At 40.1% G+C, this 72,089-nt stretch overlaps 1 protein-coding gene and 2 long non-coding RNA genes across 3 annotated transcripts; 1 reads left to right on the top strand and 2 right to left on the bottom strand.

Annotated features, from left to right (window-relative positions):
- The first annotated feature begins 22,877 nt into the window (after nucleotides 1-22,877).
- On the top strand, nucleotides 22,878-24,629 carry LOC137030944 (uncharacterized). Its single transcript, XR_010896481.1, has 4 exons — nucleotides 22,878-23,180; nucleotides 23,808-23,940; nucleotides 24,099-24,204; nucleotides 24,517-24,629. It is a non-coding gene; the product is annotated as an uncharacterized lncRNA (long non-coding RNA).
- A 10,335-nt stretch (nucleotides 24,630-34,964) lies between these two features.
- On the bottom strand, nucleotides 34,965-36,032 carry LOC137030790 (uncharacterized). The gene is made up of 4 exons (XM_067401223.1): nucleotides 35,931-36,032; nucleotides 35,617-35,800; nucleotides 35,412-35,539; nucleotides 34,965-35,282 (listed from the first exon to the last, which is right to left on the bottom strand). Exons 1-4 carry the CDS (start codon nucleotides 36,030-36,032, stop codon nucleotides 34,965-34,967), a joined length of 732 nt encoding a protein of 243 aa, XP_067257324.1.
- Nucleotides 36,033-36,190: 158 nt separating this feature from the next.
- On the bottom strand, nucleotides 36,191-38,257 carry LOC137030945 (uncharacterized). Its single transcript, XR_010896482.1, has 3 exons — nucleotides 38,121-38,257; nucleotides 36,354-36,447; nucleotides 36,191-36,269 (listed from the first exon to the last, which is right to left on the bottom strand). It is a non-coding gene; the product is annotated as an uncharacterized lncRNA (long non-coding RNA).
- Nucleotides 38,258-72,089: the final 33,832 nt, after the last annotated feature.

Raw genomic sequence — 72,089 nt, forward strand, 5'->3', positions numbered from 1 at the left:
GTAATTTCTAAGCACACATTGTGAACACAATTGTGTATGCAGGAATTATCCTGAACACTACATTTAAAAATCCTTGACAAAACCTCTCTGTCTATGTCTATCTGCCCGTGGATCATTGTTTTGGCTTGTTTTTGATCAGTGAGTTCTGCATCACGTACAGGTATGTTTCCTCAAGAGTTATGCTTGGATAAACCGATAATGGCATTGTGAGAAACCTTCCTTGTGGTTGTTTTGCCCTGAATAAAATATAAATATAACATCTTGTGTTTTGGCTTGTCTTTTTTAAATTTGTGGCTATGGTTGAATGTTCTTTGTTTCTCTCTGTCATATTTCTCCTGTGCATTTTTATATGAGGCTGAGATTGTATGTGAGATTGTTGACTCAGACGGGAAAAGGATGAATTATGGGATAAAATAAGCATCAGAGGAAATTTTGCCTCATAAGTAGTTTCAAAATGTCATTAAATCCCAAGTAGTCCATATATGATATTGTGCCACTCTGAACATCACAAACCAAACTGCTGTTAGTATCCTTCAAAGTGTGCAGGTACTTCAATTAATGTCATTATTCATCATTTAGAGATTTGACAAAGTGCAGCTCTGAATTTATTAGCATACTTCATTATATACCCCATGTGTGGGAACTTGCCGCTGGCTGTCTTCTGCCTTAAAAGCACTTTCAGTGTTTATACCATACTACTCCTTGTTTGCTATGACATATGATGCCTGTAGGAGAAAGGTCAAATGGGGAAATCTTTCACAACTGAAAAAGTCTGAAAAAGAAACAAGTATACATTTCCAATGGAGTATTAACAATTGCATAATTCCAGTAATCTACCTCAAGGGTCATTTTGATCATTTAACAAATCCACATGGAAGAGTTCTGTTTAATCTTTTCCTGTGTGATGTGCAGTCACATTGTTTGCTAGAAGAATTTGTCCTACAAAAATGCTGACATTTAATACAAACCTATTGTGATCGGAAACAAACTTACCGCCATGAGCTGATAAAGCACGGGACTGCAGCAATTGTTTGGATGTGAGATACTATGGGACGGGCCCCAGGGACTATCCATTCGAGGCACAGATAATTCAAGGAGTTCCAGCAACACCCAGACATTCTCATGTTGTTCTTTTACAACTGACACCGAAATCATGCGTGGACTCCTCTGAGTGCATGATAAGAAATAGGCTATAGGCACGGATAATTGCTCCTATACGCTCATCTGTAAAAGCTGGTCTTCTTTCAGACAGAGGGTGTGGTAGTGAATCTAATCTGTCCTTGTAAGCATGTCTAGCATTATCTCATCTTCAAATTGTCTTAATGTCAGGTACAAGATAAGGCTTATCTCATCAAAGATGAGACAGATATAATGATGTTTACATCAGTAAATACATTTCTTATAAATTTCTTTGTGAAATCTTGAGATGACCTTGTGTTAATTTGTATTTTGCACTGTGGAGAGAATTTTAGCATTAAGTATCACTTCAAGTATCAGAAATCTCCATGTTCACTACTATGGTATGGTATGGATCCACAGAATATTGAGGATATGAGGAACACATATTCACTATTAACTAGACTTTTGCCTCAATAAACTCTTAATTTATTTCTTATTAAAGGGTTAGTTCACCCAAAAATTTAAATTCTGACATTAATTACTCACCCTCGTTCTACACCCGTAAGACCTTCGTTCATCTCCGGAACACAAATTAAGATATTTTTGATAAAATCTGATGGCTCAGTGAGACCTGCATTGCCAGCAAGATAATTAAAACTTTCAATGCCCAGAAAGCTACAAAAGATGTATTTAAAACAGTGACAGATGGGCGATTTCAAAACACTGCTTCATGAAACTTAGAAGCTTTACGTGTCTTTTGTTTCGAATAAGTAATTCGAAGCGCCAAAGTCACGTGATTTCAGTAAACGAGGCTTCGTTACGTGTTTCGAAATTTCTTTGGCAGTTAGATATGTGCTCCGAACCACTGATTCGAAACAAAAGATACGTAAAGCTTCGAAGCTTCATGAAGCAGTGTTTTGAAATTGCCCATCTGTCATAAAGTCGTTATGTTTTTTTGGCACACAAAAAATTATTCTCATCGCTTCATAACATTAAGGTTGAACCACTGTAGTCACATGAACATCTTTAGTAGCTTTCTGGGCATTAAAAGTGTTAATTATCTTGCTGTCAATGCAGGCTTCACTGAGCCATTGGATTTTATCAAAAATATCTTAATTTGTGTTCTGAAGATGAATGAAGGTCTTATGGGTTTAGAACGACACGAGGGCGAGTAATTAATGACAGAATTTTCATTTTTGGGTGAACAAACCCTTTAATAGTTAGTAAGGTTTTTGTAGCATTTAAGTTTAGGTATGGGGTAGAATTTAGGGATGTAGAATAAGGCATTAATATGTGCTTTATAAGTAACAGCCAATATGCACTTTCTTCTTTCTGATGAACACAATCAGAATTATATTAATAAATATCCCGATGCATCCAGGCTTTATAATGACATTGAATGAGATCAAGTAAGAGTTGAAGAAAGTGCCTCCATCCACATCCATCCATCCTAAAAAGGTGTACTCCACACGGTCCGGGAGGTTAATAAAGACCTCCTGAAGCGAAGCGATGCGTTTGTGTAAAAAATATAATTATTTAATAAGTTATGAAGTGAAATATTTATCTTCTGCCAGACCGCCTTCTGTATTCTATTTACAAAAAAGAAAATGGAACTGGTGTCACGTCAGTTAAGCTTTTTTCGTATGTTGAATAGGGGATATAGTGTAAGTGATTTGAACTCTTTGTAAGTTGAATACAGAAGGCGGTCTGGCGGAAGCTAGGTATTTTACTTCATAACTTGTTAAATATGGATGACGTGTGAAGTACATTTCATAACTGCAAACTAGTTGCTTTTTGGCTAAATTCGCCGTTTTGAATCAAAATACGTCATTTATGTGAATCGTGTAGATCCGAAGTGTTTTTTTTGGTGGGGGGCGTATGGTGTCAGGGTGAGTTTAGGCACATTAAATCGAAAATGGGCTACTTTCCCATTTCCATAGACTAGAGTGAGACCACAGACTTCACGCAAGCTGTCGTGATCTTTTTGGGCGCTCTGTTGTGTGACTGACACATCGCTGTAGCGCTTCAGTTCAGACAGAGCACACTCAAACTGATCATCTCTTCCACTTTACAACACGAAATAAACATAAATGTATGTTGGATGAACGAATACCAAAGGTATGTTGAAAGATCCAGTACAACTTACTGAAATCCGTGTCATGTAACGTTAATCGATCAATCATTGTTTCAACTGCGGAAAAGCAACAATAAAATAGCTTGTAAAAATGTCACATTTACAGTAACATTCGCCTCAGAAAGGACATTCAATGACAAAACAAGGCAAATCAGACCGAAGTCATGACACATTTAAAAAAAAAAAAAAAAAAAAAAAAAAAAAAAAAAAAAAGAACAAAAATTTTGGCCATTATGTTTGGTGTGGTAAGTACAAAAGAGCTCAAAAGAATATCACTGCAATAAAGGTTTATTAGTGTTAACTGCACGGCCAATGAGCCCGCTCGAGCCCACCAAAAGGGGCAGGTATCGGGCTATATAAGCGGCAGTCTCACCATGGTAAATTGATTTAATTCGTCTGAAGCAATGGCATGAGGCGTCTCGCGTGTAGCACGGCAAAGTACACAGTACTTGTTCTTTATCTAAGGGAACCAAGGTTACATTGGGAACCGAGTATGTTCCCTTGCGATACTACACGAGTACTGCGTCGTTCATCTTATTAATCATATTAATTATTAATAAGACAAGACGCATTTGGGGAGAGTACAATCAGGCCGTGCTACACAGGGGGATGACCAAGCATGGGGCCAGAGCACTTGAAAAAGGGCTTGCAACAGATAGCCTGGGCTTTGTGACCGGAAGACCTTTTGTGCGGCCACCGAAGCAGACAAAAAGCTGTTCCACCTGACGAAAGGAGGCGGAACGGTCAATGTAAGTCCTCAGGGCCCTGACAGGACAGAGTAGGTTCAATTCCTGTTCATCCTGAGAAGGAGAGAATGACGATCTGTGCCCTAAAGGGGGTAGATAGGACTTTGGGGACATATCCATGTCTTGGTTTCAGAACGTTAGGCCCAAATTCAAGACACGAGGGGCGAGAGCGCCTGTAAATCTCCCACATGCTTAACTGATGCTAACACTAGCAGTAAGGCAGTTTTTCAGCGACATGGGCCGTAAGTTGGCAGCCTAGATTAGTTCAAAGGGAACACCTCTAAGAACCACAGAAAGGTCCCAGGTAGGAACCGTGAGAAAATGAGGAGGATTCAACTTCCTGGATCCCAGTCTCCCGGGCATACTTGCGGGAAGATCTGCTCAAAGTGATCATTCTGAATGAGCGCTTTATCAGGGACCTGTTCAGATGAGGTTGAGATCGAGGATGGGTCTGAGACCGCCATCTTATTTAGGGATGAGGAAGAACCTGCTGTAAAAACCTGACTCACTCAGTGCTGAGGGAACCACCTCTATGGCTTCTTTCGCCAGCATGGTGTTTACCTTGGAATGCAGGACATAAGTGTCCTTGCTTTCCACAGAGGTTTGGACCACGCTGTTGAATAACAGGGCCTGTTGAGCGAATTAGAGTACATAATCTCATTTTACTATGTTCAGCACCAAAGCTGACACTCCGGGGATTGCCTGCCAGGCCTCGGCCCACGTGGCGAGGGGATGAATTGGTTCTGGCACTAAATTGATGTGAGGGACTGTGGTATGTGTATGGGGTGGAAGAGGAAATTTGCTCTCTTTTTGAGTATCTGCTATAACAGCGGTGCACTGCCAGGGTGTTTGAACAGGCACTGTGCAGGCAACAAACACTTTTTCTTGAACACCCGGAACTGAACGGGGTGACAGGAAAGCTGGGCGAGGCATTTTGGAGGGTGGTCCAGCCGCAGCAGGACTTAACCCCCTCCTCTTCCTTTCTTGGACATCAGGCCGACTGCTGAGGCGCAGGGTCCAGCACTATCTTGAGCCAGGGTCCCTGTCACATCGGAGGGGGGTGGCGGCTAGCAGAGCACGAGCGCCATCTATGCTCAGGCCATGGCACTGGCTCAGTGGCTGGCGGCTCGTCCTTGGGTGGCTGCTGCTGAGCTGGAGCTGACTTAGAGCGGCTCGAAGCAGGGGAGTTGGAGCGTTTTGGCAGAAAGTGTTGCATTGCCTGGGACGACTTTTGTGCCGATGTGAAGCGCTTGGCGAAACCATCGACGGCAGGGCCAAAGAGAACAGTGGGGGAGACGGGCGAGTCAAGGAAGACGGCCTTGTCCGAGTCTTTGATCTTGGTCAAGTTGAGCCACAGGTTCAAGTTGAGCCCAATTGTCTGAGCCGTGGTCTTCGTGGCGCGTAGGGCCAAGTCCGTGGTGCTACGCAGCTCCTTGAAGGTGGCTGAGTCGTGCCCAGCCTCATCTAAGTCACGGAGGAGCTTTGCTTGGTACACTTGGAGTACCGCCATGGAGTGCAAAGCTGAAGCTGCCTGACCGGCTGAGGTGTACACCCGTCCAGCAAGGGCCAAGGTGGTACAGCAGGGCTTGGATGGGTGGGCGGCCTTCGACTTCGATCCAATGGCATCGGGCGGGCTGCCACAGCTTCTTCCAAAGGAGACAGATTCTCATATCCTTTCTGCCCGGCGCCGTCAATGGAGATAAGAGCGTGAGAGGCAGAAGGTTGCAAGCGGGCAGAGTAGGGGGCATGCCATGATCTAGTGAGCTCATCTTGGACCTCCGGAAAGAAGGGCGCTGACCACTGAGGAGTGCTTGGTGGCATCCAGGCAGGAACCACTCATCTAAGCGGCTGTGTGTGGGTTCTTCAGGCGCAGACCACTCCAATCTGAGCTGTTCAACTGCCTTTGACAGCACACGGGTGAGTTCTGAGTTGATAGATGCCCTGGTTTCAATTGGCTCCAAAGACGGCAGGGGGTGGGGTCATGAGGCAAGCCCGACCACTCTTTGGCATCTGAAGGCGCCAAGGACATGGTGTCATCCAGCGGCTCTTCATCAGATCTCCCGAACGAGAACAGGTCGCTTGCGATGGCAGAGGGGCATTGGTCTGGGCGGGAGAAATGGATGGGGGAAACCTCTCTGTGTAGAGAGTGAGGTATGCGGGACCTGAGCCAACTTGAGCTCACTCTCATCTGAGCGCTGAGATCCTCTGCCTTGCTGTTTTTTCCTCACAGGCTCCCGGGAGGAAGAAAACAGGAGGGCACGAGGGGCTGAGTCACATTCTAAAAAGGATGCTATCTGCGAGTGCAAAGAGGCCAGACTCATACACTTGCAATGAGAGTTGCAATGTTTCAGTGAGCATGGATTCTGCGTGGGATTTCCTTAGAAATAACACACACTCAACTGTGCCCATCATCAGCGTGCAGAGGGGCTCTGCATGTGTCACAGCCGTGGCGCGACATTTGCAACATCGCAGAAATTTGCTCTTTAGAATAGCTCTTTTAGTAAAGCAACTTGCAAAAGGATACACCGCAATGCACTCGTTCGACGCTGCAGTCGGCTCGGGGGTGAAGTGCTGACCAGGCTGCTTGGAAGTGGCATGGGAACAAAGCTACTTGAGAGGGATGAGCTGACCAAACTGCTGCAGAGCGGCGAGTTGATCAGTGGTGAATTCCAGCTGCTTGCATGTGAAGGCGGCTTTAAGTCTCGTAGATCAAGCGAAGAGATGATATCTGCGTCGCTGAAGGAGAATGAATCGATTTGCCATGGTGAGATGGGCGCTTACATAGCCCGACACCCCGCCCTTTTTGGTGGGCTTGACCGGGCTCATGCAATTCTGCGCTGTCACCGCTGTTTACTTTAACTTTACTAACCAATGGCTACACTGTGTGATTGTATAAAGGCTTCAGAATCAGAGAAAAAGTTTTCCCCATATGCATCTTTTAATAAGATGATCAACGCAGTACTCGTGTAGTATTGCAAGGGAACACTTGGTTGATTGTCTGGAGCTGCTGTTCTGTTGACAAGAAACTCTTATTTGGATTTACTTGTGTACTGTACATTCATTTGTGCTTCCTTGTCGTTTGCTCATCTGTACTTTCATGAAGCATTTTTTTGCACATCAGCTGTGATAAACAGACATCCACTCACATTATGTAACAGTGGCCAGATGAGAGTTTTGCAGGTAACTGCACACCACTGCCCACTAGAGAATGAGAAGTTTCATTGGTGGTGCATTCGCCTTGCATGCCAGCAGTGATCAGGCTGGGGTTGAGGGATTCAAGACTGACTCAGAGCAGGGTAGTTAGTATTGGAGTGCGAGTTTGAGGCGGAGCAATGAAGAGAGGGGTGCGTTTGGGTTGGTTTAAAAAAAAAAAAAAAATTAATTCAACTGAGAAAAATCATATACAGCACCTTTAAACATTACATTTAAAGACATTAAATTAGGCCAGTTACAAAGAGAACTGACAAGTTCATATTTTATAAACTCCATGTCATCATAGACCACCAATACTTATCTTTATTGGAGAGTGCGTCTCTTTGCTGCCTTGTTACTCCGAACTAAGTTAGGAGACCTCTCCTAAATAATTTAAGTGTCAAGACTAGGTCTTGGCTCCCAAGAAGAGATTCAAAAAGGTTCCCAAGTCTAGGAATAAGTAAAATTACATCATTCTTAGAAGTAAAATTTTGCTCCAAGCAGCAAAACAGCAACGGAGAAGCAGTTTATGGCATCAAAAAAAAAAACTTCAAATCAAGCAGAAAGACTTTACCAAACACGATTTATTTGGCAAAGGAAAAAAAAAAAAAAAACCCACGCATTACAACTGACATTTGCCATCACATCATCCCTCACAGTCAAGGCCATCAGTCATGTCTGTGGCCTCGCCCATGTCCGCCATGGCCTCGTCCTTTTCCGCCATGACCACGTCCTCGTCCTTTTCCGCCATGACCACGTCCTCGTCCTTTTCCGCCATGACCACGTCCTCGTCCTTTTCCGCCATGACCACGTCCTCGTCCTTTTCCGCCATGACCACGTCCTCGTCCTTTTCCGCCATGGCCTCGTCCTCGTCCTTTTCCGCCGTGGCCACCACCTCGATGGGGAGTTTGAGGATCGCTTCCACCACACACTGGAGGCATGGGCGGCTCGGCAGCAGGCTTCACTGGAGGCATGGGCGGCTCGGCGGCAGGCTTCACTGGAGGCTTGGGCGGCTCGGCGGCAGGCTTCACTGGAGGCTTGGGCGGCTCGGCGGCAGGCTTCACTGGAGGCTTGGGCGGCTCAGCGACAGGCTTCACTGGAGGCTTGGGCGGCTCGGCAGCAGGCTTCACTGGAGGCTTGGGCGGCTCGGCGACAGGCTTCACAGGAGGCTTGGGCGGCTCGGCGACAGGCTTCACAGGAGGCTTGGGCGGCTCGGCGACAGGCTTCACAGGAGGCTTGGGCGGCTCGGCGACAGGCTTCACAGGAGGCTTGGCGACAGGCTTCACAGGAGGCTTGGGCGGCTCGGCGACAGGCTTCACAGGAGGCTTGGGCGGCTCGGCGACAGGCTTCACTGGAGGCTTGGGTGGCTCGGCGGCAGGCTTCACTGTATGGATACAGATAATGAGTCCATTAAGCAGTATTCAATCTCATATACAGCACAAACATACAAGAGCATGAATATCAAGTCTTACAGAGTGAATTGTGTTTTAAGCAATCATCTTTAATATTGTAAAGCCATCTGTGTTTGAAACAGTATTATGGGCTGAATTCAGGTACTTTTGTCAGAGTAGGTTTTTTTTTTTTTTTTTTTAAAAAAGACAGCTGACCCAAACACTACATAACTGTAAAGTACAAATATCTATATGGAGGCATACACTGATGTCCACATCCATTGCTGCAGCATTTCTCATTGTTCAGACAGTCATGGTCAGACGAACACAACTCGCCACTCTTTCTCACTCCAGATATTTTGCTTGGACACTCCTGGCTTTGCGGTTATACATACGTGACAGAAACCCATAGGACTGAATGCTGAATGTCACTCATGGTTTTTAAAAAGGAAAAAAAAAGTTGGAAGTTGTTAAAGATGATCAAAGTAGGGGTTACAAAAATATATTAGTTCCTCCTTTATACTTAAGTTTCAGGTTTAGTTCAATGCGTTACATGTCGTTTCCTTTGCGATTTGTGAAAGGATAGCAATTTGTGTTAACTTGTTTATGCACCATTTTCAGTTTCAGTTATCTGCTTCTAGTCAAGTATTTGATGCCTGAGACATGCCAGTGAAAAGAAAATAGATTTGTATGTGGAGAAGTCTCATTTTTAAATTTTGGAAAAGACTAAACACCTCAATGTTGCAATAAATCAAGGTAACAGCCCCTTAAACCTCTAAAAACTCTCAAGTCTCAGTTGAGCTCAAGTGCACAAAAAGGCCAAAAGTAAACCAATATCCTTCAAAATGGTCTGGTCAATACAGCAAATACATAAAAAGTGCTGGTTTCAACATCAGCTGCAGCCATTTCCTCTTCTACATTCACAAAGTAGCATAGTAGACAAGGTTTGGGAGAGTAGAGGCAAAACACAAGACATACTACCTTCAATGCATCTAGATACTGATATCACCTCTTTATATCAAACTGCTGCAGAAAAAGTTAAGTGCCATACAAAGTGTAATTTATAAAGTTGCATTACTCATCACAAATGTAGAGTAAAAAGTACATTTACTTGCTCAAATACAGTCAAGGAGAGAATAATAATACGACTAAATAATAATACTATTTTTTTATTATTATTATTATTATTAATTATTTTTATTATTTTTATTATTATTATTTTGTATGGCACTCACTCATTTACGCATTTCTTCGGGCTTTGAAATCAAGTTAAATGATCTTCTCACCTGCTACGACTCCAGCGTCTGTTGTGCTCAAACATGCAGACAGACACAACAAAAGAGCACTCAATAAGCAGAACACTCGAGCTGTCATCCTCTCGACCTGCGAGCTCCCAATAATGTCTGCTAGAAGACACACTGGATTAATAAATCAGAAAGAATAAGAAGGGACAGAAAACACGTGCTGCTGAACCCCGCAACAAAAATCGTTGAGAAACGCGTTTTTAAAGATCCAAGGAGGTCTGGGCAACTCCAGCCCTGATGAAACTCACCTGCATCTAACTTCCTATCCTAATCTTGTTCAGGTGTGTTTGATTCGGGTTGGGGGAGCGGAGCGCCTTGTTCACACCAGATCTCGTAATAATTACCGTAATTAAGAGATTATCTAGCGTTTCTGTGGCAATTATCAACGCCTAAATTAATTTGCAGTGGTCAGGTGGTACAGCGATCACGTTTTAAATAGAAGATGGGTTGCGTTCATGTTATGAGAAATTATATTAGGCTACCGTAATTCTGGCTTGTAAAAGCATGTGATTCTAGCGCTATACTGCATCTTAATGTGCATTTACCCATGCTATGGTAATTAAAATTAGTCATTTTCAATACCATTTAGGGCGGATAGGGTGGCACGTTGGAATGTAGGTCAGAAATTTCTGAAAGGTACTAGTTGACCGCTGTAAATTTGTTTTGGAGGTGGGAAAAGTATGAATCCGAAGACGTGAAGGGCTCCAAGTATACAGTATGGACATGTCTGTGGAAAGAAGAAACTGCAGAAATTTAGGCCCCACCTTCCACCTTGCCCCACCTCTCCTTAGCATTTAAAGCTACAGACTAGAGCCCTGCGCGGGACTGATTTCCGCACCCGCCCGCTCCCGCTGAATATCTGACCAGGACCGCCCGCGCCCGCAAAGTTTGTGTCCAAACCCGCCCGCTCCCGCGGACTTTCTCTCAGCTTGTAAAAAAAGGCCTAAACAAATACTCTTTTAGACAAAATTTGTTAAAGTTAACATCCAGAATAACAAAATTTAAACATGATTGCGTTTAAATAAGATGAAGTAGCCGCAAAACCAAAGCACCACACGTGATAAAAAACATTGGGTATTTTTTTTATTAGCGTTATAAAACATTAACCGTTAACAAAACCACAACTAGCGGCACCTCAGTTTTTAAACGCAGGGTACTGCACACTCGCTGAACGATTAACTAAACAAGCAGTTTAAATAACAGTTTGTAAATAAGCCAAAGCACTACGAAATAACTTACTTATTAAATAAACACATAATATACTTTAAACAAATTAAACGAAAGAAATTAATGCTTAACAGGCTATTGCAAAGAAAATAATACTAATAAATAAAAATAACGTAGCCTTACTTAAATGATCACTGGGATTTGCATTGCTTACTCCATATTACTATGAAGGGAAAGTATATTGCTCATTGCTGACTGACTGCGGTCGCAGACTTGTGCGTCTTTCTTCCATGATCCGCCCACACACACACACACACACACTGAATGCCCTCTCGGTGCAGCTAGATCATGCGAGAATGCTCAAAATATAACGCGCGAATTTTAAGAATTGTTTCCAAGTGTCTACTTTGTCTTGCTTTGCTTGTCAAGTAAAGAGCCGCTTTAATTTTCAACTTCATTTGTCTCCGTTTCTATTACACGCCAAATCCCACCGTTTCCCGCGGGTCTCCCGCAAAGTTTTCTGACCGCCCACTCCCGCGAGATTTGCGGAGGGTCCCGCGGGAGCCCAAACCCAATGCAGCCCTCTACTAAAGACCCCAGAAACAGCACATCCTGATGAAAGCTTATTGTGGGACTGGCTTGTAAACTGAAATTCTGCACCAAGGCTGAATTTTGAGAAGAGACTTAAGATACAGTACTATAGGGACCACTTAGGCCTATATAAAAGCATCCAAAAAGTAGCATGTCAAAGGACCTTTAAATTACACTTAAATCCATTAAATTAGGCCAGTTAAAAGATAAATTGACACGTTTGTCATTTTATCAACTCCATGTCATCATAACACCAATACTTCATCTCTTTATTGGAGTGCCCGTCTCTTTGCCACCGCCTTGTTACTTCCAACTAGGTTAAGAGACCTCTCCAGCTCTCCTAAATAACTTGTCAAGACTAGGTCAAGTAAAATTACATTATTCTTTAGAATTGACACTCGAGTAAAATTGCTGAGCAGCAAAACAGCAACGGAGAAACCCAAAAACAAATTCAAATGAAGCCGACAGACATTCACTAAACAAGATTTATTTTGTGATAAAACAAAACACTACGACTGACATTTGCCATCACATTGTCCCTCAGTCCCATCACAGTCAGGTTTATGGCCTTGCCCATGTCCGCCGCGGCCTCGTTTTTTTCCGCCGCGGCCTCGTTTTTTTCCGCCGCGGCCTCGTTTTTTTCCGCCGCGGCCTCGTTTTTTTCCGCCGCGGCCGCCACCTTGATGGGGAGTTTGAGGACAGCTTCCACACACTGGAGGCATGGGCGGCTCGGCGGGAGGCTTCACGGGAGGCATGGGCGGCTCGGCGGGAGGCTTCACGGGAGGCTTGGGCGGCTCGGCGGGAGGCTTCACGGGAGGCTTGGGCGGCTCGGCGGGAGGCTTCACGGGAGGCTTGGGCGGCTCGGCGGGAGGCTTCACGGGAGGCTTGGGCGGCTCGGCGGGGAGGCTTCACGGGAGGCTTGGGCGGCTCGGCGGGAGGCTTCACGGGAGGCTTGGGCGGCTCGGCGGGAGGCTTCACGGGAGGCTTGGGCGGCTCGGCGGGAGGCTTCACGGGAGGCTTGGGCGGCTCGGCGGGAGGCTTCACGGGAGGCTTGGGCGGCTCGGCGGGAGGCTTCACGGGAGGCTTGGGCGGCTCGGCGGGAGGCTTCACGGGAGGCTTGGGCGGCTCGGCGGGAGGCTTCACGGGAGGCTTGGGCGGCTCGGCGGGAGGCTTCACGGGAGGCTTGGGCGGCTCGGCGGGAGGCTTCACGGGAGGCTTGGGCGGCTCGGCGGGAGGCTTGGGCGGCTCGGCGGGAGGCTTGGCGGGAGGCTTGGGCGGCTCGGCGGGAGGCTTCACTGTATGGATACAGAGAATCAGTCCATTAAGCAGCATTCGATCTCATATACAGCACAAAACATACAGAAGCATGAATAGCAAGTCTTACAGTGTGAATTGTGTTAAGAAATCTTTATTTTGTAGAGCATACGTGTCTGAAACTGTATTGGGCTGAATTCAGGTACTTTTGTCATTGAGTATGACAATTTAAAGAGGACAAGACTTAAAAAGCAGACCCAGACACTACATAACTGTACAGTACAAATACCTGAATATGGAGGCATACACTGATGTCCACATCCATTGCTGCAGCATTTCTCATTGTCCGGACAGTCATGGTCACACGAACACAACTCGCCACACTCTCTCACTCCAGATGTTTTGCTTGGACACTCTCCTGGCTTTGCTGTTATACAGATGTGACAAAGAAACCCATATGACTGAATGCCGAATGTCACTCACAGTTTGAAAAAGTTGGAAGTTAATAAAAGTAGGTTTGACAAGAATATACTAGTTCCTCCGTTGTACGTCAAAGTTTTGTGTTTAGTTCAATGCATTACATGTTTCCTTTGCAATTTGTGAAAGTTTAGCAATTGTGTGAAAACTTGTTGCACCATTTTCAGTTTCAGTTATCTGCTTCTAGTCAAGTATCTGATGCCTGAGAGACATGCCAGTGAAAAGAAACTATAGATTTCTGTGTTGAGATCTCATTTTTATTTTAGAAAACAAGACTAAACACCTCAATGTTGCAATAAATCAAGTTAACAGCCTCTTAAACATTTACAAACTCAAGTCTCAGTTGAGCTCAAGTGCACAAACAGGCCACAAGTAAACCAATATCCTTCAAAATGGTCCGGTCAATACAGCAGATAAAAAGTGCCATTTTTAGCCTCATCACCAGCTGCAGCCATTTCCTCATCTAATAAGTCAAACACCTGCAATCAGCAACTACCTGCTAGTGCACTCACATTCACAAAATAGTAGGCTATAGTAGACAAGGTTTGGGAGAGTGGAGGCAAAACAAGATATAGTACTTTCAATGCCCCTAGATACTGATATCACTTCTTTATATCAAACAAACTGCTGCAGAAAAAGTTAGGTGCCATACAAAAAGTGTAGTTTATAAAGTTGCATTACTCATCACAAAAGTAATGGAGTAAAAAGTACACTTGCTCAAATACAGTCAAGAGTTATGTTATTTTATATAATATAATATAACATAACATTTTGTATGGCATTCATTTACGCATTTCTTTGGGCTGTGAAGTAAAGTTAATTGATCTTCTCACCTGCTATGGCTCCAGCGTCTGTTGTGCTCAAACATGCAGACAGACACAACAAAAGAACACTCAACAAGCAAAACACTCGAGCTGTCATCCTCTCGACCTGCAAGCTCCCAATGATGTCTGCTAGAAGACACACTGGATTAATAAATCAGAAGGAATAAGGAGGGACCGAAAACACGTGCTGCTGAACCCCGCAACAAAAATCGTTGAGAAACGCGTTTTTAAAGATCCAAGGAGGTCTGGGCAACTCCAGCCCTGATGAAACTCACCTGCATCTAACTTCCTATCCTAATCTTGTTCAGGTGTGTTTGATTCGGGTTGGGGGAGCGGAGCGCCTCGTTCACACCAGATCTCGTAATAATTACCGTAATTAAGAGTAGTGATGGCGAAATGAAGCTTTGTGAAGCACCGAGGCTTTCCTTTCAAGTGTATCGTAAAAAGGTTCATTACTCGAAGCTTTTCAACACAGTGCACACTAACGACATCTTGTGGTGAAAAGGTGGAAAAAACTGCCTTTGCGTCCCAGACGACGCAGCTATTTTTGGAGTTTCATGTAATAAATCAGTTTGTGCTATGAAAAGCGTATAAAACAAATTATTATTATACATAAAAAAAGTCTTTAACGTGTCATTTCACTTACACAATTTGAATAAATGAGTCTGAATAAAATTTGGGGGGACAAATAGGCAAGCTTTGGCATATATTATCAAAATAAATGATTGTTATAGAATGAAGTATGAACTGGGAATAAATACAAACTGAACACATGTAAATATTTATTCGTATTATGGCATATTTTTTGCTAAAAAGCAAATGATACTTCACATCTGCGCAAAGGTTCATGTTATGTGAATCAGAATATGAAGCAGTCACGTGGTTGTGTGCGAAAACGAAGCTTCGGACGTCACCGATCACGTGGTTATGGCAAAACGAATCAAGCTCCGATACAGTGCTTCACTGTGAGATGTTTCGTTTTTTTGATACAAGCTTCGAAGCCTCGGTGTCAAACGTCACATCACTAATTAAGAGATTAGGCTTGTTTGAGATGAGCAAATTCTGCGCAGAACCGATCACCGGTGATCACCGCGAGATGCATGCCGGTTAGAAATGTGTCCGAGGGTGGGCCGCCTTGCTCTGATGTCATGCCGACGTGTGTCAAAAACCTCTCGCGAGTGCGAGGCGGACGTGTCGGATTCTGCAGTCGAGCACAGTTGCTCTCCACCGACTGCGCTGACCAAAAGCACGATGGGAAACGACTTGCTGACGACACAGCTTAAAGCTTATTGGTTTAAACAACCGTGATGTATTGATCTGATTTAAAATGTTTGATTTTAAAACTCTAATATCATGTTTTTATGTGTAAAAATAATGTGTGAATATTCCCAAACTCTCTGACACAGTGATCTCTCTATGGGTTATGCGAACGTCATTTATAAAAAATATATATAAAAACATGTCTATAATTAAAGTAAAAATGATTGATACACACATCTTTCGAATGGAAATAAATGACAAGTACTTTGGGTGTATTCATTATGTTTATTTTCATATAAAAGCAACAGAACTTAAATTACATCCAGTTTATCAGCAACACAGCGCATGAGTGTGAATCCCGCGATATCCGCCTTTGATCTCGTAGGTTCTGATCCACTGCGAGAACAGAGAACTGTTCGTCTTGCCTGCACTTTTTTCACTCCTCCCCTAACTGCAGCCGCCTACCAGGGGCGTAGGAACCACTTTGACATTGGGGGGGACATTTTGGCCATTATGAATCAACGTCCATCTCGCCACCATAATAGTAACATACAGTATGGTGACGTCACGTGGTACGACATATATGACCCTGCTGTGCCACCTGCCTCTCCTTTTGTCTCGTCCATGGCTGCATCATGGCTCTCCTAATAAATTAACAAATGTAGCCAATATGATATTGCAAACAAAGTAATAGTGGACTTATACATGGTCAGTTATGTTTATCGTGGGCTCTTCTGTATGTGAAAAATTTATAAAAGGCAAAAACTTTCATAGTCATCATTAATTCCTTTTAAGACCTCACCTCACAACCTCCACCTGTTACTTCATGTGCCACTCCTTCCTCACCTGCCTCTTTCCTGATAATACCAGCCTTCTCCTGATGACAAATTATATAATTTTTTAATGTAAATATAGGCTTGGTAAATGAAGGTTATGATGTCGCCCTGTCCTTGTGTAAAATGTGTTGTATTATAACTATTTACACTAACCTTACTCTTTGTAAAAAACTTCAGCAACGTTATTTCCTTTGGTTTTATTTTTTTCTGTGGTGGCATTATGCTGAAAAGAGATGACAGAACGTTTTACTTTTGCTAAGGTTAACACAGAGAAATCGATTGCCCGCTATATGGCTATCTACCTAACGTAACGTTAACCTCCTCTCGCAAAGCATAACATACGTGCCATACAAAATTCCACTGTTGATTTAATGTCATGCCTCGTATCCATAATTCAGTTTTAAAAAGCTTGTTAATTTAAACCGCTTGACTGAGACTAATTTACCTCATACAAAGTCGAGTCGTTCAAAGCTGGTGCGCACCAATAACGTATTTGAATGTTCGTAGTGTAATGTTGACTTCTCTCTACCAATCAGATGCTCCGAGTCCGACTATAGGTGAAAAGTGAAGAATATGAAGCTGGTGATTGGCGAATGGTGATTATTCAAACATGAATGAAATCACTCTGGGTTTGACTGACAAAACCGAATATCTTCTTCGTCGCGTAGGCTATTCAAAATAAAAGTTCAAAATGTACAGTTTTTGTTCCTGCGGTGTATAGGCTAATTTTTGGGTGGGACACATGCAGCATTTTCCAATATTGAGGGGGACACGTCCCCCCCGTCCCCCCCGGTTCCTACGCCAGTGCCGCCTACTCTCGGCTGAACTTCAGGCGAGGCTGAGCATCTCAAACAAGCCTATTATCTAGCGTTTCTGTGGCAATTATCAACGCCTGAATTAATTTGCAGTGGTCAGGTGGTACAGCGATCACGTTTTAAATAGAAGATGGGTTGCGTTCATGTTATGAGAAATTATATTAGGCTACCGTAATTCTGGCTTGTAAAAGCATGTGATTCTAGCGCTAGACTGCATCTTAATGTGCATTTACCCATGCTAAATGGTAATTAAAATTAGTCATTTTCAATACCATTTAGGGCGGATAGGGTGGCACGTTGGAATGTAGGTCAGAAATTTCTGAAAGGTACTAGTTGACCGCTGTAAATTTGTTTTGGAGGTAGGAAAAGTATGAATCCGAATCCGAGGGCGTGAAGGGCTCCAAGTATACAGTATGGACATATCTGTGGAAAGAAGAAACTGCAGAAATTAAGGCCCCACCTTCCACCTTGCCCCACCTCTCCTTAGCATTTAAAGCTACAGACTAGAGCCCTGCGTTGGACTGATTTCCGCACCCGCCCGCTCCCGCTGAATATCTGACCAGGACCGCCCGCAAAGTTTGTGTCCAAACCCGCCCGCTCCCGCGGACTTTCTCTCAGCTTGTAAAAAAAGGCCTAAACAAATACTCTTTTAGACTAAATTTGTTAAAGTTAACATCCAGAATAACAAAATTTAAACATGATTGCGTTTAAATAAGATGAAGTAGCCGCAAAACCAAAGCACCACACGTGATAAAAAACATTGGGTATTTTGTTTATTAGCGTTATAAAACATTAACTGTTAACAAAACCACAACTAGCGGCACCTCAGTTTTTAAACGCAGGGTAGCCTACTGCACACTCGCCGAACGATTAACTAAACAAGCAGTTTAAATAACAGTTTGTAAATAAGCCAAAGCACTACGAAATAACTTTTACTTATTAAACACATAATATACTTTAAACAAATTAAATAAACGAAATAAATTAAATAGAATCCATTGCTTAACAGGCTATTGCAAAGAAAATAAATAAAAATAACGTAGCCTTACTTAAATGATCACTGGGATTTGCATTGCTTACTCCTATGAAGGGAAAGTATATTGCTCATTGCTGACTGAGGTCGCAGACTTGTGCGTCTTTCTTCCATGATCCGCCCACACACACACACACACTGAATGCCCTCTCGGTGCAGCTAGATCATGCGAGAATGCTCAAAATATAACGCGCGAATTTTAAGAATTGTTTCCAAGTGTCTACTTTGTCTTGCTTTGCTTGTCAAGTAAAGAGCCGCTTTAATTTTCAACTTCATTTGTCTCCGTTTCTATTACACGCCAAATCCCACCGTTTCCCGCGGGTCTCCCGCAAAGTTTTCTGACCGCCACTCCCGCGAGATTTACGGAGGGTCCCGCGGGAGCCCAAACCCAATGCAGCCCTCTACTACAGACCCCAGAAACAGCACATCCTGATGAAAGCTTATTGTGGGACTGGCTTGTAAACTGAAATTCTGCACCAAGGCTGAATTTTGAGAAAAGGGACTCAAGATACAGTACTAGGGACCACTTAGGCCTATATAAAAGCATCCAAAAAGTAGCATGTCATAGGACCTTTAAGTTACACTTAAAGCCATTAAAATTAGGCTAGTTAAAGATGAATTGACAAGTCTGTCATTTTATCAACTCCATGTCATCATAACACCAATACTTCATCTCTTTATTGGAGTGCCCGTCTCTTTGCCACCGCCTTGTTACTTCCAACTAGGTTAAGAGACCTCTCCAGCTCTCCTAAATAACTGGTCAAGACTAGGTCAAGTAAAATTACATTCTTTAGAATTGACACTCGAGTAAAATTTTGCTCTGAGCAGCAAAACAGCAACGGAGAAACCCAAAAACAAATTCAAATGAAGCCGACAGACATTCACTAAACAAGATTTATTTGGTGATAAAACAAAACACTACGACTGACATTTGCCATCACATTGTCCCTCAGTCCCATCACAGTCAGGTTTATGGCCTTGCCCATGTCCGCCGTGGCCTCGTCTTTTTCCGCCGCGGCCTCGTTTTTTTCCGCCGCGGCCTCGTTTTTTTCCGCCGCGGCCTCGTTTTTTTCCGTTGCGACCGCCACCTTGATGGGGAGTTTGAGGACCGCTTCCACCACACACTGGAGGCATGGGCGGCTCGGCGGGAGGCTTCACTGGAGGCATGGGAGGCTTCACGGGAGGCTTGGGCGGCTCGGCGGGAGGCTTCACTGGAGGCTTGGGCGGCTCGGCGGGAGGCTTCACTGGAGGCTTGGGCGGCTCGGCGGGAGGCTTCACTGGAGGCATGGGCGGCTCGGCGGGAGGCTTCACGGGAGGCTTGGGCGGCTCGGCGGGAGGCTTCACGGGAGGCTTGGGCGGCTCGGCGGGAGGCTTCACGGGAGGCTTGGGCGGCTCGGCGGGGAGGCTTCACGGGAGGCTTGGGCGGCTCGGCGGGAGGCTTCACGGGAGGCTTGGGCGGCTCGGCGGGAGGCTTCACGGGAGGCTTGGGCGGCTCGGCGGGAGGCTTCACGGGAGGCTTGGGCGGCTCGGCGGGAGGCTTCACGGGAGGCTTCACGGGAGGCTTGGGCGGCTCGGCGGGAGGCTTCACTGTATGGATACAGAGAATCAGTCCATTAAGCAGCATTCGATCTCATATACAGCAGAAAACATACAGAAGCATGAATAGCAAGTCTTACAGTGTGAATTGGGTTAAGAAATCTTTATTTTGTAGAGCATACGTGTCTGAAACTGTATTGGGCTGAATTCAGGTACTTTTGTCATTGAGTATGACAATTTAAAGAGGACAGGACTTAAAAAGCAGACCCAGACACTACATAACTGTACAGTACAAATACCTGAATATGGAGGCATACACTGATGTCCACATCCATTGCTGCAGCATTTCTCATTGTCCGGACAGTCATGGTCACACGAACACAACTCGCCACACTTTCTCACTCCAGATGTTTTGCTTGGACACTCTCCTGGCTTTGCTGTTATACAGATGTGACAAAGAAACCCATATGACTGAATGCTGAATGTCACTCACAGTTTGAAAAAGTTGGAAGTTAATAAAAGTAGGTTTGACAAGAATACACTAGTTCCTCCGTTGTACGTCAAAGTTTCATGTTTAGTTCAATGCATTACATGTTTCCTTTGCAATTTGTGAAAGTTTAGCAATTGTGTGAAAACTTGTTGCACCATTTTCAGTTTCAGTTATCTGCTTCTAGTCAAGTATCTGATGCCTGAGAGACATGCCAGTGAAAAGAAACTATAGATTTCTGTGTTGAGATCTCATTTTTATTTTAGAAAACAAGACTAAACACCTCAATGTTGCAATAAATCAAGTTAACAGCCTCTTAAACATCTACAAACTCAAGTCTCAGTTGAGCTCAAGTGCACAAACAGGCCACAAGTAAACCAATATCCTTCAAAATGGTCCAGTCAATACAGCAGATAAAAAGTGCCATTTTTAGCCTCATCACCAGCTGCAGCCAATTCCTCATCTAAGAAGTCAAACACCTGCAATCAGCAACTACCTGCTAGTGCACTCACATTCACAAAATAGTATAATAGACAAGGTTTAGGAGAGTGGAGGCAAAACACAAGATATAGTACTTTCAATGCCCCTAGATACTGATATCACTTCTTTATATCAAACTGCTGCAGAAAAAGTTAGGTGCCATACAAAAAGTGTAGTTTATAAAGTTGCATTACTCATCACAAAAGTAATGGAGTAAAAAGTACACTTGCTCAAATACAGTCAAGAGTTATGTTATTTTATATAATATAATTAATATAATATAATATAATATAATAATATAATATATAATAAAATAAAATAACATTTTGTATGGAATTCATTTACGCATTTCTTCGGGCTGTGAAATCAAGTTAAATGATCTTCTCACCTGCTATGGTTCCAGCGTCTGTTGTGCTCAAACATGCAGACAGACACAACAAAAGAACACTCAACAAGCAAAACACTCGAGCTGTCATCCTCTCGACCTGCGAGCTCACAATGAACTCTGCTAGAAAACACACTGGATTAATAAATCAGGAGGAATATCGCTGAGTAACGCGTTTTTAAAGATCCAAGGAGGTCTGGGCAACTCCAGCCCTGATGAAACTCACCTGCATCTAACTTCCTATCCTAATCTTGTTCAGGTGTGTTTGATTCGGGTTGGGGGAGCGGAGCAGATCTCGTAATAATTACCTTATTTAAGAGATTATCTAGCGTTTCTGTGGCAATTATCAACGCCTAAATTAATTTGCAGTGGTCAGGTGGTACAGCGATCATGTGTTGCGTTCACGTTATGGGAAATTATATTAAGCTACCGTAATTCTGGCTTGTATGTGATTCTAACAACCCAGTCTCATATGAAAATGTATCCTGACTACGTTGGTCCAAAGTGCAAAACGTAGAGGGGTTACAATAATGGCCCTTAAATTGTATGACTGTTACATTTTTTTTTTGCCTATTGTTTTGCGTCCAAGTCACGTGACTTTAGAGAGCCCGGCCGTGAGAACAAAAAACATGGCGGACGTTTCTCTACTTTTTAGTGAAAAAACAATATTTGGAGTTAGTTTCTGCATAAAAATAAGTTTTGATTACATTTTTAGCGAGAAATATATATTCTATTTTCATAATATTCACTCAGTGAATGTACATAATCACTCGCTTGCGCGTTGTTGCAAAGATTTTTCTGATCTCGCCAGAATAATGTGAAACTGCTACGTTTTGGTTGCTATGAACAATATTTTATTTTCTGCATCAAAATAAGGTTTGATTACATTTTAAGCAAAATATATATATTTTATTTTCATAATATTCACTCAGTGAATGTACATAATCACTCGCTTGCGCGTTGTTGCAAAGATTTATCTGATCTCGCCAGAATAATGTGAAACTGCTACGTTTTGGTTGCTATGAACAATATTTTATTTTCTGCATCAAAATAAGGTTTGATTACATTTTAAGCAAAATATATATATTTTATTTTCATAATATTCACTCAGTGAATGTACATAATCACTCGCTTGCGCGTTGTTGCAAAGATTTATCTGATCTCGCCAGAATAATGTGAAACTGCTACGTTTTGGTTGCTATGAACAATATTTTATTTTCTGCATCAAAATAAGGTTTGATTACATTTTAAGCAAAAAATATATATTATTTATTTTCATAATATTCACTCAGTGAATGTACATAATCACTCGCTTGCGCGTTGTTGCAAAGATTTATCTGATCTCGCCAGAATAATGTGAAACTGCTACGTTTTGGTTGCTATGAACAATATTTTGAGTTAGTTTCTGCATAAAAATAAGGTTTGATTACATTTTTAGCGAGAAATATATATTCTATTTTCATAATATTCACTCAGTGAATGTCAACCCGTTCTCACTCCTGACCGTTCTCACGCTGAAGAAGTCTCCTTCAGAACACATCGCGATATTTGGCATCAGTTCGCGTGTGCTGGATGTTGGTAAGTAGTCGTAAATACGCTGTTCTAATGTTTGATATAATGTCTTTTCTGTTTGCAGATATTAATCAGATTAACGTTAGCTCCCTCATGTTCAGTCACTGCATTATATCTGTCACCTCCGCTGAGGTTTTGCTTTTCATTGCTTTCTATATTAAATACTAAACTAGGGTGATTAAACACTGTCACGTGACGTGCAATATATTGCACAATATAACATATTCATATCAGTTTCAAAGTAGTACAAGTGTAGTTTCAAAATGGTATTTGTTGTAGAAGCACGGTAAAAAACAACACTTACCATGCTTTTTACCACAGTATTGGTCGTTTTAATGTGATTTTTGTTGTAAATACAGAGTGACCACAACACTTATCATGCTTTTAATGCCTAATAATGTTAAATCCAAAAACTGTAAGGTCAATAAGAACTTCTTTCCTATATATATTTATATATAAACCTATATATTATAAATAATGATATTTTCTTTTCTCTTGTTTTAGCTGAAAAGACAAAAAGGGCCTTTCGGAAATGGATGAAGGAGACAGAAAGCTGCAAAGGCAAATAATTGCAATGGTATGTGTGTGTTGCTTTTAACCCTTTATCAAACATTTTATCAAGCATTTGTTAAATAGTCTCACAGTAAATTAAAATTAAAGTCAAATCCTGTACATATTTATCACCTTATTTGTAAATCAGTTGTGCCCCTTCTTGGACAGTTGGACGTCCCACACATAAAAGTTTATATTAATTCCATTGAATTCTTTAAAATGATTACAGATTGGGCCCAAAATGTTCCAATGATACATGATGTCTCTCTGCACCTCATAACTACCTCTGTTTGCAAGAGTGGAAATTATCATTTGACTTGTCACATGACATCAGATATTCGATTATTTTGTCATAATCAAAATAATTGAATATCTGATGTCTATTCAATATCTAATCAGTTACACTGCTGATAATGTCCTGCTTGCATGTGAAACATGTTATTTATTTATTTATTCTTTTAAATATAAATATAGCTTGCTATTAAAGACATATGTTTAATCATGGAAATGCCCACATATCAGTGAACTTATTACATAAATGCATTTAACATTTAATTATGCAACACTCTTTACAGAAGGAAATCCTACAGTTATGTGTAAATTGACAACTTGAATGTGATGTAATAAATTTACCTTCCTTTCTGTCTTGCAGGATTACTTGCAGATTACTTAGTCCTTCTTTTTAGGATCTCTACAACATCAAACTCAACAGCTCTTTTAAGAGCCGACCCTCACAAGAGCTACTAGTGAGTCGCTGCAAACCTGCCGTGATCAGCCCTTTCCAGGTAAAGTTTCTAGATATTTAAATCAGTATTTACTCATCAAATGCTCTCCTGGATGGTATGGTAAATTAACTTATTTATAACTGTCTCAATTTGTATGTTTTAAGAACAAGAGTAATTGCACACAGAGTAAGTAGAGACTTTCTTGTTTTTCTGTGCAGAGAAGGAAGACCAGTCCTTATATCAAAGCAAGCTCATCGAAGTCCTTTGTTTAGGGTGAGGAAGGAACATGACCATCTCATGCCCAAAGAAGACAGAAGTCCATTGGTATGTCTTGTGTTGAGGCAATGCTGTAATATGTAGTACAGAATTTAATGTTGTTCTCTCAAAGGACTATTAAGTTCTTAAAAAGTTCTTAAAAACTGTTCCTTCTGTTTTTTTTTGTCTGTTTGTTTGTTTGTTTTTTTAGATAAAAGCAGACAGGGAAGCTTTGGAAGATAATGAGTTAATATAATATAATATAGTATAATAGGAATTAAATAGTAAATGTTCTTTAAATTATGTGTAATACTTTTTTTGGCTTGAAATAAGGCCTTATACTGCACAGACCTAAAACATTGTATTTGTGTTTTAAAACAGATAGCAAGTGAAGTCACTAACAGAAGATCCTAGAGGAAAAACGACTGATGTGCAGCTACGGAGGAACACAAGAGGCAGAAACTATGCATGGCCATGGCTTCTTCATGAGTACAGTAAGTCCTGTGCCTATTCTTAATTCTTGCCTTAAAGTTTTTATTGCAGTATTTTAACAATTTTACATTGTACAGGTTATCACTTGGTTTTTGACCAAATTATGCTCTTGAAACAAGAAACAGAAGAGTATGTTGTCCTGAAAGAAATCAAGGCTCAAAAGAGAGCATGCCTTTCTAAAAGATCTTTTAAAACAGGTTGCTGTTAATATGGGTAAAACAGTTTTTGTTCAGTACTTAGCTTACAGTCTGTGCTGCATTTTTATTATAATATATATATTATGTACTGCTGTTTTGTAAAGTTAAATCAGGAACAGGCAACTCTAGCCCTTTTGCTGTCTCCTTTTTGAGGTGGAGAGTTTACCTCCAACCATAATTGAGCACACCTGAAAATTTTAACCAAAGTCTTCAGGTGTACTTATAGACAGTTATAGGCAGTTGGGTTTGAGGTTGAGGCTAAATCTACAGGACCGTGGACGCTGAGGGCCAGAGTAGCCCACCACTGTTTAAATCATGCAGAACATAAGCTGACCTGGCTGTCCATTAAACTACTTAACTTGAATTGTCTGTGTTTTTTTGTTTTACTTTTAGACCAGGACCGAAGAACGCCTGACAATGGGATGTTAAGACTTCTTCCTCTGGTTGAGAAAAAGCTACAGCACATCAGTGATCACATCTTCTGGTCATTAGTTGTACTGTAGAGTACAACTGAACAAACTGTTTAGAAGAAGAAGAACATGAACATGATAGAGACATGTACAGGGAAGAGCAAGAACCCAGTTCAGCTGTGATAATGAATCTTTATTTTAAACTCAATATCAAATCTGTTTTCTGGATCATAGTTGACTGGATGGGATTCTGTGGCGCTCATTTGTGCAATAGGAGTAAAGTCTGTGAATGGATTATTATGACGTTAACGTATTTTTGAAGACACGTTTTTATTTATCTTGAATCTCATTTGTCTTTATGCAAATTTCAACCTTATGCTGTATCCTCCAATAAAGTGTTGTGTAATAAATTATGATGAACGTGGTGTTTGGTAGAGTAAATACAATTTAACTAAGCTGAGTTTATTTCATAATTTAAAAAAATGACATATAATTTCCATGATTGTTTTACTTATTAATACATAAATATATATTACATAAATATTTTCGATCTAATTCATGATATTTGGGACAACAATGCACCAAAAGTTGCATATACTTTCATGTTGTGACAAGGATGGCAGTTTCCAGATAAATAAAGGGAAGGAATGTGAATAAAGAGAGGCTGCAGTGGGTTATACTGATACAAACACTTCAAGCAGAGTTGAAGAAGATCGATGTTGATCATTCTGGTACATCTACTACTGCATTCAAAATGACAGCTGGACATTACTGATGTCAGGCATGTGAGGAGCAAGAAGAGGGGGTGATAATGACATTTTGGCACAGTTTCTTATTTTACTGAATAGTGCATTATCCTTGTGTAACAGTAATAGTGAAGTGTAAATATAAATAGTTTTTAGTTTACTGCCAACACTGGCAGCTGGATAATGGCAAGTTGTGGGTTCATCCATTATATTTATTGGTGTTCATACAAAAAAAAAGCAAAGAAATAATCAACTACTATTCAATTAATCAATTATTATTATTATTATTATTATTATTATTGTATTACAACATTTTGTTATAATATTTCCATATTTCATCAGATGGTCTCACAATACCCATCAAAAACCTATACAAGCATGATGTTAGAATGGAAAATGAGGAAATGATAAAATACTCCAATATTTAAATGTGATTCAACAAAGTTTGTTATCCATGATGAGGAGTACACACCTGTGTAGATTTTAATGCCCTTCCACCCCCAAGGGGCCAGTACCGGCCCCTGGAAGAGCAAAAAAATGCACATTTCAAATGGCTGTAACTCAAAGTCCGGTTAGCGTATCAAAGAGAAAATCAACAGGACAACTGCTTATGCTATGATTACTAAATAATGTTGGGCACAGTTTTCAGACATACATGGAAAGCTGGCATAAAGGTTTTTTAATAGTGATTACAGTAAAATATTACATTTCAGCCTGTCCCTCATATATGTAATAAATGTTTGCACAATAAACATATTTAAATATCGAGTTGTCCATTAAAGATCTTATTATTTTAACATTTATCATTTCTTTACTAAACGTTTTAAACTACATTACCCATATGTCTCTGTCATTCTATCAATGAACGGGAAACATGGCGCTGTAGTTCATTGAGAAGCTAGGGTTAGGGTTGGGATCTCGGTAAAGGAGTAATTTCTCACAACATGGAAACACTTTATAGTTAACTTAATGTATGAGTAACGTAATATTCACACTAAAACAAACTTTGTAAGATAAAGCGCCGTTTTATATGGGTTGAAAGGTAGTCCAATCACAGCGAGTTCTGCGATAGAGTCACAGCCAATCACAACACAGCTGAACAGATGCGTCACGCTTACTTGTCCATTTATGGTAAATGACGACAGATCTCCTTCGGTTCCGGCTGACGAGAAAGATTCCTTAAATATATAATTAATCTAATTAAATATGATAAAAATCACATTTTACAACGAAAGACTCCTTTGTGTTTTAAACTGATGCATAAATATATTTGAAAGAGATATAATTGCATCTACTAAAGTGCTTCTAACATTTACAGTAGATATGTAGTATATTAAAGGTATACATTTAATCACTTATTTATACCATTCTTCACCATTTGAACTCTTGGAATTAAAATAAATATAAATAAAAGCATAATGAATGTACTCGATTTTGTAATCATATTCCAATATGTAGTGTCAAAGACAAATGTAGGCCCCAAACTACTGCACAACAGTATAAAAATCAGTTAATTGTGAGAAAAAAATATATCCAGTTACAGACGCAATCTATTATAGTGAAATATAACTACACAAATCGATATGATGAAGTATTATTTTTACAAACCAAGAGATGAGATAAAATTCCATGTGAAAATATGTTTCTTTAAAGAATAGGGGGGAAAAAATAACATTTTACATTCTCAACTTTAATACAATATAATATTGTGTTTATTGTTCACTTTTACTGTAACTAAATGAAAGGCAAATTCAAATAGTTAATGCATTTTATAAATGTTAAATATTTTCAGCAATAAAATGCTTCTATAAAATACATTCATGGGTATGTTACATTTACATTATCCAGGTACTGATATAATGATACCATAGATGTAGTTAAGGTGGACATTTACTATAGTGACACTGTAAAAAAAGGTTTAATGAAACAAAATGCAAGACATTTTCAAGTCCATCTAAATGAAGAGGTAACAAACTCACAGAATAATGTCCAGAATGTCAATGTGTCATTTCTGTAATACTCTATATCAGCACCAAACAGAATTAAATAAATATTGATTGTTCTCAGAGGGTTTTCCTGAACACTCTCAGTAACTTCAATTGTTCGGACAAACACCTGCTATACACACATGCAGAAATACATATTTGACTATAGTCGCAGCATTACTAGAACTTTTACCAAAACTCCGGATGAGCACTGGTGCTTCTTTGGTAAAGGCAAGAATATGGAAAAAGATAAATTACTATTTTCAATATTGGTTCTGCACGTTTCAAGGAGATCATAAGGAGGAGTCCACGTGAAGACTTTTAAAAACTGTGACAGAGTGAAGGGTGCACCTCCCTGGACACACCCTAAGCATGACCAAACAACAACACCCAAAGACAGATATGAAGTGGACACCACCAGGAGAATGCAGGGGAAGACATGGAAACGAAGGCCTGAAGAATGTTGGTGTCCCATGGGAAGATGTGGAGAATGTGGTCACAGATTGGATACGTTGGAGGACACTTGTTACCCAATGTGCCTAGCACAGCACTTGATGATGATCTTGCACTTGTGAGTTCATACATAACCGTAGGATTTCCTTCTGTAAAGAGTGTTGCACAATTAAATGTTAAATGCATTTATGTAATAAGTTCACTGATGTGTGGGCATTTCCATGATTAAAAGTATAGCAAGCTATATTCATATTTTAAAAAATAAAAAATAAAAATAAAAAAATAACATGTTTCACATGCAAGCAGGACATTATCAGCAGTGTAACTGATTAGATATTGAATAGACATCAGATATTCAATTATTTTGATTATGACAAAATAATCGAATATCTGATGTCATGTGACAAGTCAAATGATAATTTCCACTCTTGCAAACAGAGGTAGTTATGAGGTGCAGAGAGACATCATGTATCATTGGAACATTTTGGGCCCAATCTGTAATCATTTTAAAGAATTCAATGGAATTAATATAAACTTTTATGTGTGGGACGTCCAACTGTCCAAGAAGGGGCACAACTGATTTACAAATAAGGTGATAAATATGTACAGGATTTGACTTTAATTTTAATTTACTGTGAGACTATTTAACAAATGCTTGATAAAATGTTTGATAAAGGGTTAAAAGCAACACACACATACCATTGCAATTATTTGCCTTTGCAGCTTTCTGTCTCCTTCATCCATTTCCGAAAGGCCCTTTTTGTCTTTTCAGCTAAAACAAGAGAAAAGAAAATATCATTATTTATAATATATAGGTTTATATATAAATATATATAGGAAAGAAGTTCTTATTGACCTTACAGTTTTTGGATTTAACATTATTAGGCATTAAAAGCATGATAAGTGTTGTGGTCACTCTGTATTTACAACAAAAATCACATTAAAACGACCAATACTGTGGTAAAAAGCATGGTAAGTGTTGTTTTTTACCGTGCTTCTACAACAAATACCATTTTGAAACTACACTTGTACTACTTTGAAACTGATATGAATATGTTATATTGTGCAATATATTGCACGTCACGTGACAGTGTTTAATCACCCTAGTTTAGTATTTAATATAGAAAGCAATGAAAAGCAAAACCTCAGCGGAGGTGACAGATATAATGCAGTGACTGAACATGAGGGAGCTAACGTTAATCTGATTAATATCTGCAAACAGAAAAGACATTATATCAAACATTAGAACAGCGTATTTACGACTACTTACCAACATCCAGCACACGCGAACTGATGCCAAATATCGCGATGTGTTCTGAAGGAGACTTCTTCAGCGTGAGAACGGTCAGGAGTGAGAACGGGTTGACATTCACTGAGTGAATATTATGAAAATAGAATATATATTTCTCGCTAAAAATGTAATCAAACCTTATTTTTATGCAGAAACTAACTCAAAATATTGTTCATAGCAACCAAAACGTAGCAGTTTCACATTATTCTGGCGAGATCAGATAAATCTTTGCAACAACGCGCAAGCGAGTGATTATGTACATTCACTGAGTGAATATTATGAAAATAAATAATATATATTTTTTGCTTAAAATGTAATCAAACCTTATTTTGATGCAGAAAATAAAATATTGTTCATAGCAACCAAAACGTAGCAGTTTCACATTATTCTGGCGAGATCAGAAAAATCTTTGCAACAACGCGCAAGCGAGTGATTATGTACATTCACTGAGTGAATATTATGAAAATAGAATATATATTTCTCGCTAAAAATGTAATCAAAACTTATTTTTATGCAGAAACTAACTCCAAATATTGTTTTTTCACTAAAAAGTAGAGAAATGTCCGCCATGTTTTTTGTTCTCACGGCCGGGCTCTCTAAAGTCACGTGACTTGGACGCAAAACAATAGGCAAAAAAAAAATGTAACAGTCATACAATTTAAGGGCCATTATTGTAACCCCTCTACATTTTGCACTTTGGACCAACGTAGTCAGGATACGTTTTCATATGAGACTGGGTTGGATTCTAACGCTAGACTGCATCTTGGATAGGGTGGCACGTTGGAATGTAGGTCAGAAATTTCTGAAAGCTACTAGTTTTTTTTTTTGTTTTTTGTTTTTTTTTGGCAATTTTATTTGTATAGCACATTTCATACACAATGGTAATTCAAAGTGCTTCACATAAAAAAGAATAATAAAAATAGAACATAAGGAATAGAAATAACAGTAAAAACATAATTTTGCTATCTGGATGGAAGAGCTAGGAAGTCTCAGGGAGTTTGTTGTTGTTGTTGTTGTCGTCCATCAGAGTTGGATCTAAATGGATCTATTCATCAGAGCAGATCAGAATGGATCTTCCTCATCCAACAGGACTGCTACTTGTTAAGGCACTTCAAACTGATAAACAGTTTCAATCTCCCCTTTTGCCAAGACACCTCCAACTGCACCACACAGCCCTAATCCCCCTTCCGGAAATATCTTACCTATGGAACGCAGTTCAAATTTCCCCTTTGGAAAGTGTCCTGACTGTAAGCCAGAGATATCTTAACCATGCACTACAGCTTAAATTTCCCCATGGTTTGTCAAATTTACCAAATTTTAACCTAATCAATTTCTTCCTAATTCTCCCAGCCCTTTCAACCAGACAGCAATAATGCATTAAAAGTCAGAACAACAAGATGATACATAAAAGATAAAATACATTAATGAAATAAAAACAGGAAAAGGAATTAAAAGAATAAAACGGTAATACGTATAAAATAAAGTGCAAACAGTTCGGACATAGCACAGTGCTCAGTCAGCAAATGCATAGATAAAAACATGTGTTTTTAGTCTGGATTTGAATGTGGCTACTGTTGGAGCACACCTGGTCTCTTCTGGAAGCTGGTTCCAGCTGCGGCTGGCATAACAGCTAAAAGCAGACTCTCCTCGCTTTGAGTGAACCCTGGGTATTTTTATACCCAGGGTTAAAGTATAGTTGACCGCTGTAAATTGGTTTTGGAAATAGGAAAAGTATAAGTCCGAATCCGAGGACGTGAAGGGCTCCAAGTATACAGTATGGACATGTCTGTCAGAAAGAAAAAAACTGCAGAAATTAAGGCCACACCCACCCTCCACCACCTCTCATTAGCATTTAAAGCTACAGACCCAGAAACAGCACATCCTGATGAAAGCTTATTGTGGGACTTGCTTGTAGTGGCTGAAATTTTGCACCAAGGCTGAATTTTGAGAAAAGAGACTTAAGATACAGTACTAGGGACCACTTAGGCCTATATAAAAGCATCCAAAAAGTAGCATGTCAAAGGACCTTTAAAATTACACTTAAAGCCATTAAATTAGGCCAGTTAAAGATGAATTGACAAGTTTGTCATTTTATCAACTCCATGTCATCATAACACCAATACTTCATCTCTTTATTGGAGTGCCCGTCTCTTTGCCGCCTTGTTACTCCTAACTAGATTACGAGACCTCTCCAGCTCTCCTAAATAACTTGTCAAGACTAGGTCAAGTAAAATTATTCTTTAGAATTGACACTTGTAAATTTTGCTCTGAGCAGCAAAACAGCAACGGAGAAACAGTTTCTGGTACACTGTAAAAAAGGCAGTGTCAAATTAACACTTAACGTGTTATTTTTAACACTACTTCGGATCATATATGGTCCCATTCTATGTAGTGTAAAAAGTACACTGTTTGTAGTGTTGAATTTACAGTGTTAAAAAAGCACTATATAGTGCAAAAAAATTACACCATAAGTGTAAAGTCTACACTTTCTATTGTTGTACTAGTTTTACACTATGGTGCTTTTAACACTTTGAGTGTTGTTTTAATTCATTTGGATTACACTGAAAGAACACTTTGTTATTAACACTTTGTGTTTTTACACTGTTTTAGAGTGGTATTGTACATGATCAAACAAAATCAAGACTCTTTTAGATATAAAATATTCAAATATTTATTTAACATTGCGAAAAGCAGCTTTAAAACATGGCAGAAGGTCAGTTAATTACATTAATGAGGTGTTGCACATAAATTTAAAACTTAAAAACACACAAATTCATCAAATTTTGTCATGAAGATTTAAGAACCAATTTGAACAAGATTGCAGTAAGGTACAACATACCAAAAGAAATTAGCAGACCCATATGACATCTGTAAATCAAAAGGTTTGTAATAAATGAGTTCATTGACATTGAAGACTTTCAGAGAATCACTGGGTCTTGGATCAATTCTGTAGGCATACAGATGTTCTTCAAAATAAACAGTTTTTAGGCATGATGCCACCAGCAACACGCATTCATTTCTAACAACAATGTCTTTGATTTTATAAAACACTGGCAAATCAAGGTTTACTTCACCACAAATAATTAAGGTAGAACGATATTCAGTTCCATTATACTTCACCCATTTCACTGAGAGAACATTGGTTTGTGGAGGAACATTCAACTTGGATGCAATCTGAAGAGTTTCATTTAAGTCACTGAGAGACACTGTTTTTCCTGGTCCAAGCACTATTCTGTCATGGTTGAAGTCTTGCCAGTTATAAGCCATGCAATTTTGATGTTTTTTTGCCAATGTCAGAGTGATGTTCTTGAAACATTTTTGTTGCGTCTTGAAGAAATTGTGCTTGGACTCATATCGCATCGACCACATGTGAACAATAGGCCCGATATTTCGTATACATCGCGGATAGTGAGTCAGTAAATGATGTTTAGGCAGTAAATTCTTTTCTGGAAATAAATACTTGAACAGCCTGTGATGTTCAGCAATTAAGTGTTTTAAATAAACAGTAAGGCCCTCAGTTAAAATAGGAGAAAATACAATGTTTACTATTTGTAGTAAAAGTAGTAGTAGCTGCCAATATTTATCATCTTGCGGCACAATGTCTCCGAACATTAGTGGCACATTTCGGAGTAGACACCAACACTGGATAGCGTTTATGCCCAAGTCATTGTTCTGATCATCTAGTTTTACAGCAGGAGGTCGATTTCTCCTCTCCATGTACCCATAGTTAAATGAATGCAATCTGCCATCTAACTCTTTTGCGGTTAAGAAACTCTCTTGTACATAACGCAAAACAAGTTTTAATTCAAACTGTGCAACACCCTCTAAAACGTCATGCATTATGTCTACAGAAAAATTGTCTGATACACTGAAGTACTGCAGAGTGTTTAACAAACATGTGCGTTTCACACCACAAACATGGGGCAGTGTTGGTTCTGACTGCATAGCTCTACAGTGCTGCAAGTACGTCTCTTTAGTGCGCAAAGTTACAGTCGGCTCATCTTCACAGAACACAGTTTGATAATCGTCCTTTTCAATCAGGCAAAACCTGCAGCTATTCCGAGCTCTAAAAGATTCAACAAAACCAAGGAGGCAATGCAAACCAAGATTGTCTCCTGTTACTTGGACAATGCTGCCACGCACACAACCACCAAGACCTTCTATTCCCCTGGTCTCAAGGACTTTTATGTCACTGACAATAGGTTCCAAAATTGCATCAAATCCATATGTTTTGATGTCCTGGGCATGGAAAAGTGCACATAAATGTATGTTTGCTAAAGATGAATTGAATATTGGTGGGAAATTTCTCAAAGTAAAATAAATACCACCCAATTTGTGAATTCCCTTCTTTGACCCCAATGGGTTGGCAGTCTCAAAATCATCGTAAAACAATTGAATTTGAAGTGCATTTTTTTCAGTGGAAAATAGGGGATGACTCTTAATGTACTGTCCATCTTCAATATCAGAGTAAATGCCATCTTTATTTGGTATGCCCGACTTAAACCTGTATGAGGTGTTTGGATGCATTAAAATGCTCTTTAAGGTTTGTAAAATTGGAACATACGCAAACTTGTCAGTCACTGCAACTTGCTCATATAATCCAGTAGTCCGATTTTTCTTGTTGTCAAATCTGACCCCAAGTACTTTCTCCACAGGCTGGACAATTCCCCATTTTTTGGTAAAATATGAGTTTCGTTTGGATATCGAATTAAGTAAGGTGAAAGGGTTTTCAATTTCCTGAAATGACTGCTCTATTGTACTTTTAATGTCTGGGTCCTGTGAAGATAAGCAATTTAGTGCGGCCTCTTTTACTTGATCCTGGATGTCTTGAACGACTTCTTCCATAGACATAACAAAAGTATTAACAGTAGTCTGACCAACACCTGCAGCTTGCAATTGTGCAATTGCTGATGCACACAAATCTGTAATGTTTTTGCTACAAACTGGCAAAGAACTGTCATTTGAACTTGTAGCCACATCAATATTACTTGGTAGCCCAACAACTGTATTCTGAACAGCACCATCTTCAACATGTGCAAGAACTTCATTACTTATTTCATGAACTCTATTCAAATGTTTGCGGAATCCTGAAAATGTACTAAATTCTCCACAGCAACCTGTCTGACCACATTTAAGACGAAGTGATTTACCAGGCAACAGTCCATGAATTAATTTAAGATGTCGAACAAGCAGATTTGTGTTCTCAAGACAGCAAGAACAAATGAAACAGATCATTTTTACTAACAATCAACTCTCTAATGCACAAATCTAGCTCTGAGCTCAGCAACTCTTGGACTCTCTTTGACTTTGCCAATGTCAATCTGAAAAATAGTTGTTTGTACGAATGTGTACATGTTGTGCAGCACTTTGCTGTAAGATGCACCAAACACAAAGTGGGCTTTGAACAGTTCATCAAAGGCACCCAGACCACTCACTGACTTGCATGGTATGGCTTGCTTGTCGAGAATGATATAGTACACATGAATGTTGTTCTTATTTGTCCCCATGGCTAGCAGGTATGGCTGTGTGCACTCGTCGATGGCATTGAGATGTTCTTGGATGTTAGTACCTGCCTAAAGAAACAACAAACAGTCAGCTCTCTAATTGACTGTCTCTTTACATTAGTTTTTCACAATACAATGAACCCAACTGGCAATATTTTGAGGAAAACAGCAAGTAGTGACAGAAAAGTCCAAATTTACCTTTTTGAAGACGATGAGGTTTCTCTCAGCTTGATGTGCGGACATCTTTCCAGGTCTCTTGCGGCCTTGCGGTGATGGGGGAATCAAATGAAGTAAAAGGAGAACTGAAGCAAGATCACTGTCCCACCCTAAATAACAGATGTGGCAACTTCAGCAAAAAATACAGACACATTTAGATAATCTTATTCTGAATGTTAAGTCTAACCTGCATCATCCGTTTGATCCTCTTTCACCGCTGATTCTGCAGCATCAATTAGGTCCTGAAGGCCTTGGGAGAAGTGAAGACCTTTGCTTTGTTGAATGACCTTCTGCATAAATGTAGTTGGCCACCTTTCCAAGAACTTGGCAGATGTCTTCTCACCAAACATCAAAACAAAATCCTGCTCAATCTGTAAAAACCAACAAGACCACACATTTACTTCACAAGGAATATTCTAGGTTTAATAGAAGTTGATGGTTAAACTGTTAGCTTAACTTAAATGAAGCCCATAACATTTATTTAACCCTAACCAATCATACCAGGCCTTTAATGTCCAAGAAACGGGGAAATTCAGTCAGCACATCAGTGGATCTCCTTGGGTCTTGAATCATCTTGCGACGATACTGAAATGTCTCCCTCATTTTGACCTTCACGGTTTCTACCTCCGATGTATGTTTCATTAGAGAAACAGCTTCTCTACACTGCTCTTCTGTCAGGATAACTTCAGTGCTGGATGAAGCCTCTCTTTCTGTAGTTGGGCCACCACTGAAAGATTGGGGGAGAGATCTGCGGTTCTCTGATGGTGCACTGTTCCTCTGGATGTTCTTTATTTTCCAAGTGAAGTACCCTTGTCCACTTTGAGGATCATAATAATGCTCCTTTGAAAAACAAAAATGTTTTCAGTAATACAAAAGTGACCAACAAACCCATAACTATTTTTCCAAAGAAATATTTTCACTTACATATCCATTCTTTGTGTAGGGATCACGAAGATTTGGAAACAGGGAAACAATTCCTTGGGCATACATTTCTCTAATATGTTTAGGTGGAGATGTGCTGTCAAAATTAAATGGACAAACACGTTACATTACATGATCACACTCTTTTTCATACAAATGCTTTGAAAACATTCAAGCTTGGCAAAAAGAGAATGCGCTATCTGTGAATAGCGACGTACACACGACGCACAGAAAAACGTGAGCCAGAATAGTTCTCTTTCGTGCTTAAACGGACAGTAACACACAATATTAGGGTTGTTCCAAATACTACTTTGAGCTTCGAAGCTTCGGTAGTAATCCACAATGAATATTCAAAGCTTCGGAAGGAGGGGGCTGAACATTCTTCTCTCAAATAATGGCAGTGTAACGAGTAGAAATTCGGTGTGGCCCCTTTAAGAGCTGCGTGCTCCCCATTGAACTGTTTGCATTGTATGTGCGACTGGAGCACCACATGTCTGCGGGTAATTTCTGTTGCTCATTTAAAAGGGTTAGTTCACCCAAAAATGAAAGTAATGTCGTTAATTACTCACCCTCATGTTGTTCCACAACTGTAAGGCCTTCATTCATCTTTGGAAAACACAAATTAAGATATTTTTTATTAAATCTGATGGCTCAATGAGGCCTGCATTCACAGCAATGATATTTCCTCTCTCAAGATCCATAAGGGTACTAAAAACATTTAAAATGGTGAATTATATATTTTTTTGACACAAAAAGTATTCTCGTTGCTTTATAATATTAATATTGAACCACTGAATGCACTTGAACTGTTTCAAATGTGTTTTTAGTAGCTTTATGGATCTTGAGAGAGGAAATGTCATTGCTGTGAATGCAGGCCTCACTGATGTATCAGATTTAATAAAAATATCTTAATTTGTGTTCCAAAGATGAACGAAGGTCTTATGGGTGTGGAACGACATGAGGGTGAGTAATAAATGACATTATTTTCATTTTTGGGTGAACTAACCCTTTAAAGGGATAGTTCACCCAAAAATGAAAAATTGACGTTTATCTCACACGAAACGATCGGTTTGTGTGAGAAACCGAACAGTATTTATATAATTTTTTACCTCTAATACACCACTATGTCCAACAGCATTAATCACTCGATTCGTGAGGTCTGATCGCGCTCTGACAGCGGCAGTGATGTCTCGCGCATATACTTCAATGAGTGTCAGACATCACTTCCGTTGTCAGAGCGCAACCAAGCGAATGCTGAAGGCAGTTGGACATAGTGGTGTTTTAGAGGTAAAAAATGATATAAATCCGGTTCGGTTTCTCGCACAAACTGATGGTTTTGTGTCTTAAGACATCAATGTGTCGTCACGAGCTGCAGGGTTTAATTTGGATTTGTCTGTCGTGTTTTTTTTTTACTCTTATGGTCAAAGTTCCCGCTGACTTGCATTATACCACTGACAGACAGCAGCGGTTGCAGTTAAAAATCATCATTTGTGTTCTACTGAAGAAACAAAGTCACCTACATCTTGGATGCGCTGGGGGTAAGCAGATAAACGTCAAATTTTCATTTTTGGGTGAACTAACCCTTTAAAAGATCTAACAGAGCACAGATTTTTATAAAATCTTCATTTGTGTTCTGCTGAAGACAGACAAACACACAACTTTTACGTTTGAGGACTGGAAATAACAATTTACAATTTCTTGATATTTTAAGTTTTCCATGACCAAAGCAATCCTGAATGTAGAATACAGAATACCATAATCAAGTGTTACCTATGCCTTTCAGTCATATCTGCAGTAAGAATCCTGATCATCTTCCTCCTGGTGCTGTCAGTCAAGCTTTTGGTTTTTTGGTACTCTCTGATGATTGAATCCCCTCCAGGTTTAGCCTGCAGAATTGTTTGGACCAGCTGCAAACAGTTACATAGTACAATTAATGACAACCTCTCAAGAACCATTCTGTTAACATGATTGTGTAGTCATGAAGCTCAGTACATGTGTAAACTCACACAAGATGCATTGAGAACCAATTGTTCGGACCCCATTTGGATGTCATCTTTGCCAGATTCTTTTATTAACTATTTGTGGTTAAGTATAATTTATTAAAGAGTTAGCAGTGTTTCCAACAGGTTTTGAAATATACTTGTGGTGGTAGCCAGGTGGAAAATCTAATAGAAAATCTGGAAAATTTAATAGGCTACTACTAAATTGAATTACTACTAATATTATGCATTATGGATTATAAATTATGCAAAATTACAGCATTTAAATTGTAGAGTTCTCCTTGCATTATCGTACTCTCTCAGTGAATGGGACACAGATTTTATTGATACTAGTAAAAAACAAAACTTAGCATGTGACTTAATTATAAACAAGCCCGAAATACACAGGGACTCTTATTTTGAAATGTCTATACTATTGTGGGCTGATCCTACAGAAGAGAGAGATAAAATAGTTACAGTAGTTAATTGTACATAGTTACTTCAAAAGTTGAAAAATATGCTATATTTGAGTTTCTAAGCTACTTTAGTGATGAATCACAGGACGGCGCTGACAACTAGTTTCTGATCCACAGTGTGTGCAATCTTCACATTTTGCGCAGCTACTGTTTGTATGAGTGTTTGTGCCACAATGCAGCTGCGCGAGCATGGTAGCTGGAAATAATATACATCCAATCATCTAAAATCGCTTGAATGTCCAAACTGGCGCAAACTAGGGATGGGCATTTTTCCAAAATATTGTATTCAAATATTTGGGCTCGTAAAAAACGAATATTTGAATATTGTGTAATTTTTTACATTTTTGAGAATACAATACTCAAAGCACACACACCCATCTTCGTTAATCTAATTTTGACTGTTAATTTTTAATTGTGTCAAATTAAAAAAAAAACAAACAAAAAAAAAAACTTTACTACACCTGCTCAAAGGCATTTTTTTAATTCATGATTAATCTTGCATTGCATAATGTGTTCTTATACAAACTGACAACCACAAGTGAATCGCATTCATATATTTAATATGGGCTAAAAATTTTTGTTTGCAATTTCAAGAAGGCTATATTTACATACAACTAACCTGACAGTTGAGTCGGTTATACAGGTTTTGTAATGAAAACTAGTCTACAATTAAGAAACCATTACAAAATAGTAAACACTGAGTTTACATGTGATTCATTTAAAATACTTAATTATTCCAATATCCAAATATGATACTAAATCCCACAGAAAAAAAGGGTTTCTATTTGTAGCATGCCGTCTTTGAATTATAAACAAGACAAACATTCACTGCATAAAGGTTAGCCAATACAAACATATTTATAGAAAACAGTTGACAACGAATAGAAAGGACAAATAAGAGCAAACTAATCGAGTATTCAAGAATATCAAGAAGTTAGTCCGACATATAACGAGGGGTTGTGTTAACTAAAGCGTCCGTTATTTAACAAATCTTAAAAACATGGGTGGATAATTAAAAATCTTTTCTGACAAAAAAAATAACACAAGCAAGAACAAATTTTAAACCAAACACGGCAATTTTCATTTTACCTCTCTGTGTGCGCGCGCGCGTTTGTGTTTATGAGAGAGAGGGCTCGCACAGCATTGAGACAACAGTCACTTTAAATGCATAAGTAACTAATGTGCTAGTTTTCATACAAAATAAGTAGGCTATGTAACATAATTAGTTACTTTAGTTAGTATTAACACAATAACGCAACATGTAGGCTATACGTTTCTGAACACTGAGAATAAATAAATAAACGCCCGTTTCTCCAGACTCGTGCTTGTCAGTCAGTCACACATCACAACATTTTCATAATCAGCGATTTCAATTTTATTTAGATTTGTTGTTCAACATTACTTGTGCATTTTATACCAGTTTACCTTAAGGAGTTAACAGTGCGTGAGTGTGCCGTCCTCGCTTGAGAATTCAGTCACTGAGACGGCGGGAGTGGAAGGAGGGATTGAGCGGGATTTTGTGTTGCTATCGATTTGCAGTGTCTTTTTATTGATAGGCCGTACGCATTTGTCAATCATCCCCGCTTGCTGTTTGGGGAAATGAACCCAGCGCTGATTGGCCGAACTCTTTTGCTGGATTTGAGTACAAGCGTGCACAGAGGAGTCACCAGGTTTTTGCGTAGTATAGAGTGACAAATCGTACCAGCATACTTTGAGGTCAAAATGCGTACCTGGTACGCAAAATGCGTACATGTTGGCAGGTCTGATAATATACTCGAGTCACTGTTTATATTATTTCACATGTTCATGTAGAGAAAAACAATATCCACATGCTCGGGTGAGAAAATGAGCTGCAGACGTTGCAGAGACACAAAGATGTCTGATCGCGCTCTGACAGCGGCAGTGATGTCTCACGCATATACTTCAATGAGTGTCAGACATCACTTCCGTTGTCAGAGCGCGATCAGACCTCACTAACCGATGCTGAACGGAGTTGGACATAGTGGTGTATTAGAGGTAAAAAAATGATATAAATCCTGTTCGGTTTCTCGCACAAACTGATCGTTTCGTGTCTTAGGACATTAATGTGTCGTCACGAGCCGCAGGGTTTAATTCGGATATAAGAGTAAATAAAACTTGCTTAGACAAATCCAAAGTCCCCATCCACTCCCATTATCTGACTGACAGACGGAAGCGGTTGGAGTTAAAAATCATCATTTTTGTTCTACTGAAGAAAAAATGTCACCTACATCTTGGATGCGCTGGGGGTAAGCAGATAAACATCAAATTTTCATTTTTGGGTGAACTATCCCTTTAAATCGTGCGACCGATTTACTCATTCGTGCACACGATTTACTAATTCGTTCCCCTCGATTTACTAAATCGTGAATACCATAGGCGCCGATCCCGTGGGTGCTCGGGGGCTGGAGCACCCACGGAAATGGTCGAGCACCCACGGAAAAATACGAGATATTCTCCATTGATTTTAACCAATAGAAAATCAATTGTAGCTTTCAGACACTATCTTCACCCTTTTTTATAGTTTATTTAAGGCCGTTTATATGGCAATATTTTAATGGCAAACGTCAAGAGCGCATCCAAGTGATGCGCGCGAGCACAAATGACTCTGCTCTCGATCATGCGCGCGCTTAAACTCTGCTTGCATGAGATATCAGCGAGAGCATGACTCGCGACAACACTCGTGAAAAGAATGTGCTTTTTGGGTCGAAATTGTCATATTGCTGCACGGATATAATGCAAATAAAACATCAAGTTGACGTTGATTTGAGTTAAATAAGCGAACTAGCGCTGAAACGTGTTGTTTTTGAAATCATGCAAGTATACACGTCAATCTATTGCTTGACTCTTCTTTCTAGGGAAATCACTAACAAAATGCACACATACATTTTCCTGCTCTTGATATACAAACATTAACTTCTTTGAACTTTATGAGGAAAAAAACGATTTGAGGGCAGATTCGAACCACTGATAATAATAGCACGGCTGGACCTCTGACTGTATTAACGAAAATCCTACCACTACACTATTAGGGAACGCGAAAACTGAAAGTGGATTTATCTGTAATATAATAGCCTATATGGGGGTTGATGTGGGGCACTGGGCACCCACCGGCAGAAACATAAATCAGCGCCTATGGTGCACACAATTTAGTAAATTGTGTGCACGATTTAGTAAATCGAGGCAACGAATTGACCCTTCGTCGGGAGTTTGATTGACAAGCGATCTAACCAATCATAACGCCGAATCCACCATTTTGTCCAACAAAGCTGTCAGGATTTAGAAGATTAACCTGGGTGGACTTGAACTTTAAAAATGGTGTATACTGACGTCTTTTGAAACAACATTCCCTTTCATGTTCATTGGATACTTTAAATCAACTATTTAGGGAGAGATGATCAGTTCACGAGGCGCTACAGCAATATGTCACTACACATTAAAGGGTTAGTTCACCCAAAAATGAAAATTCTGTCATTTATTACTCACCCTCATGCCGTTCCACACCCATAAGACCTTCTTTAATCTTCGGAACACAAATTAAGATATTTTTGTTGAAATCCAATGGCTCCGTGAGGCCTTCATATGGAGCAATGACATTTCCTCTCTCAAGATCCATTAATGTACTAAAAACATGTTTAAATCAGTTCACGGATTCATTGTGCTCCGATGCTTCCTGAAGCAGTGTTTTGAAATCAGCCATCACTAAATAAGTCGTTATTTTGTTTTTTTTGGTGCGCCAAAATTATTCTCGTGGCTTTATAATATTAATTTTGAACCACTGTACTCACATGAACTGATTTAAATATGTTTTTAGTACATTAATGGATCTTGAGAGAGGAAATGTCATTGCTGGCTATGCAGGCCTCACGGAGCCATCGGATTTCAACAAAAATATCTTAATTTGTGTTCCAAAGATGAACAAACGAAGGTCTTATGGGTGTGAAACAGCATGAGGGTGAGTAATAAATGACATTATTTAAATTTTTGGGTGAACTAAGCCTTTAAAGAGCCATAAAACGGTTTTTACTGTTTGAATTTCTTAAATTACAGTTTGAAAGCTGGGACTTTGTTTAATATCTTAAGTCACTTGCTCTGTCTTGTCTGTCGACGTATTGTCAGTGTCCTCTTTGCTCTGTGATGTATTTTTCACTCTGTGTGGCATGACAGCGCCAAGGCTTGCGAAGGATATTGTCTTTGCGAAGGATCAATTAGTAAATTGTGCGCACAATTTATTCTATTTTTTTTCCTGCATGTCATGTCCGGGGCTCCGTACATATCGATTTTTTTTTTTTTTTTTTTAAAGGATAGATGCTTTTTTTTTCCATCTTCAAAATTTGAAGATGAAAAAACCATTCACAACCATTATAAACCTAGGAGGACTAAGGATATTTTTAAATATATCTCCGATTGTGTTCATCTGAAAGAGGATAGTCATAGAAGACAGTCAAATACACCTACGATGGCTTGAGGGTGAGTAAATCATGGAATAATTTTTTATTTTGAGTGAACCAACCCTTTAAGGGCTTTAAAATAACTCTTAGCCTATAGTTTAAAGTGGCTTACATTGTCAGATGCTCTGACAGATACATGTGCAGACAGATAAGCTATAGGCTGTTTAATGCTAACGCATTTGTGGGGTTTTCCTCAGTGCATAACTTACATTTCACAGGTATATTCTCCATCTGTAAAATGTTAGAAAGTCATGCAAATATTTCCAATTTGCTATCAGGAGTGGACTAGCCTTTTGCAAGCGAGATAATTTCCTCTGAACTTCACACTTTAGTGAACGAGCGCCTCCATGTGCATGCGTCTCAAGTGTATATTACCATCCCATATATATATATATATATATAATATAAAAATAATAAAATGCAACTCACAATTCTAGCTTCATCTTCGGTTCTCTGCTGCTTTCTTGAAGGGGTTCCGCCACTCAGAATAACTGTGTCATCGGATTCATAGTTTGCAGTCTCAGAGGAGCTTCCTTCACTGGACACTGCAGGGGTATTTGCTAATTCTATTGAAAAAGGGTTTCAAAAATTAAGTTGAGACATCATTCAATAACGAAATATAAATTCAGTAAAGCACTACAATTTAAATTTGGACTTTCAATATGGTAAAACATAACTAAACTAAATAAATTCATCAAGCACTGATGTCAAATTGTAGGATAAATTATATAAACTTTTTAAGGATAAATTAAATTATTGTTAGAGTTAATGACCTTGGCAACATTCATGTGGAGGACTGAAACACTCATTTATTTAGTATATATTTAATCTGATTTATTGTCACGTCGCCGGAAATAGAGTCATAAGTGTCCCAATGTGTAGTGAGCCAGCGTCCCTTACTGTCCTTACCAGTGCCCGAATTCGTGTACACGAGCTCGGGTCGGGAGGTAGGGAGCTGATTGAGACGCACCCTGTATTACATAAAATAACATGTAGTATGATAGCAAAGAACGATTTTACCTCGAATGCCAGTGCGCACTAAAATAACGGCTGAAATCGGAAAACTTTTGTGAATTACAGTTTAAGATTTAAAACACTTACAATGTTTGCATGAACGTAATTCTCATGTAAGAAAACTTGATAGCAGCGCGACTGTGTCTGACGCATATATTAGGACACGACAGATATGATTTTCAGTATAAAAACGCAACGCAACTTAAACAAACAAAATTCATGTCGTTTATAGCATTAACGTTTCACGACAGAAAATGAAGTAACGTTAGGCCTATACCCGGGGCCTATAACTTTTTAAATGAGTGACGTTATACGTCACAAAAAGACGAGTTTCAGTTCTACTTTTACCGACTTCAATGCATAGACACAAAGCAATACCGCACTTAACGCTTTCAAAGTAAATATAAAATTACCATTTGACAAATTCTCCAATCTGAGCAGAAAAACGCCCAAATCTGGCTGCTTCAGAACCTCCTCAAAGACATCCTCGTCCACTTCAGTTCCAGACTCATCGAAAAGCTTCACCTCGGCCTGACTGGAGGCGGGAATGCCGAACTTCACGAAGGCTGTGAACAAACCAAAATCCAAGGAACTAAAAATAGATACCCATTACAATGTCAGCACACTACTAACTTCTAATTTAGTTTATAAAATTACCTTCATCCAGGAAATCCGAAAGTTTTGAATCGACGTCAGAAACTTTCACGTACTTCTGCAAGTCTCTGAACTTTACTTTAAGGAGCATTCTTAAACCTGACAAAAACACGCGCAGTTAGTAATTTTCAAATGTGTTCAACTCCATTTATATTTTTTACTAATAATGCTAACACAAATGTATTTACTATTTATTTTTAAGAGAGAACGCAATCACACTTACCGTCTCAGTCGCATGAAGAAAATGGCGTTGTCGACTCTTCATCTTAAAAGGCAACAGTCATAGAGGGGCGGGGTCAAGATTGGCGCTTTTTTTTTTAACACTTTAAGTGTAAAAATAAAATCACATAATTTAACACCCTGTAACTACACTGAAAAGCAGAACTCATTAACTCTGTAGGTTGTTAATTCAACTCTTTGGGAATTAATAACATTTGACACTGCAATTTTTACACTGCTGTTTTTACTGTGTACCCAAAAACAAAAATTCAAATGAAGCCGAAAGACAGTCACTAAACAAGATTTATTTGGTGATAAAACACTACGACTGACATTTGCCACCACATTGTCCCTCAGTCCCATCACAGTCAGGTTTATGGCCTTGCCCATGTCCGCCGCGGCCTCGTTTTTTTCCGCCGCGGCCTCGTTTTTTTCCGCCGCGGCCTCGTTTTTTTCCGCCGCGGCCTCGTTTTTTTCCGCCGCGGCCTCGTTTTTTTCCGCCGCGGCCGCCACCTTGATGGGGAGTTTGAGGACAGCTTCCACACACTGGAGGCATGGGCGGCTCGGCGGGAGGCTTCACTGGAGGCATGGGCGGCTCGGCGGGAGGCTTCACGGGAGGCTTGGGCGGCTCGACGGGAGGCTTGGGCGGCTCGGCGGGAGGCTTCACTGGAGGCTTGGGCGGCTCGGCGGGAGGCTTCACGGGAGGCTTGGGCGGCTCGGCGGGAGGCTTCACGGGAGGCTTGGGCGGCTCGGCGGGAGGCTTCACTGGAGGCTTGGGCGGCTCGGCGGGAGGCTTCACGGGAGGCTTGGGCGGCTCGGCGGGAGGCTTCACGGGAGGCTTGGGCGGCTCGGCGGGAGGCTTCACGGGAGGCTTGGGCGGCTCGGCGGGAGGCTTCACGGGAGGCTTCACGGGAGGCTTGGGCGGCTCGGCGGGAGGCTTCACTGTATGGATACAGAGAATCAGTCCATTAAGCAGCATTCGATCTCATATACAGCACAAAACATACAGAAGCATGAATAGCAAGTCTAACAGGGTGAATTGTGTCAAGCAATCATTTTAATTTTGTAAAGCATGCGTCTGAAACTGTATTGGGCTGAATTCAGGTACTTTTGTCATCAAGTATGACAATATAAAGGACAAAACTTAAAAAGCAGACCCAGACACTACATAACTGTACACTACAAATACCTGAATATGGAGGCATACACTGATGTCCACATCCATTGCTGCAGCATTTCTCATTGTCCGGACAGTCATGGTCACACAAACACAACTCGCCACACTTTCTCACTCCAGATATTTTGCTTGGACACTCTCCTGGCTTTGCTGTTATACAGATGTGACAGAGAAACCCATATGACTGTATGCTGAAATGTCACTCACGGTTTGAAAAAGTTGGAAGTTAATAAAAGTAGGTTTGACAAGAATATACTAGTTCCTCCGTTGTACTTCAAAGTTTCATGTTTAGTTCAATGCATTACAGGTTTCCTTTGCAATTTGTGAAAGTTTAGCAATTGTGTGAAAACTTGTTGCACCATTTTCAGTTTCAGTTATCTGCTTCTAGTCAAGTATATGATGCCGGAGACATGCCAGTGAAAAGAAACTATAGATTTCTATGTTGAGCTCTTTTATTTTAGAAAACAAGACTAAACACCTCAATGTTGCAATAAATCAAGTTAACAGCCTCTTAAACATCTACAAACTCAAGTCTCAGTTGAGCTCGAGTGCACCACAATAAACCAATATCCTTCAAAATGGTCCGGTCAATACAGCAGATAAAAAGTGCCATTTTCAGCCTCATCACCAGCTGCAGCCATTTCCTCATCTAAGAAGTCAAACATCTGCAATCAGCAGCTACCTGCTAGTGCACTCACATTCACAAAGTAGTAGGCTATAGTAGACAAGGTTTGGGAGAGTAGAGGCAAAAGATATAGTACCTTCAATGCCCCTAGATGCTGATATCGCTTCTTTATATCAAACAAACTGCAGCAGAAAAAGTTAGGTGCCATACAAGGTGTAATTTATAAAGTTGCATTACTCATCACAAATGTAGCAGAGTAAAAAGTACATTTAATTACTCTTGACTATGAGCAAATATATATAAAAAAATATAATACATTTCATATTATATAACATTTTGTATGGCACTCATTTACGCATTTCTTTGGGCTGTGAAGTCAAGTTAAATGATCTTCTCACCTGCTATGGCTCCAGCGTCTGTTGTGCTCAAACATGCAGACAGACACAACAAAAGAACACTCAACAAGCAAAACACTCGAGCTGTCATCCTCTCGACCTGCAAGCTCCCAATGATGTCTGCTAGAAGACACACTGGATTAATAAATCAGAAGGAATAAGGAGGGACCGAAAACACGTGCTGCTGAACCCCGCAACAAAAATCGTTCAGAAACGTGTTTTTAAAGATCCAAGGAGGTCTGGGCAACTCCAGCCCTGATGAAACTCACCTGCATAACTTCCTATCCTAATCTTGTTCAGGTGTGTTTGATTCGGGTTGGGGGAGCGGAGCAGATCTCGTAATAATTAACGTAATTAAGAGAGGATGAGAATGCGACGTCACGACACATAGGACGTAGACGTAGCTGCCATCTTAGCAGGATTCCGTTGGATTTGCGTTGCTGTGGAGTTCAATTAATTTTCTTTTCGCGATGCCTGGAAATTGCTGTTGTGTGAAAAACTGTCATAGCAGGTCACACAACTTTCGTAGGATTAAAATACACAGTTGTATTCGGTTTTTCAAGTTTCCGACCTGGAAAAGGCATGAAGGAGAGCATGTTGCTGATGACAAGAAGACGCCGGATGGCTTGGGTAGCAGCTGTGAGAAGAAAGAACTTAACTTTTGAAAAGATTTCTCATTCGATGAGAGCATGTTCTCTACATTATCAGTGTGAAAATGTGGATCTTAAGAATAGGAAAACTGAAGAGTTCAGATGCAAAAGCAAGTGCCGTCTGAAATTCTCTTCTAAATTGTGCATTTTTATCAAGCTTGCATGTTTACGTTCAGTTAATTCACTTTAATGGCAATGAAAAGGACCTATTAATTGCCATTAAAGTGAAATTACTGAACCTAAACATACAAGCTTGATGATAATGCACAATTTAAAGAGAATTTCAGACGGCACCTATAGGTTTTTGCATCTGAAGTCTGTAAAAGGATGTGCGCCGGTTTTACAACTCCGTGAAGTTGGCACCCCATAAAGCGAAATAATCCCCAAAAATATGTCATTCGTTTGTGCTACGTTTGTGCTGATTTGTGCCGCAAAAACGAACGTTTGTGCTGGTTTGGTGTTTGAGATATTAAGCATTATTTTTTTGGTCGTGTGACGTCATTCTCCACCCCATGTCGTTCAAATCGCTTCAAACCGGTGCCATTCGTTTGTGCTCGATTTGTGCTGGTTTGTGCCGTTAAAACAAACACTGTATCTGTTCTCCTTCCACAGATATAACTAATTTAATTCGAGAGCTGTGACGTCATTCTCCACCCCACTTCGTCTAAATCGCACGAAACTGGTGTCGTTCGTTTGTGCTCGATTTGTGCTGGTTTGTGCCGTTAAAACAAACACTGTAACTGTTTTCCTTCCACAGATATAACGGATATAATTCGCGAGCTGTGACGTCATTCTCCACCCCACTTCGTCTAAATCGCACGAAACTGGTGTCGTTCGTTTGTGCTCGATTTGTGCTGGTTTGTGCCGTTAAAACAAACACTATCTGTTCTCCTTCCACAGATATAACAAATTTAATTCGGGAGCAGTGACGTCATTCTCCACCCCACTTCGTCTAAATCGCACAAAACTGGTGACGTTCGTTTGTGCTCGATTTGTTCTGGTTTGTGCCGTTAAAACAAACACCGTATCTAAGACCTCTTCTTAAATATAACGAAAAAATGTTTTATGAACAGTTAGGCTATGTAGCCTAACTCTCCACACCCCATGCCATCCAAATTGCTCCAACCCGGTATTGTTCGTTTGTGCTCGATTTGTGCCGTTAAAAGAATCCCTAAATGATGACTTTTTGACTTAAAAATAAAAAATAAAATAAAAACCAAATCATTTCCACCCCATGTCTTCTTAAATCTTTACAAAATGGTGCTGTTCGTTTGTGCTCAGTTTGTGCCGTTAAAAAAAAAAAAAAGCAACAATGACAATCTTAAATATAAAGTTGGCCTAACGAAAAATGTTTTTTACATTCAGTTTGCTTAAAACCGGTGCCCCCCACATGCTCCAAATTTGCTCGAAATCGTTTGTGTCGGTAACAGGTTTCGTTTGTGCTGCTTTGGTTTTTAAAATATATATAAAAAAAATGTATAGGTCATTTTCAGGTCACTCAGCCCCCCCACATGCTCCAAATTTGGCCAAAACTGTCTCATTTGTTTGTGCTGGTTTGTGCCGGCGAAATTTTCGTTTGTGCTGCTTCGGTTTTTAAAATGTAAGACATTGAATTACAGGCATTAACTCACTAGCCTGAATGAAGAATCAGAAAAGCTTAATAGCCTAAATAATCTATTTTAAGTCTTCAAGTAAAAGGTTAAATAAATGTTTACTTTTAGCCTAACTTTACACTTGTAAAATATTTAGCCAAAAACGAAAAAAGATTGAATAAAAAACATCGGACTCTTTTCTCTCATAATATGTAAAAACAAAGAAACAAACACAAACAAGAATAACAGTTTCATATTTCAAAGAAATATGGAATCATCATAGAAAATACTACTCCCGGTACACAAATCATCATACACAAATCAAACTCAGCATGTCTTGCATGTCCCATCACGCAGTTCATCTGATGTAGGCTACAGCTCTGTATATTAGTTACAATTTTTCTATTTGGTTGTTTCATATATTTCTTGCTACTGTAGCTGTCTCGTGCAGAGCACAACAACACACTTATCTGTCCGCGGAGGCGCCGGCGCGATCCCTTCCATTGTTTTCTGATATTTTGGGTTTTTCCAATGAAACACAAATTGTTATTTATAAAAAATAAAAAATCTTCTTGTAATAGTGAGTGAAACATGTTGCATCATGGAGGTTTTAAAACCAATTATTTTAAATAAAAATTTCCTCAATGTTGTTTTAGACCACATATAGCCAAAATGAGTATTTTAGGGGCCGCCCACACATTCGAAACAAATTTAAATAAAGCATTTTTTTTTCGACGTAGGCTAATTAATTGAACGAATTACACGTACAGATGCTGCACAACTTTCCGTTTCTGACACGCGCTTGTCACTGAAAAGGAGGAAAGCAGAGACTTAATTTGAAATCACATTGCTCCTAAGTGATTTCAGTGTCATTCAATTCAATCAATGTCTAATATTTATAAACCGAAGCAGCAAATAAAACTTTTATCGGCACAAACAATTGCGACTGTTTGGTGAATGAGCTATAAATGACATACAATTTGATTTGCAGCCTGATTATTATCGAAATATAGTCTAACAGTCAATCTAAACATCTAAACATAAAGTAGTCTAATCTAAACACCTTGGCCTAATTAACTGGTTCCAGCCAAGAAGGGAAAAACAAGGACTCAAAATCATATGAATTAATTTATAAACAACACTAATTTTATCCGTTAACTCGTTCTATTTAATGTAACAATTGCAATTCACTTTATACAGTGTATTTGTTTTTTTTTTCTTCATTATTATTGTTTTATTTAAAGAAAATTGCCTTCGCCTATAGGCTACTTTACATGGACAGTGATTAAAGTCTGTGTTTGTTTGAAAGGTGAATTGCAGTTAGATGATGAAATAATCTGAGCATAAGCAGTTCCACAAGAGGCCTGTTAGTTGCAGCGTTTTATCTTTGTCCGCGGAAGATGCGAATCGATGTGTTCAAATGTTATACACGCGTTCCTCTGGGTTTCTTGATTGCACAATAATTAATAAAAGAATTCCCTTCTCTGACGTGCCAAACAAATTTTAAATTAACCTGTAAATTACCCTGCACACATGACTTTTTTAGTCTCAGTGCATACATCTTTTCCGTATGCAGACCTTTATGCATTGTTTAATGTTTTTGAAGGGCGCAGAAAGACGTTAAACATGTATTTGAAAATTTACCATGCAATGGTATTGTATTTTATTATAATTATTTATTCAAATATCTGTCCCAGTGCTATAGCACAGCATAGAACACGCCTGGTTCCAGAAGTAGTCAGGTAACATGTAGGCCTAAGTGGTTGTGACAATATCTGGCACAAATTTAGTCCATTTAAGAAGGGGTCTTCGTACTTTTCAACGGCACAAACCTGGACAAACGAACAGCACCATTTTGGAACGATTTAAGATGACGGGGAGGAGATTTTTTTTTTATTATTAGGCCTATATATATATATATATATATATATATATATATATTAAAAAAAAAAAAAAAAAAAAAAAAAAGGGGTAATCAATTACAGGGATTCTTTTAACGGCACAAACCGGCACAAACGAACAATACCGTGTTGGAGCAATATGGATGGCATGGGGTGTGGAGAGTTAGGCTACATAACTGTTAATAAAACATTTTTTCGTTATATTTAAGAAGAGGTCTTTGATACGGTGTTTGTTTTAACGGCACAAACCAGCACAAATCGAACGAATGGTACCAGTTTGAAGCGATTTGACCGACATGGGGTGGACGTCACAGCTCCCAAATTATATTTGTTATATCTGTGGAAGGAAAACAGATACAGTGTTTGTTTTAACGGCACAAACCAGCACAAATCGAGCACAAACGAACGACACCAGTTTCGTGCGATTTAGACGAAGTGGGGTGGAGAATGACGTCACAGCTCCCGAATTATATTTGTTATATCTGTGGAAGGAAAACAGTTACAGTGTTTGTTTTAGCGGCACAAACCAGCACAAATCGAGAACAAACGAATGGCACCGGTTTGAAGCGATTTGAACGACATGGGGTGGAGAATGACGTCACACGACCAAAAAAATAATGCTTAATATCTCAAACACCAAACCAGCACAAACGTTCGTTTTTGCGGCACAAATCAGCACAAACGTAGCACAAACGAATGACATATTTTTGGGGATTATTTCGCTTTATGGGGTGCCAACTTCACGGAGGTCATTTATACAATTATAAGCACTAGAACCGTCAAAACGTCTCCGGTTACTATGGTAACCTCGGTTCCCTGAGAGACGGGAACGAGACATGGCGTCAGAAGCTGACGCTTTGGGGGACTCCCTTTTCTCCTAATTCTCCTGAAATCCTATTGCACAACGCCAGTGAAGTTGCAACTCTCACTGGCCAATGCCAGCCAAGACGGCGAAAGGGGCGGTACCCGCCTCTATATAATGCGCCGACCTGGCGGCATAAGCTCAGAATCTTCCGACTGAACGAGAGTACAGCAGACCTGAGCGGTGAACACGGCAGTCTACGCCATGTCTCGTTCCCGTCTCTCAGGGAACCGAGGTTACCATAGTAACATAATCCCCAATGAGTACACACCTACGAAATGCTTATAACGTGGTTACTCATCTAACACTGTATGCATTCAAGAATAATATACAGGCTACATACGGGGTATTGAAGCATGTGGGCGGCCAGGCCGGGCACAGCAAAAAGAACATACACTTAACGAGCAGCTGTTGCTGGCGTAGGTGTAACATGAGAGAATTCATAGTGAGCCCTTGCTCATTGCGAGGACATAGACGAACTACTGGAACTGTGTCCCATATTCCAGGTCGCTTATGGTGGCATAACGTACGCGACAACAACGCGCCTCATACAGCTCGCTCTGCCAACATGAAGGGGAGAGCGCCACAGACTGGGTGTGGCGCTGGCTCCGCCCCCAGATTCACTTATACGACCTAGTTGAAACCACCAGCCTCAGCTAATGGGCGGGAACTGCAGGTAGAATATGAGTTGTATTCAACGCCAGGACTTGTGAGGCTAGAGAACACACGTCCAAATTGTAAAACCTGGCGAAGGTGTTCTGCGACGACCAGCCCGCCGCCATACAAATGTCTTTGATGGTGACGCCTTTAGTCCATGCCCACGAGGATGCAATCGCCCTCGTTGAATGCGCTCTGACGCCGATAGGGCATTCCATTCCTTGGTTAGAATAGGCCAAAGTGATCGCATCAACCACCCAATGCGATAGCCGCTGCTTAGAGACGGAACGTCCTTTGGTACTGCCGCTGAAACACACAAACAGCTGCTCAGAGAGCCTGAACTGAGCCGTGCGGTCAATGTAAATTCGCAAAGCTCGCACTGGGCATAACTCCTGATGAGGCGCGTTATCCACTGACTCCTGGGTGAAAGCCGAAAGAGTTATCACTTGAGCTCTGAACGGCGTTGACAGTGATTTAGGCACGTAACCCAGCCTCGGCCTGAGTGTGACGTTACAATCATCTGGCCCAAACTGCAAGCAATCAGCGTTAATAGAAAGCGCTTGCAAATCCCCCACGCGTTTCACTGAAGCGAGGGCGAGTAGCAGCGCGGTTTTAAGTGAGAGCTCCTTTAAGCCGACTGACATGAGCGGCTCAAAAGGCGGCCGAGTCAACGCTTCGAGCACAAGAGCTAAATCCCATGACGGCACCGTGGGGGCGAGAGGGTCTTAGTCGCCTTGCACCCCTCAAAAATTTTACCACTAGGTCGTGTCTGCCCACCGAGCGCCCATCGATAAGGACATGAAAAACTGAAATAGCTGCCACATAGACTTTAAGAGTGGAAGGCATACTGCCGCCGTCCAATCGCTGCTGCAAGAAATCTAGAATGCCTGAGACGGGGCAGCTTCCCGGTTCGAGACCATTCAGTTCGCACCATTTCACAAATACTGCCCATTTAGAAGCGTACAGGCGCCTTGTAGAAGGGCCTCGCGCCTCCGTAATCGTGTCCATAACACGGCAAGACAGAACGCTCGGATCTACCGGCTCCCTTGCACTACCCACACATGAAGTTTCCACCATTCGGGGTTGGGGTGCCAAATCGACCCGCCCGCTTGGGACAGAAGGTCTCGTCTCAGTGGAATCATCCACGGGGGAGCCGTTAACAGTTCCAGCAGATCGGGAAACCACGGCCTGTTCGGCCAGTACGGGGCGATTAGAAGCACCGACGCTCTCTCCTCCCTGATCTTGTGCAGCACTTGTGACAATATCTTCAGCGGAGGAAATGCATAAAGGCGAACATTCGGCCATGGCATCGTCAGTGCGTCCCCTCCCAGGGGAGAGCGCGACAGAGAAAAGAACAGAGGACATTAATGCGTGTTCTCCTCCGTCGCGAATAGGTCCACTTCCGCCTTCCCGAACTGTTCCCAGATCATTCTCACTGTCCCGGGGTTCAATCTCCATTCTCCTTGAGGGATCCCGTCCCTCGACAGCATGTCCGCGCCGCTGTTCAGGTGGCCCGGAACATGCGCCGCTCGGATGGAGAGCAGATGGTGGTCGGCCCACAGTAGAAGCTGCGCAGCCTGCTCGTAAAGGGCTCGCGAGTGCACTCCGCCCTGGCGATTTATGTACGATACCACCGAAACATTGTCCGTACGAACCAATACATGATGGCCCCGGACTTGTGTGAGGAAGCTTCGAAGAGCCAGAAAGACCGCCCTCAATTCGAGGCGATTTATATGCCACGTCTTCTCCGATTCCGTCCAGTAGCCCGACGCTGGAACGCCATCGCAATGAGCTCCCCAGCCCGTCGTCGACGCGTCCGTCGTGACCACTTTCCGCCGCGTAACCACGCCCAGCTGGGCGCCGCGTCGGTACAGGTCGGGATTCCGCCACGGCGCGAGCGTGCTCAGGCACCTGCGAGTGACCACAACGCGGGCATAGCCCATTCTCCAAGCCTTCCTTGGTACCTGAGTTTTCAGCCATAACTGGAGGGGGCGCATATAAAGCAACCCGTGGTGGCATACCGCCGCGGCCGCCGCCATCCGTCCCAAGAGCCTCTGATATTCCTTCAGCGCTACAGGACGGCCCAGACTGAAAGCACTCAGGGCGGACATCAAATCGCGAACGCGCTCCTGACCTAGACGCGCTCTCATCGCGACCGAGTCCAACTCCACCCCTAGATACGAGATTGACTGGCTGGGGCATAACATACTCTTTTGTGTATTCACGCATAGACCCAGGTTCTCCAAATGAAGCAATAGAGTGCGTTTGTGGCCGTTGAGCACATCCTTCGAATGGGCTAAAACTAGCCAATCGTCCAAATAATTGAGTATGCGTATTCCGTTCGCTCTCAGGGGGGAAGCGCTGCATCCACACATTTTGAAAACGTGCGAGGAGCCAGGGCTAATCCGAACGGCAGAACTGTGAACTGATATGCTGTGCCGTCGAACGCAAATCTCAGAAAGCGCCTGTGACGAGGGGCGATCCGAATATGAAAATATGCGTCTTTCAGGTCTACTGAAATAAACCAATCTTCGGGCCGAATTTGCGCGAGGATCTGTTTCAATGTCGTCATTTTGAAAGGGCGCTTGAATAAAGCCCGGTTGATGGGTCTCAGGTCTAATATCGGACGGAGGCCACCGCCTTTCTTTGGAACGACAAAATAGCGGCTGTAGAACCCGCTCTCCCTCTCGCTTGGCGGGACCACTTCTATCGCGCGCTTTGCGAGTAGATTGAGAACTTCTTGCCTCAGCACCGACTCGTTGTGAGCCGGCACTGTCGACATAACCACGCCATTGAAACGGGGCGGTCTGCGCCGAAACTGCAAAGTGTAGCCGTTCTCTATTACGTTCCGCACCCAATCCGAAATACCCGGAACAGCCCGCCAAGCGCTCGCAAATTGGCACAGAGGACGGGGCACCCCGCCTTCTGTATTCAGGACAACGTCGCTGTATACTGGGGTAGCGCGCTGACAGCTCTCTTGACGAACGGGCGCGTTGAGAGGCGGCGAGTCGTGTATGTAAGAACTGACACGGGTGTTCCGCTGCGGCGGAGGACCTACATTCGGAGCGCGAGCGCCGCCGATTACACGGGAGAGCTGCGAGCCCGATTGTATCTGCAGCAATTCGCCTGCGTATAGAGTGCGAGAAGCTGCCGCTACTAGAGGAGGAGAAAAAAGCTCTTTTTGTGAGGTTGTAACATTCTTTATTACATTTACAACAGAAACATTCTCGTAGTCGCCTGCAACCGCCAAGGGGACTTCTCGAGAACACCTCGGACGCTTCGCAGCGGGTCCTTCGCTCAGCGTCCTCCTCCTCTGCACTCTCCCGTCAGGAACGAGGCTTCTGTTCCGAAGAACTAGGAGCAGTGCCGGGGCGGCCGCCTTTCTTAAAGCCGTGACGCGACTTCGGGCGCCCGGCGCGGAAGGAAATGACTCATCGCCCTGGAACGCTTCTGTGCTTCAGAGAAGCGCTCTGCAATCGCTTCCACGGCATCCCCAAAAAGGCCGGAGGGAGATAAAGGAGCGTTGAGCAGCGCCTTCCTATCTGCATCTTTTAACTCTGTAAGAGTCAGCCACAAATGACGGTGGAGCACAACCATAAAGCCCATGCTTCGTCCGATCGCCTGGGCCGTTTTCTTCGTTGCCTTCAGGGCAAAATCAGTCGCAGCGCGCAGATCTTTAAAGGCCTCGGGGTCCGCCTCCCCCTCGTCCAGGGATTTCAGGAGCTGAGCCTGGAAAACCTGAAGTACCGCCATCGTGTGAAGTGCTGAAACTGCTTCACCTGAGGCGGCGTATGCCTTATCAGCGATATGCGCGGTCACACGGCAGGGTCTTGACGGCAACATAGCGCCTGCCTTCAGGGAAGCTGACGAGGGGCAGAGGTGCGCCGCGATAGATTCCTCGACTGGCGGAATGCGCGTATAACCACGGGCTTCAGCGCCATCAACTTTTGTGAATATTTCCGAGCCGCTGGCGTGGGCGCGAGCCGAGTGGGGCGCGGCCCAGGTGCTAGCGACCTCCTCGTGCAGGTCTGGAAAGAAAGGGGCTCGCTTCCTTGGAGCGGCGGCTCGGCGGCCCAAGTGAAGGAACCACGAATCCAGTTTGCTCTTCGCTGGCTCGTCGGGAGAATCCCATTCAAGACCGAGATCATTCACGGCCCTAGTAAGAACCCTAACAAGCTCGTCTTGAAACGCCACCTGCCCCTCCGGCTCAGAGCGCTCCTCCAAGAGGTTGTCCGCCCAGTCCTTCTCGGACGCCGTTAGGGACATGGCCTCTTCGGGTTCGTCATCCCTCGCCGCGCCGAACGAAACCATCTCCGACGCGCCGGGGGCGGGTCGAAGACCCTCCTCGGTGAAGTAAACAGGAGGGCGGGGTGGTGAGTCACACCTCATTCCCGCATCATCGCCCCTATGCGGCTGTCCCACCAGCGGCTCGTCAGCGGCAGTGGGACGTTGCCTAGGACAGTCACCAAGGGCGATGCTCCTCCGAGCCCTCAGCACCCGCACTGGGAGATCCTCGCAGTGCGGGCAGCCCGACCCGGTGAGTGCTGCTTCTGCATGGGCGAGTCCCAGGCACAGAATGCAGTACTCGTGGGTGTCCGGAGCCTCGATAGGCCCCGAACACAGCGTGCAGAAGGTAGACATGCTGGAACGCCGAGAGGGTAATCCGTCTACTTCGCGTCTTCTCCACAGCTGTCTCGTAGTAATGTCGAAGTTATTAATTGTTGAAGTGAAAAGGAAGATTCTGAGCTTATGCCGCCAGGTCGGCGCATTATATAGAGGCGGGTACCGCCCCTTTCGCCGTCTTGGCTGGCATTGGCCAGTGAGAGTTGCATCTTCACTGGCGTTGTGCAATAGGATTTCAGGAGAATTAGGAGAAAAGGGAGTCCCCCAAAGCGTCAGCTTCTGACGCCATGTCGAGAGACCGTTCTCGAAAGGGAACCATTAATAAAAGTGGAGTGTAACCTTGGCAAGTATGACTGAGCTCTCGCAGTTTACAGGTTTGTGGGTTTGTAAATCTTGCACCCAGCCGCAGCAAAATTGTTTCCAATGACTTAAAGCTTCTGAACTGTTGCATCGTGTAGGCACTGATACCATAAACCAGGTAATTGACGATGTCAGGGTATGTGAGAGGTGGTAGTGCTTCTGGGTTTTTCGTCCATGGCAGGTCGTACGGGTCGATGGTGTTAATGTCAAACGGTTTCTCTAAATAACGCTGCTTAGCGGTGTTATTTAGTTTCTCTCGATATAACCCCTCTCCTTTCACTTTCTCCTTCTCCATTTCTTCCTATAAAACTGCGCTGTATCGAAAAATTGATCTCTATTATCAACGCCTACATTTAGGCCCCGTTTACACGTACATGGTTATTTTGAAAAACAGAGACATTTCCCTTCGTTTGCGCCCTTCGTTTACACGCAAACGGAGAATTCGCCTCTGAAAACTAGTCTTTTTAAAAACTCCGGCCAGAGTGGAGATTTTGAAAATCTTCGTTTGCACGTTTGTATGTAAACCGAGACAACGTCACAGTATGCGCCAGAGCTCGCAACTATCCCTAGCTGTGACTGAAACCGCTCCCTATCCACTATATAGTCCACTATATCGGGTGTCGGCCATTTTGTAGTGGTGTCCGAATTCGGAGTGAACGACTTCATTCCCTACATTCGTTTACTTTATACCCACAATTCTCTCTGATTTCGAGTTTACATTCCATGTACAAGTCTTGCTGAAGCACTATTTCCCAAAATCAAATTTTTTAACCATTTTTTTTTTTTTTAATCACTACTTGAATAAAACCTACTAAAATGTAGGGGGACATTATTATATAGATGAATTAAAAAATTATATTAATAAAAATATTATTTTTATTATTAAAATATTATGTATAGGCGTTAAATCAATTTAATGTGTTTTACTTACAGCAATGTGTTTTAATAATTTGTGGCACTGTTAACTCATTAAACTTTAAAAGATGATAATTTAGTGGATTTAAAAAAAAATTCGTTAATCATAGGTAGCGTATTCAAATCATAACGGTCGCCTGAGGGCGCTCAATGACCACGTAATCTGTGAGCGTGAGAGTTTCTAACAACTTTATTAAAAGGTATAAATACATGAAATTATGTACACTTGTTAATGTTTATTTTTGTTTGCAGTATTTTATAGTATTAAATAATTATGAACACAAGCATGACAAAAAAATGTATACAATTGATTAAACTACAAAGCTGGCACAGAGGCATATATGATTACAAAATTAAGTCATTATGATTGTTATTGTTATTAACATTGTTTTATAATGTAAATAACATGTAGGATAAAATAGTTTTATTGCGTTTTATTTCTGAGATAGATATCTCTGACGCACAGTGTATACGTCAGCGTCCGAATTCATTCACTTCATTTCGTTCACTCCATACAGATATAGTGCACTCAAATGCCATACACTATATAGGGATTATTGAATGAGTGAACGAGTGAGCGGTTTCGGACACAGCTCCTCCTGTGTCTCAATCAGCTCAGTAGTCAGGGCACTGACCAGGGAGTCGGCCATTTTAAGGGCTGTCTCAATCGCAGAATCCTTTCAGGGCACTGAAACGTTCGCTCCCTGAAAAGTCCCACAATGCACCGTGAAAACCAGGGAGCATCGATCCTCACTATGCTCCCTTAACGGAAGTTCTGAAGCGCGAAACTTGAATCACGTGAGCCAACTCACTACACACAACGATACGCGATAGATGTTTTTAAAAATACAAACCGTTATTTTATTATATTTCAGCATAAACATACATCGCTCGACAGGTAATGATCATAATCTAGCTAACATTTATAATTTATTCACGGTTGAAATGTTGCACGTATATGTAACAAGCAAATAATTAATAATGTACTTTAAATAACATTACAAGTAATGTCAGAAAACAGCTGTTGTTCATAAATACCAGTAGTGATGTTGTACAATGAGGACATTGTCACGTCGCCGGAAATAGTCATAAGTGTCCCAATGTGTAGTGAACCAGCATCTTTACCTTACCAGTGCCCGAATTCGTGTACTCGATATACTAGCTCGGGAGCTAGGGAACTGATTGAGACACACCCTATGTCAAAAGTGCGACCTATGTTTACATGTGATCATGGAAGCGTTTAGAGCAGTCTATTAGAGTAGCAGTCGCATTTATGTTGGTGCAAACTCTTCTCCTGTGTTTGCATTTGCAAATACAGCTGCTCCATTATGTTGAGGAGCAGAGACGAATGAGTGCTCGGAAATCAGCAATTTTGCAACAACTTCGAATCACTTCAAGAGGAATTCGGGATTTTTTGGGGGATTCTGATTGGCTTACGTGGGCTTGAACTGCTCACTCTTGACGTCATACATACACGGGTACGTGTAAATAAAAACTTTTCTGAAAACTGACATGTGTGCACGATGTCATTTTTGAAACCGGAGAGGCTGAAATGTCTGTTTATGTAAATAGCCGCCCATGTGTAAACGTAGCCTTAGCAAGAAGAATTTGGCCTAAATTTTATTTATTTATTTGAGTTATATTTTATTATTGGTTTATTTATTACTAGTCTTCTTCTGGAGGTTTTTTTTTTCTCTCCCTCACGACCCAATGTGATCACACCTCAGTCCAGTAGATGGCGGTAATGCACAAAGATTGCTAACTGCCAATAAAATTCACTGAAGAAGAATTATCAATTATCAGGTGGTACAGCGATCACGTTTTAAATAGAAGTTGGGTTGCGTTCATGTTATGAGGAATTATATTACCGTAATTCTGGCTTGTAAAAGCGCTAGATTGCGTCTTTTAATGTGCATTTACCCATGCTGCTCATCAGTCATTTTCAATACCATTTAGGGCGGAGAGGGTGGCACGTTGGTATGTAGGCCAGAAGCTTCGGAAAGCTACGAGTTGACCGCTGTAAATTTGTTTTGGAGGTGGGAAAAGTATAATATAAGTCCGAATCCGAGGACGTGAAGGGCTCCAAGTATACAGTATGGACATGTCTGTGGAAAGAGAAGAAACTGCATAAATTATTCTCAGCGTAATGTATGTGATTTGCTTTTAATTCATCATGAATCTGAGAGGTGAAATAGTGTCTTATCATCTGTAGCTATAAAAGCAGAACTTAATGTGAGCAGAAAAGTTATGAAATGGAAAATAGAAATGTGAATTATTTGAATTGATATAAAATTGATTTTTTTTTTTTTAACATCGCTTTTAGGCCATACTGTCTTTTTTAAAAGCTAATGGCACATTTTTCACATTTTCAATGCAAGACAAAAAGCATAAGGCACACCCCAATTACTAGCATTCATTTGAATATTTGAATAGCATTCATCTCAACATAACACCGACTGTTACATAACAGTCGGGATCATTACTATGTACGCCCCCAATATTTGCATAATGCCAGCCCATTCGACGCATTAGACAAGGAAAGGCAGTATTAACGTCTGGATCTGTGCACAGACAAGGTAAGCAAGCAAGAACAACAGTGAAAATTGGCAGATGGAGCAATAATAACTGACATGATCCATGCTATCATGATATTTTTAGTGATATTTGTAAATTGTCAGAGGAAGCGCATCTCTTAAAGGGGCCGTGCTGAAAAAATCACTGCATAGCTAATGATGCCCCAAAATAGGCAGTTAAAAAAATTGGTAACACTTTACATTAAGGTTCCCTTTGTAAAGGGTTTATAAAGGTGTTTGTTAATGAGTAATAAGTCATTTACAAATGCATTATAAATCATTAATAATGCAGTTATAACTGCATGAATAAAAAGGCGACTTTAATGCAATACCTGCCAAATAGTGAGCCGTTTTTAACTCACATGTTATAAATGCTTAATAAATGTATTTATTAACATATTTAACTCAAAACCAGATTTCTGGTTTATTTTATGATGCAGCAAAAATTGACTATCATAATTAGACTGAAGGTTGTTGTATTTGTGCTTTCTTATTAATATCTCATGACTGCCACTTGTCTTACTATGTTGCTTACCAGAAGTTTTTGTCTTACCCATGATACTCTCCAAAAAGGTCATGATGCCTCTCCACAGCAGTGTATAAAAACAAAATTATTGTTTTTTTAAAGACAAAATTCCAACTTTATTTTGAAAATATAACAAAAGATAATAACCATAACTTGATTAGATATTAAAGTCTGCGTGAACCGGAAGTTGCAAACGACTCTTCTCCAGTGTTGTGACGTATTTCCAAGTGAAACAGAATATTGAATAGAGAGCAGAGTTTTACTTTAGTGCTCCTCCTTTCCATCTCTCGCACTCCTCCTCTCCATATCTCACTCATAGCAGACGAACGGTTGCAGAAGAGTGCTTTACACGTTTTCAACCCAAGCCGTCAAACTGACGTTATCAGAGAAGGAACGCCATTCCAGACCAGAAGTAACTTTTCAGATTTTGATTAAAGATTACTGCGGCAAACAAGTTTTTTCTGTGTTTTAACTTGCACGGATTCATTGTTCACCACAAGACCAGTAATATGACCAGTAATAATATTAATGTAAAGTGAAAACCTGTGAACCATTTATTAATGAGTTATGAACATTAACAACCTATGAAAGGGAACATTAATGTAAAGTGGAAACCCGTGAACCATTTATTAATGAGTTATGAACATTAACAACCTATGAAAAGGAACCTTAATGTAAAGTGGAAACCCGTGAACCATTTATTAATGAGTTATGAACATTAACAACCTATGAAAAGGAACCTTAATGTAAAGTGAAAACCTGTTAACCATTTATTAATGAGTTATGAACATTAACAACCTATGAAAAGGAACCTTAATGTAAAGTGAAAACCTGTTAACCATTTATTAATGAGTTATGAACATTAACAACCTATGAAAAGGAACCTTAATGTAAAGTGAAAACCTGTTAACCATTTATTAATGAGTTATGAACATTAACAACCTATGAAAAGGAACCTTAATGTAAAGTGAAAACCTGTGAACCATTTATTAATGAGTTATGAACATTAACAACCTATGAAAAGGAACCTTAATGTAAAGTGAAAACCTGTGAACCATTTATTAATGAGTTACGAATATTAATAACCTGTGAAAGTGAACCTTAATGTAGTGTGCATCGTGTTTATTAAAGCAGACGCAGATCTCTTTTGTTTTTTTCCTGGTGACATATTTTATTGTTGAAATATTAATAAGCAATTAATAATTATTCTTGATATCATGATAAAGGATACTGTAACTTTGTGGGAGTGCCAGAGCAGTTATTTATTTAATATAAAAAGCTAACACCGCGAATAAACATATAATATACAAACTAACACAGCGATTATAATATAAACACTTGAAAAACATAGTCTGCAATGTCACTTCAGTTAGCTTACCCATCAAATCAGTAACTTTAAACACAAATTTTACTTTAGAGCATGCCCTGGTAACTGCATGATTTCTTCTCATGATAGTGGCAAGGCTTTATTGGATGCTCACTAGCGCCAACTCCTGTCACACGCCAGAACACGCATGCTTAGTGATGTAACCCTGAAAGAGTATATAAGTATACAGAGTATATAAGTATATAAAGAGTATATATAAAGAGTATATATTAGTATAGCCTAATATATTATTGTCATGTCTAGTTTTCTATAACTTTCTTCATAATAAAAAAAATGCTTCATCTGAATCCTGCTCCCTGACTGCTCTTTACACCAAATGTGACAATAATGTATAATGAGCAATGCATTCTTCTTCTATTTATAATTATTATTATTATTATTATTATACACAGTAGTAGTAGGCTATATACTTTATTATTCTCTTTCGGGTTCTCATCACTATGCGTGTTGATTCTGGCGTGTGACAGGAGTTGGCGCTAGTGAGCATTCAATAAAGCCTTGCCACTTTTGAGAAGAAGTTACACAGTACTGTTCCAACATGCGTTGAAGGGAATTTGTGTTTACTGATTTGATGGGTAAGCTAACTGAGGTGAAATCGCAGACTTTGTTTTTCTGGTGTTTATATTATATTAGTAATCGCTGTGTTAGTTTGTAGTTATCTTAAACAAATAACCGCTCCGGCGCACCCGCGCATGTACTGTACGGATGACCAAAGCCAAATAACGTACTCAAGTTACAGTGGCCTTTATCATATCAGAAATATCTATTAAATGCATATTAATATGCTGCTAATGTTCTGTAATGGTGCATTAGGTCATTGATTTAATGGTTTACACAACTGTTAATTAAAAAAAATACATATTTAGGTGCCTTTATTCAGCTTGTATCAAATATGTTTGGCTTATAGGTGTGATGTTTATTATCTTTTCTGAATACTTGATTGTTTCTCTGAATGTTTTAATTTAAGTTTACCTGCATAAGCCACTTTTCATGAGAAGTCATGCTCTGTAACTTTGTGCTGTAAAAGATTTTTTATTTTTTTCAAGTTTAAAGTTGTGTTTACTGAGACATTCATCAAAAATAAAATATTTCATCTGAAAAAGATATTATCTTCTGTGTACATTAATAATTAATAAATACATGATTAACGTGTGTTCACACTACATTAAGGTTCACTTTAATAGGTAATTAATGTTTATAACTCATTAAATGAGTTCCACTTTACATTAAGGTTTCTTTTCATAGGTTGTTAATGTTCATAACTCATTAATAAATGGTTAACAGGTTTCCACTTTACATTAAGGTTCCTTTTCATAGGTTGTTAATGTTCATAACTCATTAATAAATGGTTAACAGGTTTCCACTTTACATTAAGGTTCCTTTTCATAGGTTGTTAATGTTCATAACTCATTAATAAATGGTTAACAGGTTTCCACTTTACATTAAGGTTCCTTTTCATAGGTTGTTAATGTTCATAACTCATTAATAAATGGTTCACAGGTTTTCACTTTACATTAAGGTTCCTTTTCATAGGTTGTTAATGTTCATAACTCATTAATAAATGGTTAACAGGCTTTCACTTTACATTAAGGTTCCTTTTCATAGGTTGTTAATGTTCATAACTGATTAATAAATGGTTAACAGGTTTTCACTTTACATTAAGGTTCCTTTTCATAGGTTGTTAATGTTCATAACTCATTAATAAATGGTTCACAGGTTTTCACTTTACATTAAGGTTCCTTTTCATAGGTTATTAATGTTCATAACTCATTAATAAATGGTTCACGGGTTTCCACTTTACATTAAGGTTCCTTTTCATAGGTTGTTAATGTTCATAACTCATTAATAAATGGTTCACAGGTTTTCACTTTACATTAATATTATTACTGGTCATATTACTGGTCTTGTGGTGAACAATGAATCCGTGCAAGTTAAAACACAGAAAAAACTTGTTTGCCGCAGTAATCTTTAATCAAAATCTGAAAAGTTACTTCTGGTCTGGAATGGCGTTCCTTCTCTGATAACGTCAGTTTGACGGCTTGGGTTGAAAACGTGTAAAGCACTCTTCTGCAACCGTTCGTCTGCTATGAGTGAGATATGGAGAGGAGGAGTGCGAGAGATGGAAAGGAGGAGCACTAAAGTAAAACTCTGCTCTCTATTCAATATTCTGTTTCACTTGGAAATACGTCACAACACTGGAGAAGAGTCGTTTGCAACTTCCGGTTCACGCAGACTTTAATATCTAATCAAGTTATGGTTATTATCTTTTGTTATATTTTCAAAATAAAGTTGGAATTTTGTCTTTAAAAAAACAATAATTTTGTTTTTATACACTGCTGTGGAGAGGCATCATGACCTTTTTGGAGAGTATCATGGGTAAGACAAAAACTTCTGGTAAGCAACATAGTAAGACAAGTGGCAGTCATGAGATATTAATAAGAAAGCACAAATACAACAACCTTCAGTCTAATTATGATGGTCAATTTTTGCTGCATCATAAAATAAACCAGAAATCTGGTTTTGAGTTAAATATGTTAATAAATACATTTATTAAGCATTTATAACATGTGAGTTAAAAACGGCTCACTATTTGGCAGGTATTGCATTAAAGTCGCCTTTTTATTCATGCAGTTATAACTGCATTATTAATGATTTATAATGCATTTGTAAATGACTTATTACTCATTAACAAACACCTTTATAAACCCTTTACAAAGGGAACCTTAATGTAAAGTGTTACCAAAAAATTATTTAAAAAAAATCTATGGGGTATTTTGAGCTGAAATTTCAGACACATTCAGGGGAAACCTAGGACTTATATTACATCTTGTAAAAAAACAATCTAGGGCACCTTATATATATCTCCGATTGTGTTCATCAGAAAGAAGAAAGTCAAAGGATGGCTTGAGGGTGAGTATATCTTAGTAATTTTTATTTGAAAGTGAACTAATCCTTTAAGCGCGCGCTTGTCTGTCACTTTTAATGCTCAAGTTCTTTACAGCAGGATGGATTCTAATTGGCTGTTAATGTTATTGTTTGTCAGCTGGATGAAATTGTTCTGAAAGGGATTCCAACGATATTGTTTCTCTAAGCTGTTATCATTAAAGCTGTGGTGTGAACTCCGATATTCTTTAATATTGATAAAGTTTTTTCGAACTATATCTCTTTATCGTTATCTTTATAGGCCTAGTTATAATCTTTGGTGTGAATGGACCTTTTAAAGTCTTGTTTAATATTTTTATTTATTTATATAATGAACATTATTAGTTGCTGATTTAGTTTAATTTTTTGTATATTACTCAATATGACATCTGTCTTTAGTTTTTTTTTTATGATTTACACTGATGCTTTAGAGAGTGTGAAATAAAATGAAATAAAAAATGCATTAATAATATGAACTGTTTTAAATAATTTCTTTGTATTTTTAAATCTTTTATTTTATTCTATTTTATTTTATGATGTATTTCACAGCAGCATGTAACCATACTTGTAAATGTGTTTGCAGGCTCTTTTACAACTGTTATTGAGTAAGGTTAAGCTTAATATGAGGGCACGGTCTCCAGCACTCCTTCAGACACACATCTGTGGACACAGACAAAACACCCACACTGAGCAACTTCCGAAACATGTTCATACCTGGCATTCCTCTCTGTTCCCATGTCAGCACATGATTTGCTGACATTTCCAGAATGAGAACCGGGTCACTGGGGTCACCGAGAGGATTATTCCAATTCAACACAAGCTTGGCAAAATAAAGGTTGAACTCTTTATTCAACAGCAGGCTTCGAAGTTACATTTACCTTTCAGACCAGAGGAAATCAACCAGCTGCCATTAGTTTGACAGATTTGATCAGTAAGTGCAATGCGAACCTTTCACATCCATGGAACCTTTCCATTGCTCAAAAGGTGCTTAACAGCAGAAAAAAAAAGTTAAAAAATGTGGATAATGTTCTTTGCACTAAGAAGAAAATAAGGTTTTCCAGGGAACGCAAAACAGTCCTTCAAAATCACATTTTTGGAACCTTTATTTTTAAGAGTGACACATAACATGTATTTATTTCACTATAAAGCTCTAATTTCTTCTCAGTCTTATCCTTTTTAACACAACTGAACTCATTTAAATTGCTGAGGAACACATGGGTAGATCATGCACAGGTTTTGACATGTGTCAAGTGTAATTTAAAAAAATGTCAAATATTTTATCTTAACTCTGACCATAGGCACCCCCTTATAATAATAGACACTTAAAATAAAATAATTCAACAAATACCTATACAATAAGCACTTAACTCAAACAACCATTAAATAATACAATAAATAACCAGAGAACTGTCTGACTAAAATCAGCTTGAAAATGCCATCTCATGAAACAAAGAGGAATGTGTAGTTTCTTTACAATTTAAAGGTGTTTCATCAGTTAATCATGAAAGTCTGGTGGATGAAAGATTTTAGCTACATTAAATCCAGGAGAGAAGATAATTCTAGAGAAAGAGCTTGTAGAGATTTGCAAGTGCACAGGACAAAGTTTGAGTACGCACGTTATATCTGAGCAAGAGCAGAGACGTCAAATATACCACGGTATATGTGAGGGCATGTGTCCAGTTTTGTGCAAGAGCGAAAGAGGTTTGAGAGTGAGATATTCGTGCTTGCGCATTACATGGATGCACTCTTGACATTTGTCATTAAAATAACGCCATAGAAACAGCCTTAAATGAACTATAAAAACAAGAAGAAAGTTTTATCTGAAAGCTGCAAGGAATTTTTTAGTGGCATAAGCTATTTGCACTAAGCAAAAAGCGACTGATGCTATTTACACCATGTAAAAATATCAGTTCTTTGCAATAAGTGTATACTTTATTTGCAGATACTTTTTGCATTTTTGTACATTAACAGGATGTAATAATATCATAGTTAAATTTATTAAAAATTATTATATTATAATAATTTTATTTAAATTATTAAATGGGAGAATAAAAACCTTCCCATACACCTCTCTTAACCCTACCCAGTAAACACGTTTAAAGGTGCCATCGAATTGAAAATTTAATTTTCCTTGGCATAGTTGAATAACAAGAGTTTGGTACATGGAAATGACATACAGTGAGTTTCAAACTCCATTGTTTCCTCCTTCTTATATAAATCTCATTTGTTTAAAAGACCTCTGAAGAACAGGCGAATCTCAACATAACACTGACTGTTACGTAACAGTCGGGATCATTAATATGTACGCCCCCAATATTTGCATATTGTTCAAGGCATTACACAAGGGCAGCCAGTATTAACGTCTGGATCTGTGCACAGCTGAATCATCAGACTAGGTAAGCAAGCAAGAACAATAGTGAAAAATGGCAGATGGAGCGATAATAACTGACATGATATCATGATATTTTTAGTGATATTTGTAAATCGGTGAGCACGAGATCTAAAGGGGCAGCAGCCCTGAATCGGTGCATTTCTAATTATGCCCCAAAATAGGCAGTTAAAAAAATGAATATACAGACACATTCAGGGGACACCTTAAACTTATATTACATCTTGTAAAAAAACATTCGATGGCACCTTTAATATTATTAAACACTTGTTTGCAGTTTATTTCCACTTTTAAAACATTATTTTCATTTTTATTGAAAATAAATGCGAGCTCGGCAAAAGGCAAATATGAACCCGCGTCGAACGTGTTAAAAGCCAGGTTTGCAATCTTTACTTGCTACTGCTGCACCACTGAAGACATTGAATATTGTGTGTCTTTTTTAAAACTTGAGTGGCCCAACCATTTGTGGGCAGAGCTAGTGTAAATAGACACTCCGTTTTTAAATGGTTACAATGACTGGAGAATATCTTGTGTTTTTTGGGTGCTTGAGTCCATAATTAACAATAAATCTGAAATCTACAGGACAGTGTTATAAGGACTGCCCAGCACAAATGCCTGAATTTCTGTGCCCTAAATGTTTCTTTTAACACATACTGTGGATTCAGTTTAAGTGTATGACAGTTTAATACCAAAATAGAACAGGTTTGTAGGGAAAAGTGTTATTTTTGATTAATATTAGGCCTAATATAATTTTTCTACCACCTAGCTATCAAACCAGAGCAGTCTAGCAATTGCTTACTCTAGCAATATCCTAGCAACCATCCATAAAATACACAGTTACATGCTAAAAACCAGTCAAAACATTTTAGCAACTGAATAGCCCTGGCTTTTCATGTGACTTTTGTAGGCACCACTCAGATTGTCTGCAGAAGATGTTAATATCTCTGTGGCTGTGATGACGAATTACCTAGTTAACACATAAACCGTGGGGCTTAATGCTGCTGCTGAAACCAGTCATTTCTCACAATGGGCATTGTTTGTTTTGACTGGGGCCCATCCCTGTTGTGACTTGCATGCCGGCTCTTGACTCTACTGTTGCCTTTCTTTGGATGGAGGCAAACTGAGGATGACAGGATGAAATGTGGGGACTGTGGAGTAACTCACAGTTAGGCATTGACTCACATGAGGGGAGATCTTCTCATAGACGTTACGTTCAGGCAGAATTTTTCTCTTTGACAACCTGCAAAGGATCATGCATTTTAAGAGTACTCTAACTAGCCTCAGGTAAGAGCCTGTTAAGCCAATAAATACTGAATACATAATCCCTGAGATAGAAACATGTTAGTAACAATGGCATTGACTACATTGCAGTCATTAAGACAGCTTCTTCAGGCAGGAATTATTATTTAAACAAATCCTTAACCCTAAGTATTAAACTTTGGTGTGAATCTCATCTATGGGAGTAGAGGAGAGGTGTGCTAAATTACTTTTCTAAATGGCTGAGCTAAAATGAGGATTGGCCCTTTAATGGGTCAGTAAGCATCAGCATGCCCCAAACCCCCAGAACAACTTAATAACTGCATGATATAACATTGTAATGAGTACATTTGTAATACAATGTAGTGAATTGTTAATGTTTTAGTTATTCATTGTCTGTGTTTAAGCACGTTGTTCCAAAAAGAGCATATTTAGAATTCGATTTACATTCTGACTAGCATGTTAGTTAATTAACCCATCAGCAAAGCACTTCAGCGTTCATTCACTGTTCAGCTTCAGATCAAGCGAACAATCCCTGACATTAACGATTAAGATTGAGTTTTGTTAAACAAACAAACAAAAAAACTTTAAAGGGATAGTTCACCCAGAAATTAAAATTTGCTGTTAATTTACTCACCCTCAGGCATCCAAGATGTAGATGACGTTTTTTCTTTAGTTGAACAATAAGGAAGATTTTTAGCTGAAACCGTGGTCCTTGGTGATTTGTATAATGTAAGTCAATGGCTGCCGTCACTTTGAGAGTCAAAAAAACATATTAACAAAATTAATACCCGTGGCTCCTGATGATACATTGAGGTCTTATGAAGTGAAACAATTGGTCTGTGCAAGAAACTGAACATTATTTACAACATAATTACCCGTAATCCTCAGCCTCGGCAAACGGTTTTCCATTCTGGAGCACATTCCTGACACATTATGTTGTATGTGCGGGAGCTCAAACATTGAGAATCTGTGAAAAGCCAATCTTCCCAATTAAGATCTTGCATAAGGGGCTTTTGCACTGGGTAGTTATAGGAACTTGCCACCAGGGTGGTTCCCTGAGAACTAATGTTCCCCTAGGGCCGTTTTCCTGGTTGCATTCGCACCGCCAGTAGGAACTCTGAAGTGACGCTTGTTGTTGTGACTTTTATTTTGATGGCACTGAGAACGCCAGAGCCTGAGCACACAGCACTCCTATTCTCCATTAGTTAATGGTCTGTTTAATAGTCCTGTTTAATACATTATTAGATAGAACTGTTATACAAAGAAAGTAAACAGTATATGAAAAAGTGTTTGCGTTTTGCCGTGTAGTTGATGCCCAATGTCGCTAGATGAGCAGAAGTACATTTGTACTTGTCACATTTATACTTGTCAAAAGTTGCATTGGATTTTCTCCTTATCGTAAAGGTTGAGAGGTCCATCTATCACTGTTTTACATGTTCATAGAGTTAGTTTGTGGAGTAAATACATAGGCTATAAACTGTGTGTGTACACGGCTTTTTAAAAAAATGGCTGGTGTTGCTGTTTTGCGTGCGTTCGGCCAATCAGCGTACGTTTACATCACTGATAGTTTATATTGTGCTGATTAGACCCTACTCTGAAGTAGGAGCTAATTTAGTTTCCCCAAAAGGGGTTCACAGAACTAAAATCGTACCTATTTCCTGCGATGCGAACACGGCAAAAAGTGGGTACTTCCACAAATAGTTCTAGGAGCTATGAAAAGGTTCCTCTGGTTAGAAAAGCCCCTATAGGATGCTGTATCAAGCACAAGTAAGTATGATTTTGATAAACGATAAAACACACACATCCTTCCTCTCTGTTATAAACGTGAGTTCCCGAGCATACGTCATTATGCATCAGGAAGCTCGCGCTCCAGACTGAAGGACTGTTTGCTGAGGCTGTGGATTACAGGTAATAATGTTGTAAATAATGTTCAGTTTCTTGCACGGACTGATCATTTAGCTTCATAAGACCTCAGTGTATTGTCAGGCGCAGGTATTGATTTTTTTTTTTGCCTGTATATGTTTTTTTGACCCTCAAAGTGAAGACACCCATTGACTTGCATTTTAGAAATCACCACGGACCACAGTTTCAGCTAAAAATCTTCTTTACTTTTC

The sequence above is a fragment of the Chanodichthys erythropterus genome, chromosome 11, assembly GCF_024489055.1.
Source record: "Chanodichthys erythropterus isolate Z2021 chromosome 11, ASM2448905v1, whole genome shotgun sequence".
Classification (NCBI taxonomy): Eukaryota; Metazoa; Chordata; class Actinopteri; order Cypriniformes; family Xenocyprididae; genus Chanodichthys; species Chanodichthys erythropterus.

Excerpts from the sequence above, each read along its gene's own strand:
- LOC137030790 (XM_067401223.1), bottom strand. The coding sequence starts at position 36,032 with ATGAGGGAGACATTTCAGTATCGTCGCAAGATGATTCAAGACCCAAGG. Across the intron at positions 35,540-35,616 it reads GGATCAAACGGATGATGCAG|GGTGGGACAGTGATCTTGCT; the intron begins GTTAGACTTAAC and ends TCTGTTATTTAG. Across the intron at positions 35,283-35,411 it reads ACCTCATCGTCTTCAAAAAG|GCAGGTACTAACATCCAAGA; the intron begins GTAAATTTGGAC and ends TTGTTTCTTTAG.